This window comes from Nipponia nippon, unplaced genomic scaffold (assembly GCF_047370975.1).
Source record: "Nipponia nippon isolate SJK-2023a ecotype South Korea unplaced genomic scaffold, ASM4737097v1 scaffold_11, whole genome shotgun sequence".
In the NCBI taxonomy this organism is placed as follows: domain Eukaryota; kingdom Metazoa; phylum Chordata; class Aves; order Pelecaniformes; family Threskiornithidae; genus Nipponia; species Nipponia nippon.
The window spans coordinates 10,747,446-10,819,534 of record NW_028262302.1 but is presented as its reverse complement, the minus strand read 5'-3'; the positions used below and the strand labels follow the sequence as shown (position 1 = coordinate 10,819,534).

Here is a 72,089-nt window from a genome sequence, read left to right as displayed (position 1 = left end):
TGTGGAAGTGAGAAAGTGGCAGAAATTTTCTTGTTATACACTTAATGGATACAAGACAGGCAAGTGAGTTGCTTCTTTGTGTATGTCAAAATCCGCAAAGCAGTTAAAGATGGCAAATTTAATTTTGCCCTTCTCTACTTCAGTACCAACCAAGAGACTCCCTTGTGGGAGGTGGCAGATGCCTCTGTCACTGCTCCTCTCCCCAGGCCAGGAGGCTCGAGACAGTGGCATCTCTCTCACAGCTCCATGGCCAGGGATTTGATGTCATGCAGTTGCCTTTCAAGAAGAGCAGAATATGACACTACATTAAGATCCTTCAATTAAAAGGCATAATCATTGTATTTGTTTCTTTGATTACAAACATGGGCTATGGTCAGTACTTTTCCTTGGGATCTGGGATATAAATGGAGTGTTAAGAGTAGAAAGCACATCAAAACCAAAACACAGCTGAAAAGTTCTTTTAAATCTTAGCACCTATGATATTAGTGATCTTTACAGTACAATCATGGGTAACTGTGTCCATGTTCCATGCTTTCTTCCAGGCAGCCGCATGCAGTCACACCTGTGACAATGATAGTGCTGGGAAAAATTAGCAGTGGCATGATCTATGGTGGGATCTGTTTATGTCTAAGAAAGTGCAGCTCTACAGGCCATAAGTACAGTGAAACTGTAACCTGAGACTGCTCAGGTGCGCTCAGACATGAAATGAGACTGTAAGCTCCTGAACCCTTGGCAACAATACCATTTCCATTGATGTTATCGCCAGTTAAACTGTACCCACTGGGAATTAATTGTCAAAAAAAATCCAAGTATAGAAAAAGCCACTGTGAGTGCAATTGTTCACTGTAAACGGAGAGATTAAAAGCATTACAAAAGAGATATTTTCCCCATACATCCCATTGAATCTGCACTTGTATAGATTAAATACAAAACGCTATGACATTTTCAGACTTTTACTTAAAATGGCTCACAACTAACAAAATGAGACACTTAATTCTGCTAGCTTTGATACACAGCTGTTCAAATAAATTAGGCATTAGGGAGATGACCTGCAGGACTATTTGCAGTTAAGCTTTTCTTTCTTAAGGGACTAAGTCTGTGTTTTCCTTTCAATTTCTCTAAGAAGAGCTGTAGACCTTGTGCCCTCAGCACAGAGAAGATGGACAGCACAAAAACTTAAGCATAAGAGGAAACAGACACAGAACGGAGTTTTTTTGGATTTGCGCGCGCGTGTGTGTGTGTGTGTGGTTTTTTTCCCGCCCCCCAAATCCTTCCCTGCCCACTGCAGTAAGAGGCAGCAACAATATCTTATAGTGACAGGGCCCTGAGGATACTAACAGGCTTTAATGGCCATGACCTGCCTCACCTGGGGCACCCATCCCTGCAATGGTCCCAGGAGCCCCATTTAAGCTCGGGTTTGGGAGCTTAGTCTTTTCCTGAGCTGACCTGTCTTCAGCTGTCAGTCCTGTGTTCTGGATGGACCCCTTGTATGGGTATTTTGTGTTATCTCTAGCCTTCTCTCTGCCCCCAGTGTTTTTTGCTACTGATGGCTTTCTGCTTGCCATGCTGGTGGCTCTTTTGGACTCTGTTGCCAGCACTAGGTCTGCCTGCTGTGTTTGGTTCCTGTCTCTGTTGGCTCCCTGCTGCTGAAAGGACTGCTGCCCCTTGCTGTTCCCTGACGTGTAGTACATGTATGCCATGATTCACATGCAGTGCTCTGGAAGATAGTGACAATCTTGATGCCTTTGCTGTTGTGTTCTGGAAGAAATTTTCCTTTGGTCTCTTGTTTAATGCATCACTTTTGTCTTGACCATGAAAGGAAGAATGATTTTTCTTAAGTAATCAATGATTACATGATAACTTAAAATGCAGTGGCCTAATTTTCAGACAGTGAGCAAAAGCTGTTTCTGTTGGCGTCAGAGGCAGATATGGTGTTTGACACTTCTATAACTCAACCCCCTACATGTTAAAGTCCTGGCCCAAGCCTTGGATGAGTTTAATAACTCCAGTTTTTCTGATTGCTCTGCAGAATGTTTTGTGCCTTTTGGAGGTAACTAAAGCACAGTAATTGGCCTGTGCTCTTAACCTGTTCCTATAATGGGGGCAAGAAACAAATGAATAAGAGCTATGTATATTGGATATATGCTAGCCAGGAGAGGAAAATTTTTGCTGGAGGTGCAGGACGGACTGCCTTTGATCCTATTTGTGCCTTCACAGCAGTGAAAAGGGGGCAGAGTGAATATGTATGTCTCAGAACAGGTTAACTTTGCCTGTGTAAGTTCTGTTGTGTCTGAATCTCTACTAATATAGAAAGAAAATTTGAAGCAGTCACTGGTATATTGCATCCTTGTGCATCTAGAGCTAGGGGATGGATTTAGGTCCTTTGCATTTTTCTGTGGTGGCATGGAAAGGAGATTAATTTATCCACTTCCCACACCTGGTTGAGGTGAAATATGTTATACTAGTCCAACAAAGCTGAGGCAGACATTTGAGGTTTACTTATTAGCCCAGATTTAAAGACATTAGCATTTACTAGTTTTCATTTTGCAAAACCTATTGTACATGTGGAAGAAGGAATTGCTCAGGTTTTCATAGTTCACAGTGAAACATTTGTTCAGATTGGAACTGGACCTAAGGAAATGGGCTTTTTCTCTGGGTTAGCAGCTGACACTCAATCCCTGCTAGCAATGCTTACAAGGAACTATTCTTTGTGCATTTTCTTCATTCTCAGTCCAGGTTTTGACTAGGACTGTGAAACAAATAAAGGTGGGACAAACAACTCAAAAGAGAATTTCTCTCTGTACAAAGCCTCAGTTACATTTCCCTTATTAAGTACAGTAAAAGATGAATGTGTGAAGGACCCTTGGTATGAACACATACATGTGACACATATGAAATGCTTTTCAGTGAAGGATAAACAAAGTACCCTTATGGCTTACTTTTTTTTTTGTTGTAAAATATACTTGTATACTATGTTGGGAAGGGTTCCAGTGACTCTGCAACCACAGTGGGCCACAGAGGGATACTAGTATATAAAATAGTTATTAAAAAAGAATAGCTTATACCACCACCTCCCTGGCTAAGCTTAGATACCTTTTTCACCTGTTGGTTATGGATAAAGAAAAGGGGACTTTGAGCTACCTCACTGACAGCCTCTTTCATGTCTCCATTAGGTTTTATGGACATATGACATAAACGGGGGCAGCTCACAGCTCCTTGATTTTTAGCAAGTTATGGTTGGTGCACACACATGGCTGAAGACAAGACTAGTTAATGTCAACTTTAATTCTTATTCACACTTCACCTCTCCATTTACATTGTGCATCATTCTCCTTTACTCATCTGTGCTTAGTTCTAATTCTTCCCTCTTTTTAAAAATGTTCTTTTGTTTCAGAAACAAAGATTAATGAAACAGATATTAACACTTATAATGCAATGCTATTGTGCAAAGTAGGATACATTTCTAATAAAACCTGTTGGGTAAGCCCATAAACCCAGAAAAGGCTGTGTGAACAGTTATGTAAAGAGGACATGTAAGAGTTGAGCAGTTTCCAGAAAATTTACACTTCTGGTATGCTCTTGTCTGAGTTTCAGGAAGTATTTAGGAGAACAAAGACTTGATTTGATCAGTTAAAAATGTGCATATAATGGATTTGTCTGGAGATATCTGTCACGTACTGTTGTTACTGAAGTCATGTTCATTAACAGAGGCTTTTCAAGTGTTAGTATGTATTGATTAATGACAGGATTAGAAGGATCACCAGCCACTGTGACATGCTTAGTGACAGGCACTTTTCTGCCCTCTGCAAAGGTACAAATTAAACTAAAATGTTTGAAACTGAAGATTCTTAAAGAGCAATGAAAGTCACTGTAGCCGTGCCTCTTCTTTACCTGGCAACTGCCTTGAGTTTTTAAACCTTGGACGTACGGACTTCTTGTGCCATGTGCTAGGGAGGTAGACACCAGGACCAGGCTTTTCAACAGTCAAGACTCTAACTTGGGGAGGGGACATGGGAGAAGAAGAATACAGATGAGGCACCTTAGCTAGTCAATAAGAAAAACAGAAAGAAGGCTTTTATTTGGTTCTGCCCCTCTTCCTCTCTCCACTTCTAGGCTGAAGTCTCAGACTTTTCCATGTTTATTCAATCTTTTCCTTTGAAATTGTGCTAGGGGTGTGAGGTAATGATGACCTTCCTGACATTTATTGACCATTATGGTAAGCTAGTCTGGCTGAAACTCCAAAATGGTAGACTCAAATTCAAGTTCATGCCAGTCTACGGACATTCAGATCAGCCTTGTCCAACCTCCTAAGAGAACAAGCTGTTTAGGAGAATGGTAGTTTGTCTCTTTCTTGCTGCTTTCAAATCAAGTGGGTGTTTGAAATCATACTTCAGTTGACATAGTGCATTTAGCTCTCTGTCAATAATAGCTAACTAAAATTCCTTAGATTATAGCATGCAGACAACCTAATACTCACCTCTGGACTTAAAATCTGTTGTCAAGAGCCTGTGACTTGTAGGTCAACTGCTAATCCTTACCAGAGTGTTCAATAGACTATGATTTCACCTTTATTGTTTCTTCTCTCACTGTGTACATTGTATTGCAACATGCTTTATATTATTTTCCTAGTTGTGGAATTTATCATTTCACAGAACTGATAGTACTCTTCTTGAGATTTACTATTGGGCTTGGAGTCCTTTTCATATATTGACAACTTGTCTGGCATAATTGTGATGGAAGAAGATTGTTTTTTTGACCTTTTCTTTCTTTTCAGTCTTGTTTGTGGATCAGATTTTTTTTCTTGCATTGCAATAACATGTACAAGCTAGTAAATAGCAAGCATACTTCCTTGAGCTTACTGGCTGCTAATTATTGCACTACCAGACAAATTATTGTTTTTGGTTTTACATATTATTAGCATGCTTTTTTTTCCCCCCACTTTGTTACAGAGAGCATTTATAACAAACGCTGGATGGCCGCCTAGTTTTATTTTTTTGTGTATACAAAAATAACAGAAAGATGTGTGTAGGGCTTTACAGATGGCAATGGTCAGATCATGTGAAATCAGTTGCAATGACTGATTGGAAAGTTAAGTGAGATGCTTTTTCTAACAGTGGTATTAGTATGCTGAGTAGAAATGAGCTTTAGCTTCACTGGTAGTAAAGAGTATTTGTCTGTTTTTGGGAAGGACCGCAAGAACTGTAGAGACATCAATAACTATCAGCAGTATATCAGGTGCAGGCTTGAGGTCTTGTGACAGGCTGGAGATAAGGCTGCAACAGGCAGTGCATTGGAGATTCTGGGAATGTTATGTACTACAGTACGCCTATTGTTTGTTCACACTTCCAGTTTTCTACTAAGTACAGTTATGAAGACCCCAGAAAAAAGCAGGTTAGAAGAAGGTGGCACTTAAAGCCTCTGTGTCTTCTTTCTTTTCTCCCACCCATTATGTTCTACAGCCAGAATGTAGTATGCCTTTTCTCTAGCAACAAAGTGTGCTGGTTTTGGCTGGGATAGAGTTAATTTTCTTCATAGTAGCTAGTATGGGGCTATGTTTTGGATTTGTGCTGGAAACAGTGTTGATAATTCAGGGATATTTTAGTCATTGCTGAGCAGTGCTTATACAGAATCAAGGCCTTTTCTGCCTCTCACACCATCCCATGACCCCAACTGGCCAAAGGGATATTCCATGCCATATGACGACATGCTCAGTATATAAAGCTGGGGAAAGAAGGAAGGGGGTGGACATTTGGAGTTTTGGCGTTTGTCTTTCCAAGTAACCATTATGCGTAATGGAGCCCTACTTTCCTGGAGATGGCTGAACACCTGCCTGCTGATGGGAAGTACGTGAATGAATTCCTTAGTTTGCTTTGCTTGCGTGAATGTCTTTTGCTTTCCCTATTAAACTGTCTTTATCTTAACCCACAAGTTTTCTCTCTTTAACTCTTCCAATTCTCTCCCCATCCCACCATGGGGGAGTGAACGAGCGGCTGTGTGGTGCTTAGTTGCTGGCTGGGGTTAAGCCACTACACAAAGGATGCCTTTAAAAAAAAAAAAAAAAAGGAAAAAAAAAAAGAGGAAAAAAAAACATATAGAATTTCTGTGATCCTCTCTATGTATTTATATCTTAAAGATTTCACTTTCATATAAAATCTCAAACTAGCTGTCCACCCACTCTGTTGGGGAGTGATGTGTGTCAAGCGAAGCATCTCCAGCCCCCAGAAGAAAATGCTATCTCTGTAAGCATCTCTTCAAGACAACCTCCTGATAGGATAGTCCCCTTTCACCCTCTCGCTTTGTCTGCAGCAGTTTTCCCACCCAGTCTTCTTCTTTTCATGTTTTATTTTCTCAAGGCTTTCCCATCTTCCATCTTTAACCTATGCACGCTTTTTCCAGATGTGTGGCAAACACTGCCTTTTCAGAACACAGTTCTAAAAACAAAAACGTTCCAGGGGCTAATTTATCTCAGAACATTGATGTCTTTGTGTGAGCAGATACCACATGAGTTTAGAAGCTTGGGGAGGCCTCTCCTTCCAGCTTTCCTGGTAATATGAGTCAAAACTCTGTGTACTCAGCATGAAGAGGAAGCCTGCTTCCTCTAGCCCTGGATGGGGCAGAAAAATATCTGCAGCTGAGCTGATATTAGTTCTTATGATGTTTCAGTTGTTGATTTTGAGATTTTGTAATTTTATGATTTGGTAGAGCCATTCTGTAATGATTACAAGGTGTGCAATGCTTTGAATCCCTCTTAGAAAAATGCTTGAAGCTGATTTCAGTGACAGCTTGCAAATTTGAAGTCAGAATTGGATCCTGTGATTTGCCCTCTCTTCTCTGATGAGGTGACCTGACCCCTATAAGAAAGTGAAGTAGTATCTATTGAGGCTGCAGGAGATCATGGCCCAGGTTTGTGGAGGTACAAGGCTTTTTAATAAGCTGCTATTTTATCTACTAGTGGAGGACACTGGGAAAATTAAGGCACTGAGATGAATGTATGAGCTAGATCTAGGCAGTAGCATGAAGTTTGTCTCTGAGAACACAAGTACCTAAACACCAGTAAGATGAGATAAGAAAGTTCAGGGATGCCTTGAGATAAAGCTCCTAATAAAAGCTCTTGTGTGTTGGGAATTTATTCTGAAACTCCAAGCATTCTGGAGAAAGTGTAGTCTTCAAATTAACTTGATGAATCTTAAATAATTTACTGTTTTGCTATATGTGGAGATGTTTCTTCAAGGCATTTTAGTTAACTTTAGCTTTCAAGGAAAGTCAACAGCCTTAAAGCAAATCCAAGCACTTGTTTTGTTCAAACAACTCATAAGTTTTCAGATTATTTCTTAGACCTTTATGGAAAGAGCCTGAAATGGCTCTTGGCTGTTTTAACTAGTAATTATGCATTCCAGGAAATATCTAATGGCTCAAACCAAGCCCAGTGCAGCTGCAGTAGAAGAGATGTTCATAATCTTAAATATCTTGGAAAGATACATGCTGTAGTGGGTCATGCCAGCTAAAACCAAGGTCCTTTCGGATATTTTTCACTACTCAGTAACATAGAGACTTAGCATTACTTGAATAATGTCAAGAATTATTTGTGAGTAATTTAGTTCACAACTGACACAAACACTTATTGAATAGTCTTTCTACATATGATCCATCCTAATAAAGGCATAGTTTGAAAGCAAATGTACAGAACACTTCCTTTCAAGCAGGCTTTTCTAAATGCAGATGAAAAATGTCAGTTTACAAGAAATGTTTTAGCAATAACAGGACAAACATATTAGGTAGCACATGTATCTCCATAGTTTTGATCCATAACTTTATATTGTGACAAAATGGAATTGACTTTCCCTACCCATACATTCCTTGATCACAGCTCTGAGATTAACAATAAAGTGGAGCCTTGTGTAGGTAGATGGATAGGGTGAAACCTAGGCAAAATACAGTATTTTCCCACTGGGTGTTTCTCTGCAAGTTGCCAACCCTTCGCGAGACAATAATTATCTTTAGTCTCAATCAGCTTGGATCAGGAAAGAAGCATTAATTGTGTTCATCACATCTTCCTATGTGACGCACAAAGTAGTATAGTACTTGTTCATTTTAATTTAATTTTTATTACCTGAAAGTTTTTTCATATGTGCTTATGAACTAGAATGAAACTTTTTCTTTGATTATACACTTGCATTTATTTTGTTGCATCTCCTTTGGATCTTCAGAGTTTGAACCTGAGACCTACTTTTTATCTGCAGAGGTTTTTGGGTGACTGTTAGTACTGTTCATGCATTAAATGCAGGAGATGCTTCAACACTTTGACAGAAAGTGTGAGTGACATTTGATTAGATAGATAGATTAGGTTAAATTACTGAAGTTTGTCTTGTCAATTGTAAACATTGTTTCATTCCCTCTCTGCAGATGAAGGACAGTTTTATATACTGTATACCATCAGATCAATATGCATTGAAGGCAGTCAGTTAAAGAAAAAAAGTAAGAAAGATTTTGTGTAATTGGCTCACTAAGGACTATAAATGAAATTATGGCAGCTTGTGGTTTCAGTGGTGTAAATTATCCACTGTCTTATTGATTATTAAGCATAAATGGAAGGATAATCTAATGTAATTACAGGATTACTTGCAGGATTTAAACTTCTTTTTCCAGAAGACTGATTTTTCTGGCATTTATTTAAGAAATGTTCAGAAGTGCTTGTTCTTTAAAAAACCCACCACTGGATTTCCTTGAGAAAGAGGCTTCACTTAAGGATGTTTTCATTCTTAGTCATGTTTGTCATGTCCTGTCTGTGTAATTAAAACTAATTTTTTTCCTCACTTAATTGGGCTATTCACTGTGTTTCAAAGGACTAAAGTTTGATTTCTTGGTTTAATATTCTTAAAACTGTGTTCCTTGAATTAAATTTGCATTTTAACTGGTGTTTTCAAAGCCCAGAAGAAATCCATTGTGAATGGTCAAGGCCAACATGAAGCCAAGCATTCACCTGTATTTTAGCTACTTTTAGAGAGATGTAGTTAATCAGGGATAAGAAGGATCAGTTTCTGGAGGAATTACTAGGAATGTACTAGAATATGACACAGATTAACCTGCAGATTGATAAAAACACAGGTACTAGATTTCCCCTATATTTTCTCTTCAGATGCATTTGCACCAGAGAAGTGGATGGGATGCTGATTTGCCAAAACTGCATGTCAGAGTCTTTTATTGTTTATAGTTTTTATAGTTTAATGGTTTGTAGCTATTAAGGATCCTCCTTTCTGGTTGCATTCCTCTGAGCTGAAAAGGAGGACGAGGGATGTGGTCATGATTCAGAGTGAGCAGGTAGGACCATTTGAGCATTGTTTCTAACAGTTTTGCTGAACAGTTACTGTCCTTCAACATCACCTTTCCTTGTGGTAACTGCAAAGCTGACCCTGACCTTTCAGCATTAAAAACGTAAACCCAACAAATGTTATTGTGGACTCCTTGGGATCCTGGACTATCAGACTGTTACTACAGTTTGGCATGGATGCTTTTTGTGTCTTTGCTTGCTGTAATTTCATTCGTTACAAGAAAGGTTGAACTTGCTTGGTAATAGAATAGGATATCTCCAGGGTTATCAGCAGGCAATAGTCTGTTTTCTGGGAAAGAAGTCAACAGGAGTACCTTCTGACTGGTTTTCAACCTGCCTGACAGGTTTATTGCAGAGCATCCTTGGCTTTAGAGACACCAGATCTTGCATCCTCAAGCAGTCCCTGGCGTATGAATGTCTGGAAGCTGGTCTCACCATGCTGATTCAGACAGTTGGGAATGAAGGAGTGTCTGTGTGGCTGTAGAAATATGGAATCCAGCTCTCATGGCTGCTGAGATTAGATCAGTTTGAAGGACAGGATTAGGAAAGTGGAGTCTGTGTATGTGCAACAAGCACCCTGTAAAGCTGATTGGATCATCTTTATTTTTCTGATGTTGCAAACCTAGACGTGCTAGGGAACATTACATTGCTATAAAAATACATTCTTTACTATACCTACCATTAAGCACACTGTCCTCTAAGGCTTGAAATATTTTATCTAATATCCCAATTTAATTTTAAGTTGACTACTTGGATAAGAAATTAAAGATCATGTATTTTCTTTTCTGTACTCATGAATATATTTTCACACTAAGGATGATTGATTTTAAACCTTGTCTGCTCCATTAACCTGTGATAGCACATAGCATTAATCCCAAACTTCTTCAGTACTTGATTTTACAATTGAACAATAAAAAAATGTTTGTCTTGCAGGAGAATATTGTTGGTGAGTTAATAAATATTTCAGATGCTGAGCCAAAACTCCATCTGGAAGCATCTGAGAACAAATGCCTGTGATTTTTTTTCTTTTTTGGCATTTTTTTGGCAAGAACAGAAGTGATAATAGAATTGAGAGTACCATAGCCAGATTGCTCCTGGGGGAGGGGAAGAGTGATTTGGTTTCTATGTTGCTGCTGCTGTTATGAATCTGCTGACATCCCTGAGATCTCATGGGGTTGTTTTGAGTTTGAGGGCTACAATTAAGATTAAAACCTAGTTCATCATCACAGCATAGTCTTAAAGGACTGGGCCAGTCCTGGCTGTTCTGGGCCAGAACAGGCCCAAGGGATGTTTCATCCAAATTATGATTTTATGCTAGGGGATGTAGAGAATAACTGGCTGGGCTATAAACAATTCCATAACAAGTAACACAATTTATTACTCCTGAAAGTGGTTTGGCATAAAGACAGGTGGGTGTCACTGTCACCATTATACTTACACTGACCAAGGAGTGGACACTTTGAGTGTCTAATATGATAGCCATCTCCCATGGTGACCAAGACTGGGTCCTGATTAAGGAACTGGGATCCAGTTTAATATTGTCTTTGTTCAGTCCTGTTGGACAAGCAACGTCTCTCATTGTTCCTTAATACTTTCTTATTCTTTCCTTTGTCAGTAAGTCAAGTAATTCTTACTTCTCAGTCTTGAGAGAAGTGATGGGTTTAATTTTAGGACTTGTCAGAAAAACAGCAATTTCCAGTTTTCCACTAGGAAGTACTGTGTTGTGGTTTTTTTTTTTTCACTGAGTAGAGCTTTCTCTGAGAAAGTTAAAAAGATGTTTCAGATATAGTTTTTACAGGCAAGAGTCTAGGTGGAAAAAAGTAAGTATAGAATAAGTATAGAATCTGAAAACCTCTGGACATGTGCAAGATATGCAGGAAAAGTAGATAATATAGATCACAAACTGAGTCAAAAACAGGCATGCAGTTGCTAAAAAGTGAACATCAAATCAGGTGTATGAACAAAGCTGCAGTTTGGAAGATACAAAGGTAAACTGTAAGGATTAGGCTTTCAGACATGAGTACTTCTGAGCTCATTGCTTTAGTGATTGCTGGCCCAGCTGAAGAGAGCTAAGGAAACAGTTTAGGAGATAACCTACAAAACTGAAATGAAACATCAGTGTTTTACATCACAGAAGATGGAGGGAAATATGCCAACAGTTTTTAAAGACATAAAAGGTTGCTGAGAAGGAGGTTGTAATCTGTTATTTGTTTACATGGAGGGTGGAGCAAGAAGTAATGGGCTTAAACTGCACAAAGATATTCCTTCTCAGATCTTTCTTAACCCCTTTTTTCTATGATGATATAGTACTATAAATATTCTAATCTACATTAAATAGAACCTTCTTTCAGATAAATGTGAGAAATCAAGGAAATAGATAAAAAAAAAAAAAAAACAAAACAAAACCACCACCCCAAACATAACACAGCACCACTAAAACAGCAACATGAAAGTCTCCTGGGAAATCAAAACTATGTGGTCTGGGAGTTTTGAAAGGCAGTGTTTTGAGTAAGGAGGTGAATATATTTGTGGGAGAAATCAGAGGACTTGAATAGATTCAGAGAAGCAAAAAATCAGGACTGTCCAGAGATGAACTCACAAGAAAAGGGTGAAGCCTTTTGAGTTAATATCCAGCTCAGAGACTTGGAGCAGCGATGAAGCTACTGTTGATTTGCTTTGTTATGTTCTCACAGGAAAAACTCCCTCCTTCATTTAAGAAGAGAAATTAACAATAAAAGCCTAGTTCTTTTGATACAATCTTTCTTTATAAGACATACAAAATGAGCAAGATATAATTTATTTATAATTACTCTGGTCAATAAGGAGTATAACTTGATTATTAAAGTATTCAGATATTATTTTAGCCCTGACTTGGCACTGTAAGAAATTTCCTAATGAAAAGCGCTTCTGGGAGTTTGTTTTATTTGTTGTGTTTTTTATTGACATACTGTAATGAACTAGTTATGGCTCAGAACTACTGAGTGTACTCAGTATTTTGTTATATCAAATGAAGATGTGGGAGTAATATCTGGATCAGAACCTTTTTAGAGACCCTTACTACACATAAATGTCGTGGGCTTACAGCAGTTGATAAGAATTTTGCATCACTAAGATACTTGGAGAAAAAGATGTTTATTTTGAATGAGGCAAAAATTGATAAACTGTATATAATTAAACATGTGACAAACATGATTAACTTCTGTTCAAGGATAGGTCTGATGCACATTGCAGTTAACGTTTCAAATGTCCCCTAAGATCAAATCCTGAATTTTTATTTTTGCAAAGTGCCAGTGATAAGACTGATCCTAAATTTAAGTTCTTTTTGCTCTTCTGTCCTCTATTTCTACTTCAGGATCATATATAAATCCTAGCATAGATAATGTAGTTTACTGTATAAATTATATTAGATGTGTTAAAGCAGGTTAGTTCTGTGTTTATGAATAACATTCATATATGTGCTCATAAACATGAGTAATCAAATCTCATGCTTCAGGGCATTGCTTGATCACTTTTTATCACAAAAAAGTGATTGTAGCATAGCTTCCTGGAAAGCATTGTACAACTGACTTTTGATTTCATCTCTTTAAGTGCTTCATTCAGTAGAATAATGGATTAGAAAGCCTGTGTTTGTAAACAAATGAACTTCATTCAATATAAAAGACTATGACCCTCAGCAGATAAATGCTTGGTCACTGATAGCCTTAGAGACAAACATGACTATCAAAGTTATTTGGGATGCTCTTAAAGAGATAAGGGAATCTATGAAATTAAAGTCAGGGAGAAGTTCGATGGTGTTATTTCTAGTTGAAGCTAGTATTAATATTCAGTTCATTTCACAGAACAAATAAACACACTAACAAAAAAAAGAGTATTTCCAACCAAAAACCCGCACCATTAAATTCTTAAGAAATATATAAATAATATTGACAACAATATTGTTTCCTACTTGGAATTCCTAATTTAGAGCAGAATGATGACCTACGGGATATAGACTGAAGAGCTGTGTGTGAGAAAATCATGAATGGCTAAGTTATCACTCTGTAGAATATAACATTTGTCAGTAAGACCACGTCACCCATGTTTAGAATTATAACATCCCTTTTATGATAACTATGAAATGATTTTGGTTATGACACTAACTTAACATTTTATGTAGTATTAATTTTTTTTTTATAAAATTACCACTAAACTAGCAAGTCGGCAAAAGATCCTATAATACTGAATTATTATTATTAAGACTTTTTATAACCATTTACTTCACATTGCATTTTTTGCCTAGCACACATTAGGAAAGATCACGACCTATCTCTTTGCCAGACTTGTTAGAATTTCTATAATTTTTTTTTACGGATATAAGAATTGTATTAGTGGAAATATCAATCCTAGGTCTTTTCCAACCTTGACGATTCTATGATTCTATGATCTATGTCTCCTGCTATGGACAATGGTGGAAATAGGAAGTTTAATGCACTCCCTTCTTCTCCTACTTTCACAATCCACCTAATTCCGATATTTCATCACAGTAAGATATTTCCTTCTGACCTCTTTTCATGCTTTGGAACATACTTGTAGTTTTTACCTGTAGGTATCCATAAAAGTCGATTTTTATATTAATAAATGCATAATCCCTTTCAAGAATGTACCCCAGTAATGGCTTGTGAATTCCAGAGTTTAATTATATATTATAGTCACGATGATGTCTGTGGTTGAGCCCTATTTATAGTTTTACTGTCTTAAGTTTGCTCACAAATGGCTTTGTCAAGCAAATACATTTTGTGGTATAGCACCAATGAGGGAAAAAAATAAACTAGAAGAGATCATAAGCAATTACAAACAAGTGCAGCACCAGCCTCACCTCCTTGTCTCAGGTTTCAATATATTCTGCTTCTCAAACATAACAAGACTGAGAAGAGATTTCTCTGAAGACTTGGACAATGACTGAAAGATCCTGTTATAAGATTGACTGCTGAAGGAAGGTTTTGAAGCCTAGAGGAAAACACATCAATCTTCATAAATATTGGATGGAGAAATGGAGATCTCATAATCATGTGGGAAATCTTATAATTTAGATTATTTTCTCCAGATGTTGTTAGTTGTATCTCTCTTAAAAATAGTCTTTCACAGGTTCTTGTCCAGAGCAGCTCTGCTGGCCTCATATCACTCTGACACTGCAGCTGAGCTTGTTTGGCAAGGGAATTCTTCCAGCTGGTTAATTCCTACCAATTGGTAGGACTTTGTCATCAGATGTAACCCCTGATATCCATTGACAAATTTTACTGTAGAGCAAGATTATTCCTTGCTGGTGATGAAGTGAGCTGGGACTTCTTCCTCGAGTATGTAGTTGTATTTAATTGTATAAGTGTAGACTTTACATTTTGATGCCTCCTGGAGGAACAGCTTGACTGGGCTCCTGTTTCAGTGCTCAGGAAATTCCCCCTCAATCTTTGTGGACTTGCCAAAAGAGCCACTCTCACCTGGTGCAGATAAATGGGGTCTCCCTCTCCACTCTCAGTGAGTGCCATGTTGTTGCCCACACACATGAGGGTGGCTAAGAGTCACTCGCCACTGTTGATGCAACAAGGGTTTGAATCATACAAGCAATGTTTGCTTTGTGTAAGCCCTGTGTGTGTAGTAGGAGGAATTGGGAGTGCCTGACTCATGTTTTGCCAGCAATCAGAAAGTTTTCCCTATATCAGAAACAAGGTAACTTCAGTGAGTTGAGGTCTGATCATGTCTTTCCCACTGATAGCAAAACTAGATTATTCACTGGCTCTGTCCTTTCTGGCCTTATTATATGGCTTCAAATCAAGAGCTAGCAAAGGGCTATACTACTCTCCATCCACTGTATGACAAAATTAAATAAATCAGGCCCTGAACTGTGAAACTGTCGTTATCTTGATAACTGTTCAGTGGAAGCTCCATTCATTACTCTATAATATTGTCATCCTTTCCAGCTTTTCCTTCACGATAATCACCTAAATATAAGAGCATCTTTTCTTTCAGTCACTTTGAAAGACTGATTTATTACCTACTGCTCTTGTTGAGATTTTTACTTCAATTGCTATAAAAAATTCACTCCTATGGCTAATATTGTGAAGTATTAGAATAGATTCATAGATGTTTAAAGCTAATAGCTACCTGTTAGTCATGGAAATATGATCAACAGTGATCATATTAACTTATATTTAATTAGAATTTATCTTAAAAAAATGGTTAGCTCACTGCCAAAAAAAACCCCAACAAAACAACTATACATTGTTTCTATTTTGAGTGTATATCTTCAATTTTCCGTCAGTAACTTTTTTGCTTTTCTCTGTCATTTATTACTTTTTTTTTTAAGGTCCTTAAACACTGTAATAAGACACCTTCTTTTTGATAAGCAAAAGGGATGAAGCTCCCTATACATCCCCTCACTCCATTTTTTCAGCCTCTTCTGTGTGTTTTCCTCAAAGTTCTGTATAAACAGTAGATCTTGTAGTTTGATATCAGTCTTACCAATCCCTTACCGGGGGGGGGGAATCTTCAATCGTACTTGCTACTCCTCTACTCACATTTTCTAGGAGTTCATTACATCTTCTTCCTGTGGCATTATGACGATTTGAGAAGTGCATCCACATCCTTTACTTGTCTAGACAGCTGGATGGAAAGCAGAAGAATCATGCCGTAAGGAATTCAGTCATGTATAGTGCTTGAGCAGGCTGGGACCCAGAATTTGACTGTGCTTATGAATGTTGCTGTAATATAAATAATGCTTAGTAAGTCTTACCTGGCTCCCAAATCTGCAGTCTTGCAAAAAAGTAACATGCTTTTGTCTGGTAATCTTCCAGTTGATGAGCCCTTTCTGTATTTCTTAAAGATCTTTTTAATAGGTGAAAAAAAAAAAATCACAATTTTGCAGGCTTTATTTTTCTAAACAGCCATTTTGTCTTTTGTTTCCAATCCCAGTCAGGTACTACATACTGAAGTTATGACTCACTTTTCTTAGTGTTTTTTTTTTTTACTAGTCTTTTTTTGACATAAGGGAGAAATTGGAAAATAAAAATCCTGCTCATTACTATTAAGCAATTGAAAAGCACAAACTATATTACAGAAATTTCCCTGGAGCTAAAAGTATTTTGGGAGGCATGTAGAAGTGTTTAAGATTCAGATGTCTGTCTCTTTCCTTCAAAGACATTAAAAGAAACAGACTGACTAACCAGTAGGTGTTGCTTAGTCACAAAATCCTACGTCTAGTAATCATAACTCTAGACTATGATTTCACTGTCTATTTTCATTAGTGCTATCAACTCCCTTGCACAGCAGGATTTAGAGGCAAACTATATCTTGTAGAGAATTTTCAAAATACATATGTTCTTTTCACTGAAGTGTCAAAGTTGAAGAGTTTATAAGACCATGTTGATCCTTAAAAACATAATGTGAAATTATCCAAGAAGATGGTGGGGTTTTTGCATGTGGAGCTCCTACCTCAGTTAAAATTAAGCATCTTATTTGACTTTCCTCCCTTCCTCTGAACAAATTCTGTGAGATTTGACACTGAAGTGGTCTAGGTGAAAATTATATTTCCTGGTGGAATTGTCATGAAAATTTTACTTTGGTTTTCTAGCATGTAATGGTTCCACAAGTAATATGCTCTACTAGAACATTTGAGTTCAGTTTTTATACAATTAGCAAGACTTTTTCTGTGATCATATGTGTTGTATACAGAGATGTTCAGGCCCAAGCAAGTGGTTGTGTGTCCCAGAATCTATCTGAAAGATGTCTCAGAAGTACTCTGAGTTTTATGGACTCCCAAGCAGGAGTAGCTCCATAGAGGTATATTTCATAATGTATTTCTGACAAGCAATAGAGGATTTTATATGTAATTAAAAAATAATCTTATTTTAAATCAATATTTAAACTCTAGCTACAAAATTCAAAATGAGTAAAACATTGGTATGATCTTACAAGTTTGAGTCATGAGATTAAAATTCATTTTGCAGATTGGGTAACTAAGCACAAAAGTATCAGGTATGTGATCCTAGAAAAGGTGGAGTCTACTGAACTCTCTTTAAATCAGGTTTGAGTTAGGCCTTGTCATGAACTTGGTGGGCATGCTCAATATTATGTTATTCAAACTTATGGAAAAAAGGTCTGTGCCACAGCTAGCAATAGAATTTTTCTTGAGGAGGAAACAAAACAACTATCATTTTATTCCCAGATGGGCTTTCCTGAACTTCACTTTACTTTATTGTGTGTATGAGAGATCACAACAATCAAATGGGCTTTGGCTCTAAAAATATGAAATAGAATCAATGTCATAAAAGATTTTGGCTGTCACATCCACAGCCCTAGTTAGCGTACGCTTGGTTGAATTTAAGTACCAAAAAGGCTGGGAAGCATAAGTAATTCCCCATAGTTGCACCAATTGTGAAACAGCCCTAGTTCAACAAATATTAGAAAACTGGAATTACAACAGATGTAACCAATGTTGACTCACAACTATTTTAAAGATATCTAAACCTCTGACTTTAAAAAGGAGTCAAATGTAATTTCACTAGGAAAACACAATGCTGAGTTGCTAATCACTCCACTTACGTGATGATTTGCAGCTCTTGGGAAGCTTTAGGAGTTCCCAATGGAGACTAAGTCTGACAGTGGGCCATGAAATAGCCCACGGGATTCTTAATGGGATGTGGGATACTTTGCTTGCAAATTGCCTGATGAAATTCAGTCTGTGGCCTTTTTGACTGGCTGTCATATTATGCAGTAGTAGTTAAGTGCCAACTGTGTAGGAAATTAATTGCTGTCTTTCCATTAAATACATTCTCAGTGAATGGACAAGGGTCGCAACTGGTGAGTTTTTTTTAGGCCCTGCAACTTAGGAAACTAAGAATGAATGGGACCTCCTGGCTCATTAAATCCAATCCCATACTTCTGTAGACCATCATATTTATTTTGTAAACCAATCAAATTCCATATTAAATCTACTTTTTTTGCTCAACTAAAGAGGCATTTCTATAGAAGAACAGTTGGATAGTGAGAACATGATGCAGATGATTTTTTGACCATTAGAAATCTTCTAGTCACATAATAAATGTGTCCAAACCACTGATTTCTCTACTAGCTTAAACTTTTACTTGAATAACTCTTAATCCTCCATAGTGCTTAACTAATTTACTCTATTTATACATGGCAAAAATAATTTCCTCAAAACTCTTTTTTTTGGTGGGCTATGGAAGTCAAAATCTTTCAATTTTCTGATTTTTTTCATTCTTTCAGTCATCTCAGACTTCTAGTTAGCCTTTCCAAAAACTGGTGATAACAATACGTATCTTGTATTATAAATGAGATATTAGTGCCTTCTGTTTCTTTATTGGAAATATTGCTTGATACTCACTAAAATTATTTTTTTTTTTAAGGTATCAACTCACAGCTTGCAGTCAGTCTCTGATTCACTCTGTTTTTCTTAAGGTTCTTAACTGCTGGGATTTCAATTCTAAGAGCTCTCAGTTTTAGTGTAGACAGTCTTGATCCAGTCCTGAAGTAAGACTTACTGCATGACCTTGCATTTAATTCTATTGAAACGTGTCAAATTAAGTTTTACTGCAATTCCCAAGGTCATCCAGTCCTTTTGTGTGTCATTCTGATCCTTATTTAGCAAAAATATTTACCTGCTACTCAATATTGGGAGTATATGCGTAAGTGACAACTTTTATGACAGAGAACATGTAATCCTGTGGGTGGCTTCATTACAAACTTAACCATAAGGCTATTTCAGTATCATAACCAATGTATTTATCTAGAATGAATGCAGGCATCATTATGTATAGTGAGGCATATATATAACCATGTAAGTGGATTTATATACACATATACATTGTATATATAGTTGTCTCTCACTTCTTACATTCCCAGCTATAAGCTCCCTCTTGTAATTTTATGGCTTTAGCTTACATCTTGAGTAATATACTTTGCATGTAGCTGTGCTCTTCAGTCTACTGTACATTTTTAAGAGTTATGTTGTAAATTATTTGACTGGTTTTCACCGTATGTTTTGACTGATGAACCAGAAGAACACAAAGCCAGCCTTGGCACATAATAAAATAGCTAATAATGTATTTTAGATGTAAATATACATAAGGATAATAATGCTATGTTGATTGTTGTGATGATTTCTTTTGCTGAATATGATTAAGAGAGGATTTTAGCTGTATTTAATGTTTTCCTCACTGAATTAGAAAATAAACTTTAATCCTAGTTGGTGAAGAGAACGCCAAAATATATGTAGTGATAAAAAATGTAGTGGTTATAATAAAGGGAACAGGTCAGTGACATAGGCTTGATCTACTGGTGACCTGGATACAGAAATACATTATACAGTTGCCAAACGTAGGACCCTTCTTATAGGAACAAAATAATTAGATTACATTTTCAGAACAGAGGGATCTTTGATGGGAAATAACAAGGTTCAAGTCTGTGTAGAATGAAAAATAGTATAAGTTCCTATAACCTACAGGGCATCTGTGTGATATTATCCCTGAATGCCTGGAGATAAATCAAAAGAAGTTATTAGAAAAACATGACAAGAATGGTAAAATGGTGACCTTGAAGTTTCATCTCCTCAAAGATGGTCTGGATAATAAATATGAGGGGTTATTTCTTACTCTCCACCTTCCTGATGGAGATCTTTTTGCTAAAGTTCATCAGAAGTCAGTGATTTATTAAGATCTAGTTGCGTGCTGGCATGGACCAAAACAGGAGCTACAGTGATCTAGCTATTACTTGGTCATTAAGGGAGCAGAAGATACCAAAAGTCAGTCAACCCTATTTAACCTTGAAATAATGCTAATATATGAAGAAAAATCTTTTTACAGGACTGATTTTTAAATATATATATTTGAGTATTGCATAGTGTAGCAGAAAAAAAAGAAACTACCATCTAAAAATAGTATTGCTTTTTAGTTAAGGAACATAATAACAAAGTATATTTAAGAAAGGTATTAGTCATATGTATGTGCAACAGTATCTTGGCAGGTAAAAGGAAGCTCTCTATGCTCCCAGAAACTCGGATGGAAGGTGATTGAACCATGAGGTCTCATCCCCCCCAAAACAGGGGGAATAGACTGATCATTTCAAGAATGTGGAAAAGCAAGCTGGGAAGTGGCATGTAGCCAGAGACTTTAAAGGAAATCCTTGTAACCAATCAGCTGAACAGGTGCTTAAGGCCAAAAAGGTGAAGAAAATCTGTGGATGTTCGAAGTCTTACAAGAAAAAAAAATTGATAAATTTTTGATAGGGAAAGAAAAAAATGCAGCTTGCTAATCACCATAGTAAACAGGGAGTTAAGGCTCAGATTTTCCCTTTTTCTGTAGATCTCTGTGGCTATTCTGTTAAAAATAAAAGATTCAATTTAGATTTAATAAATAACTTCTCACTGACTAGTCAAGTGCTTGATATATCTGAAAATAATTCACTTATCTGAAGCCTAATATGAACTTTGTACCTCAATATCAGATTGCTCTTTATAGAAAATTGTATACTGTGTGCTGACTGGGGCGCTTTCAGCACTCACATTATGTAGTCATTTACACTTGTGAAAAACAGCACATTAAAATGTTGGTTCATTTTACATCCATATCACAATCATCATTTGTATGGATGACTACTTAGGATTCAAGGCAAGTAAGAACTGGGACATGCACAAGCCTTTTTGTCCTGCTCATCTGAATAAGTTTATTCCCTCAAGGCTACAGAAATGTTCAAGAAGTTAAGTGTTCACTCAGAACAGAAGTTCTGTGGGCTGCGTGGGGGCAGAAACTACCAAGGAATGTTTCATATCAAATTTACACCCAACAGAGTGGTGATGAGTAATTGTTAGGTGAGAAGTTGCTATAACTTTGTGTTAGCGGTTCTGTGTTCAGCTACAAGATATTATCTAAGACTCAAAGGAGAGCTGACTAGGTGACTCAGGAAATTAGTAATGGCTTATACAATCATTTTTAGGTCAACAGTTTGTATATATTGAACTTTACTGTTGCATCACTAGCTGATGACTCTTCTGTGGCCTCTGAATTAATTGTTATTCTGTATTTGTTTTAGTGGATGGATCACTTAAAATAACTGCCATGGCAGGCCTTATTTGGCATAGCTGCTCATTACTGCAGTAGAAACTAAGACCTGAATGGGCATGGACGATATAACTGCTCTTTCAAAACAGAAATGAGATGCGTGTAGTGTAATATGGAAAAGGTAGAACTGAGAAGTTTAAAACCAGCTGAGACAACTGAACTATCTAGTCTGATACTCCCTATAAGAAACTTAAATTCACCAAGTTTTCCCTGAACTGACCTTGGTATCTTGTGTGAGTGACAACCAGAAAGACATTCAGAACAAGAACTACCCTTGCAAGATACCTTCTCCACTCAGTGGGCTACTGGAAGAGTGAAGGGTCTTTATTTTGAGTACATTATTAAAATGCTTGAAGCTGGATGACACAAATCCAGGTCTGTCAGAATCTGAAGAATCGTGTTTCTTCCTTTAGCTGCTTATGTCCAAATCAAATTTCTTCTAGTATTTTTTCACTTTCTCTCTAAGAATTGCATGCTTTATTTCTAATTGGAATTTGCCTGACTTTAGCTTGCAGTCATTAGTTACAATTGTCTTTTCTTAAGAGTTTGGATAGGTCTTTATTGCCAAGTATTGCCTTCCTGTGAAAGTTACTATGTATCATAGGTAGGTTAATTGAACAATTGTAAATGTTAGTGATCCATCAATGAAGAATATGTTGTGCTTGAATTAGAACTAAACAATAAGATTGGATTTTAAATGCTGAACATTTCCATAATGCTTTGAAATTTAGTAATTTTAGAACATCTTGTCTAAGGAAACTGGGTTATGTACAGATAAATAAATTATAGCAAATCACTGATACTCAACTTTTTACACTGCAGTCCCCATTTCTGTTGCTACGTCTGAAAACAATTGATAATGTTAGTGTTATTGTGCAATAATTAGGTGTTTGAGATAATTTTAATGAGTTTTATTAGATGATGAAAAAACTGAAAAATATGTTCATTTTACAGGCTTTTTTGTTTTTGAAGTGTTGTCTATTTTTATGAAAACTTGAAGTCATACTGTTGGAGTAAAGAGAAACAGTTCAAACTAGTGATGTGGCCAGGCCTTTTTCCAGAATTCCAATAAAATATCTTCTGCAAAAAATCACTGCTTTTATTTAAAAAGCAGTATTTTCACTTGTACATACTGTATGTTGCTTAAGAAGCAAGCAACAGCAAGACAGGCATTTCTGATTTTAATAGAGGCAAAAGTTCTGAAGGAGAGGTTTTCTGAGGTTCATAATTCAAATTTTCAGATTCAATATTCTTTATTAGCCCGGGGGTGGGGGAGAACTGATAGCTTTGGGCATCTGTGTACTTCAAACATCTGGACCTCCTGAGGACCACCCACTTCCACTTGCACACTGTATCTGAACTGGATATTTTAGAAATTGTGTTCCTCGTTCTTATTTACACTTAGAATTTCCATGAAAAGGCCTAAACTAAAGGAATCAGATAAGACCTTTCTCTTACATTTAGATTGCATCCAGATGCATCTTCTGCCCACAAAGAAGGCTCAACCCAATATTCTCTGAAGACTAAGTTGGTTCTTTCCTTACATATTCATTATACAGGTATTAAATCTGGTTTTGACATGACTGCAGAAAATCATGTTTTCTACTCTCTTTGCAGTAGTTTCCATGTATCTTTCATTCCAGTGGGTTCTTTGTCGTTTCAGTGTGCCTCAAAGAGTACCTTTGCAATCTCATGAACACACTATTTACCAAATCATTAATACTGAACACGTGTCAAAACCAGCAGTAAGTTTTCCAAACAACATTTTCAGAGGTGATAAGAAGACAGCATTTTCTTCAGAAATTACTGTTAGACAGGACTTTAGAGGGTGGTTCTGCACAACTGCAAAGGACAAACAGATGTCAAAAATCAAGACTGCTATATGCAACATCAAAATAGCGTGAGGACAATATCTTCATCCCCAGTGCTCTTCTGCCCCCTCATCCTCTTTCTCTCTGACAGCCTTTGTGCTGATTTCTTACTTGTAGAAATTGGTGTTGAGCCCATCCTTACCCCCACCATCTTTGAAAATGATGTCACTTTCTTACTTGTCAGGGAGAGTTCATTACAGAGCCCCCAGTGTGACTGATGAATTTAAGCAGATACAGTTGGAAAGGGGAAAAAAAACCCAAACAACATTTGGCGAAATAAGAAAGTTCAAGAAATAGGCTGACAGTTCAGCTCATAATAGGAAAAAATGAAAGAATAATGGAAAACAAATGCATAGTGTAAACCTGTTGCCCATATTGTTACAGCTGTGGAAGAGATGCATTTATTTCCTTGATTCCACCTTGAATTGTTGTTATAGATTGGGGATAATTTTAAATAATGTTTTTCTGATGTCAGGTATCTCCAATTATATTACACCATGTGGAACAGTGTGAAGACACTGTTGAAGAGGGATTTTTTTTTTTTTTTTTTTACTATTAGTGTTCAAGAAATGATATTTTTTAAGTATCTCAACAGTATTACTGTATTTCTGTGATGACAGGTGCTTGGATGATCTTAGAAGCAAAAGCTGGATTTTGTGCACGTGTCGGGGCATGTGTGTTATCAATATGTGTGTGTGTGCATTTTAATACTGATTAGAAACTTCAGTGTTTATTGAAGTCTTGGAATCTGAAATAGTTTTCTTTAAGGAATAGATATCACATAGGTAATAATATTTACCTGAATTAATGGTGCTAGAAGTAATGGGAAAGTCTCATTTTCACTCTTTGGGGTACTTCTCACGCTGGCTTATCTGATACAGACGCATAGCCTAAGGAAAATGCCCAAAGACCATCACTTAGCTCTGCAAAAACCCTCAAGCAATCTAATCAGGTCTAGATTTGAATTTTGACGGCACTAGAAAGTGCCAGCACAAGACCAGTGTATCACCTGACCCTCACTCCATACTTTAACATGAATGGCTAATGGGTTCATGAGCATCTGGTACAGGAATGAATTTGATTCACCACTCCATCAATATTGATGCTCTAGTTACCTTTCGGTGCTATTTACATGAGTTGGGAGGACAGAATTTTGCTCACTTCTGAAACATAGTGTTCTATGGCCTTTGGGCAGTTATATGTTAGAATTACATCTGAATGCAGGAAACTAAGTAAAAACACAGAGTTTGTAATTCCTCTGTCTCAGCACATGTTTAAATTTAAATACAAATGTAAATGCTTTCCTAAATAAGGATGTCTTTGCTAATTTGAGCTATAATGAAGATGACAAATTTTAATGAATGGTGTGATTTTCCTCCCCCCCCCAATGTATTATTCAAACCAATTTATTTTTCATTGTTCATCAAGCTGTATTGGAATCAAAGAAACTATAAACATCTTCCTGCTAGAATAAGATTTTATATGCAGAATATTTAAAGCTTTTTTTTTTTTTTTTCCAGTCTACATTTAAAAGTCTCAGTGGATAGAGATTTGGTAACTTTTCTTCATGAACTATTGCATATTCTAGCAGAAGTGACTGACATGCTTTTTTCCTCTCAGTTGTGTCCCATTAATATTAGTTTTCCAGACCTTAAAGCAGTAAGTAGGGTAGACTGTAAATTCTTATACATAGGCTTAACAGGTATAATAGTTCTTCTTGCAGGATCTAGACCTTTAGCCTAATAGTCTACAGGTGTATGGAAGTTGAGTAGAATTTCAATTCTAAAATTTCAATTCAAAATATTTCAATTTTCTTATGTCATCCCTTACCCAATGTATACATGTGAATGTTCCCTGTGAGATTCTTGTTAGTACAGTATTAAATAGATCACACTTTAAGAAGTGTTTATTACTACTGTTATCACATATTTAAAATGATGTTAAGTGAGCATAATTTCTTCTTTGCAACTCTGCCTCATCAGAAGATGTCTTTTGTTAGACCAATTACTAGAATTGGAAGCATCTGACAACTTTGGGTGTATATAAACTTATTTGGCTCTAATCTTAGACCATTAATTCAACAGCAGTTTCCCTGCTGACTAAAACTCCAGGGCCACACTGCAGATGAGAACTCCCTGTGTTACTGTTTGTGGCTGCTGTGAACTCAGCATACCTGGAAACATATCTATTATCCTCTGGTGTAAAAGGTAGCACATAGGATGTGATAGAAGCATCTCTCCAGAAAAAAGAGTGAATATTTCAAACATGGAAGAAATTTTTCTTTTCCCTGAAAGTTTTGCACACACGTGCTAAGGTGTGTTTACAGCAGTCAAAATCCTCAGACCTAATTTACACTCAGTTTGAAAGCAACTAATACATGATCAGACAGGAAGCTCTACCCTGCTGTCACAAGAATATGTTGCTCACATGTCTTAATTTAGAAAGCTGTTTTTTTTTGTCTAGAGGCAAAAAGGTAGTTTTCACACTGGTATTAGTATACAGTGAGGTTTAAATAGTCCAGTTCACCCTTTTCTATGTATCATTTGGCTTCTTTGTGAGCAGTGCTGAGATCCTTGGTAGAGTGGGAAGATCCTCAAATTTACTACACTTCTGAAATTATGCAGTTAGTGCTATAGGTAACTGACAATTGCTATATATACACTGCTGAAATGTACGCACGAAGTGCCATTTATTTGTTTTCTTTTGCACTTTTATGAAGGCAGCAAAATGATTTCAACCTGAAAAAAACCCCAACAAAAAACAACAAAACCCCCCACCTATACCTCTCTGACTTGCAAAGCTAAATTCGACTTGCCTTTTTGACTTCTTTATGAATCACTTTGCCTTTTTGAGGCTTAGTGTGCTTCAGTTCATAGCACTGATACACTTCTCATGAAATTGCTCATTTCATATTAGCAATGCAGGTACGACCTCTTGCTATTTCAGAGGAAACAAAGATTATTTTTTCCCACCTTTTAGTCCTCAATAGTCCAAACTTTTATGTCCTTTTACTGAAAATTTTGATATTCAGTGGAGTCTTACAATTTTTCTATTTTCTTTGAGAACTTCATAAAAAGTAATTTAGAGTTAAAGAGACGGGAAGGAGGAGCCTGTCATTCAGAAAAGACAGGGTCTTCAGATGAGAGGCAGATCTTACCAAGGGCATGTTCCATTTGGCTTGTTTCCTAGGGATAAGATGAAACAAGCCATGTTGCTTCAGGCAGATGAAAGCTGGGAAGGAGATGGGGGTTGGTTCTGACCCCAGTTCCTGCTTGTCAAAAATGTGTGATTTGTTCTCTGTTTAAATATGTTATAAAGAGCAGAGGAGGGTGCGTGAAAAATGGAGGAAGAAAGCCAAAAAAAATCAACTATTTTCTGGCAGGTTAGCCATCAAGTCTCATCATGAGAATGACTATTACAGTATGATACCAACCTTGCAATGTGGAATGCAAATATGCCTTTTGCTGAGAGTGTCTAATTTGTTTTGAAGGGCCTGTGCTCAAAGACACTGTCCAGGAAACAGCTTAATACTGCAACCTTAAGGTAAAAAAGATTATTTTAACAGGAACTTCGTTCCTTAATAAACCTTGAACACCACCGTAAGGAGCAGGGTATTAAAAAGTAAAATGTGACAGGTATATCTCATTTGGGTCTCCTTTCTAATTTAATTTAAAAAATGAGAGTGCTCAGACCTTCCACAGGATGGACAGTACTTCTTTCTGAGAGAGTTCTGACAGACTACAAACTTCAGGGTCACACCCCAAGCATATCAGATTGCCACTGTTCTCTATTCATATTCAGTAGTCCTTATTAAATGAGATGCATCAGTCTCAGCTGGTATCTGAACTACAACTCTTACAAGTAACTGGGGAAGAAGGTTATTTGTTCTGAGTATAGTTCCCTCCTGGGAGAGATACAGGTTAGTGTTTAACAATACTTGTGCATTTAGGGTTTGGGCTTGCAGTCTGCTTGAACAAAACTTCTGCTGAAGTCACTACCTTGTAACTTAAGAAAAGACATAGTTGTTATGTTTAACATTTGTATCTTGAAAACCTGTACAAATTGTCAAGCTAATAAGATGAACAAAACCTTTTATCCTGGGAGAAATTTCCTTCTCCCCCAAAATCTCAGGGGCACATGCCATCTTTGTCTCTTGTCTGTTTATGGTCTCTATCTTATCCTCTGCACAGATTAAGCAATCCAGGTGAAGTCATTAGGAAGTACGGATATTAGAAGAGTTTGGCTAGAGCCAGAGTTTGTAATTGTATTGCTGCCTGTTAGAGCTGTGAATGATAACTTTGCCCAAACTCAAGCACTGTTAGAAAATGTCGGTAGTTGAGCATATCCATCTTTAGTTCCAGCATGTTCTGCTGTATAATCTCCTACAAGTTCTTCATGTACCTTGTTTTTTTTATATATCTACCTGCAACTTGAAGAGAAAGGGCAGGAATTTGGTGGAAAGACATTGTAAATAGTTAAATATTGGCAGTCAGAAAAGGAAATACCAAACATGTCTAGAATAGAATATCTACATACCCATCACCAATAAATACCTCTCTTTTTTTTGTGACTCACTTAAATTGTGTGATATGTCTCACAAAACTCAGTCTCATCAATATTATTAAATTGTATCTTCATCAGGTAAATTATGTCTTCTTAGGGACACCAGTTGCTTTTGAGAAATTAAGCATCTTGTTCTATGCAGAGCCTCTCTAGCTATGCTAAACCTTGGAAATGTTGCAAGCATTTGCATTTGTCATGACTGCTTCTTTTATCATAAGTTATGAAAAATAGTATCACAAGTCAATAGCTTTAGCAGAAGCTCTATTTGCTCTCTGAAAGCCACATGAGAAAAATAGGTGCCTAATTCTCAGAAAGAGTAGTTCTACTGGATATTTCCAAATTCTGCAAGAGAACTAGTGCATTCAGTCAACCTCATGATACTGAAAAACAGTTCAAACTTCAGACCTGAACCTCAGACTGAATCTAAGCTTTCAGACACTTAGGAAAAATAACAAATTAAATGTGCTCGTGTATTAGTTGAAAATCCTCCTATTTAATAAAAGGACTTAAACACAATATCATAATAAAATGAATAAGTACTATGGATCTAAGTAAGTGTATGGATTTGAGCATTAGTTTGATAAGATGATATAACAATGGTGATGCATTAAACTGTACTAAAAAAAAATAATCAAAATTCCTAACGAAAAAATACCTTTGTCAGAAAATTTTTGACTGTCTAAAATATTAGTTAATCTCATCTTTCAATCAAAATATTATATTAATCATCTCTAGGGAGGCTCTTATATCTGGATTTGAGATCAGATTGTGAAGCATTGATGTTACTTGGATCATCCATATTTTATGGAATCTGTGTTCTCTAGAAATTTAGGAAGAGCCCAGGTAAGATTAAGCTTTCAAAAAATTAATACTCTGGATTTTTCAGATCAATACAAACATGGCAGTTTATTTTTCCCAGTTTTAAGTTTATCTATGCTATATGCACTGGTTAATAACAACATGCTATTGTCTCTGCCATATGTCTAAGGGACAGGAGCCATCACAGCTTGTGTGCTAGAGCTATGAGGAGGCATCTTATCTGATGGAAAGAGGAGTTCCAGGTTGCATGGTAAAAACATGTAACAGTTAGTCAGAAATCATGCTACTTACTTTCTAATTATGGCTCCTCCACCTACTAGCTGCATATCATGGGACAGCTTATTTAACTCCAGAATTAAAAGGCACTCAAAGATCTGTGTTGACGCAAAAGGCTGGGTGTACATACATACTAGAAACTGTTCCACCCCTGGTGTGACTGACATTCTCCCACTGTAAAACAACACAGAATAGCAATAGTTCTTAAGGGGAGATGAATGCCTTGGTAAGGCACTATTGAGCAGATAAACACTGCCTGAGCAAGGACCAGAGGGCAGGCTAGAGTGGTCAGGTCCAGTGCAGAACTAGGTCAACCAGAGAAGCTGGATCTCTGGAGGGGCAAAAAAGGTGGCTGGGGTAGGAGCAAGGAGAAATGAGATGGCGGCGTTCACCCTGGAGAATGAGGTGGCGAGGGGAACTGAATGCAGTGTTTTGCTTGTTTATTTTCCCCACTGAAGAAAGCCTTCAAAAAGTTTAGGGATGGCTGTGCTATACGCTGTGTGTATGTATACTTGAAAGGGATACAGGGAAATAGACTAGTTTTCTCACATAGGATGGAAGTGATCTGCTGTGTTGCTTGCATCCTTTACCTCTGTGTAAGTACAGTGTGCTGTGCCTAGGTAGACTTCTTTAGCCTATCTGAAGAAAAGTGGTTCTACACTTCTATAGACACTACAGAAGATGCTGTCAGTGATGTGATCAAGGTCTTTTTCCCTCTGTTAAAAGAAGAAAGTAATACTTATTATCTGATCATTTTCATGTGAAGGTCAATCATAATGACTGAGGAAAAGGATAATATCTAGAATTTGTTTCTGTGAAACTGATAAAAACTTGACCTAGAATATTGATTTGTATAGTTGTGATGGCATCCATTTTTGACTATTGACTAAATACATCACAATACAACTGCATTACTTAAACACATAAAGCAGTCCTAGTAAATTAATGAACAAGAAAGTGCACATACCATTTTCTTTTACGTGACATATATCATCTATAGTAAAATTGGTTTTAATGGTTAAACTGATCTAGGTTATTTCACGATTGGAAGACTAATAAAATTCTTGGCTTGAATGACATGTGCAGGGGTACATGTGTCACTCCATATGTGTGAAAGTCTGTACTTATGCTGAATATCAAAACACTACACTTTTGAGGTAGCTCAATAAAACTACAAATTTATTGAGTCTCAACATGATCTTTCTTTAGCTAAGAATGTATTTCTTTGAACTGATAGTAAATTTACTTTTCTTAGATACATCTGTCACCGTGGGTGTGCAAGGTTAAGTCAATATACTTGAGCTTTGTTTTCTAAATGAACCCAACAATTCCTTTTTCGTATGCTGAAAGCTAATACACAGAGGTAGACCTTGAACTATGACAACCAACAAACTAAGCATAATAAACCAGGACTTCATTATTAATTTAGACAGCAAAGCAACATCCAAGGACCAAGTGGTCTCATTGCGTGTTTCAGATGAAAGGCTTGGAATGTCTTATGTATCAGAGACTGGGGGACAGCCCTTTGTAGACACCTGGTACTTTGCCAACAGGAGTAACACCTGAGCCAGCTACATACTGCTTCTATGGTTCAAATCTTTGCTAATCACAGAATAGCAAAAGAATACAAAAACCTAAATTTGGAGGGAGAATAGGTAGTCAGCTGCAGATGACAACATGGTAAAGAACTGTTTTAGCCATAGGAATTTATGAGAAGAACAAAGAAGTCTCAGCATCCTCTTGTCAACATCACTAGCTCCATCAGAGCAGACAGTCTTTGCCATCAAAGTCTTTGCAAAACACTGCTTATAGTGAAAGTGTATGTGTCAGGGGGTGGGGAAACTGAGGGAAGGAAAAAGAGTCTATTGCACTGGTATAATCACCACAACTAAATCTACTCCTAAGTTGTACTTTCTCCTCATGTACCTCAATCACACTCTAGTCCAGGCAAGGGAAAAATGGATTACAAAATCTAAAGAGAAGATGTCTTCTCTTGGCTAAATATTTTTCTCCTGTTTTTTCAAATAGAGGAAGATTTCCCAAAAGTTGTAACCCCTGTTGTATTTTGGGCTGCACGCTACTGTCATTTCTCTTCTGATCTAGAAAAAAACTGAAGTTGATGCAGAAAGAACTGAAATGAAGTTTTAGGGAATCAGACAGAATACAGTTGAAATTTGGAGTACTCTGTGAAAAGTATTTAGCACTTTCAGACAAAACTGTCTGAACATAACAAACTACATTATTGCGAAGGGGGAAAAGCTAACACATTATATTTATGCTATATATTTTTAGGTAGAACAGTAGGTTTTTGAGAGAGTGGAAAATACTAGGAACATTTTGTAGTACCATTAACGGGTATTTTAATGTTAGTTTGCTTCCATTGCGTTTCCTTGGATCTCTTATTTTGGACCCAAACTAGGCTGGGCACTGTAAAAATTTCTCAAAGGGATTAAGTGAGCTTGGTATCGCTGTTCCTCTCCAGCTTCCCAACTGCACTTCAAGCTGATTATCATGCTAACCAACCCTATATGATACATCATAGGCTTTTGTGGCAGAACAAAACTGTTTTTGTAACAGTGTTGCTGCTGTACAGCCAAGCACTAGTCCTCAAAATGCACTTGGGGCTGCTTTCCCAGCCCTGCATCTCCTGTGTGACATAGTGCTGGCTCAGGGTGTCACTTTGCATGGCTAACTGTAGGGCAGACACCTTCACTATGTTCCATCTGCTCCTTAAATCAAGGTTGCAGACATCTGTACTAACATTACTGAGGAAAAATAGTTCTCTGTCTTGAAGTACTTAAAACACTGGGCAAAGGGAGAACAAAAAATATGAAATGAGTAGTGTATGCAATTAAAAAAAAAAAAAGGTTAACAATATCTAACACAATGGAAAAATTTCTGGTAACCAAAATCAGGACCTGAAGATTGTTTTGTATGTTTCTACTGGAGATTAATTAAAGTGGCATGTGTATATCCTGAAAAGTAGATTTCTGCTGAATGCAGTGGCTGTCCGCTGCAGCGTCTTGAGTGAGATATTATCATGCAGGCATCATCTCTTAAAATGTTTAACGATGCTTGAGACATGATGTGGTTGTGAATGATGCTGAAGAGTTAAAAAGTCAAGAAATGTTAAGGACACTTTAATTATTAACTAGATTAAAATTTCTGCTTTCTTGTATATAAACATGCATGGTCACTTTATACTGGCAGATATCTAACGGCTTGTTGAAGCCATTGATGAACATAATTTTTATGTTTCACCATAACATTGGTGAAAATAATTTTTTGGCTGAAAGGAGAAAATTCTCCAAAATCTAAAAGCAATGGAAGCTGAAATAAAGAATGAGAGCACAAGGTATTGTACAGAAAACACTAGAAAGAAAAACAGTAGATTCCTGTTTTTCACTTTATAAACAGTTGATTTAATATTTTTTTTTATTTGGTTCAATTTTGAAATGCTAGTTCAATTGGAATCCTGCTGTCTTAGAGAAAGAGTAGCCACGCACACAAGGCAACTATGGGTTGGTCTACATGAAGACATTCAGAAAAACTTTACAGTGCAAAGTGAAACTACATAAGTACCTTTTACTTTCATTCAGAAATCAAAAGATCTCTGTAGGACTAAATAACACTTTGAACCTGAATGATAACAAATGCAAAGACTATCATACATTTTAACTTGTGCACATTGATTTAGGCTTCAGTGGGTTTGCATTAGCTTTCCTAACCATTCCTGTGTCAACAAACTATAAAACTGTTAAAGAGCTTACTTTTTCGGTGGATAGATGATGGCCTAAACAAATTCTACAAAGTTAGCAAATGACTTAAAGTGCTATAATGCAGATTGAAGTCTCCTTCTATAACATTAAAACTCACAAAAACAACTTTACCTTCCCATGCCAGTTTTTCTCACTAAGCTTAATTAATCTGTTCCCATAGGAGCAAAACCCATCACAATTCCACTATGTCCTTGAGATAGGGTTAGGATTGGGGACTACAGGATGAAGAATAGAGCAATTGAGGTTTACAGTTGTTATATCATAGATTTTATAAGCCTTTTTCCTAACTCGTTTGGACAACCTAGCAAATGCAATAGATTCTTTTGGCTTCAGGATGAGTATGCTGAATGTAGCTAATGCCAAAGATGTCTAAGGAACCAACATCTGTTTTCTCTCTTCCCAGATGTTTCTTCACTTTGAATTGTTTGTTCATTCTCTGAAAGATCACTTATTCCCTCTTTCTGAAGTGCTTTGTTATTTGTCACTCAAAATGGTGATCTTATTGAGGAAAAACAATGCAAAAAAGCAGGCTTCTTAATACCATTGCTTCCTGAATTCCAAATCCCACTTTAGGAAAATGCACAAAAGAACACAGAAAATAACAGGGCATACAAGGCTTTTCTAAACCATAGCTATGGAAAGGATTTCCTGCTTTTTGAACAATTACATGCTAATCCTAATTCTAAGCTTATAATGCTTCTGTATAGCAAAACAGCTAACCTACTTCAGACATGGTTAACCAGGTGGGGTCATCTTCTCATGTCAGGAAAGGGTTTATAGACTAAAGAAAATAAAAATTGCATATAATCAAAATTACTTTCTATCTGTTCTTGTATCTGCCTTATGTATTTTTCTGCCTGTTTTCCAATACTTTTGGAGTACCACTAAAATGGGTGATTTAAAAAAAAAGAAAAAGTAAGATGTTAATTGTACTCATGTTTTAGGATCTAAGAAAACTGCCTGAAGAGATAAGGAAGTATAGGTAGTTTTCATTCATGTACAATGGGCTTGGATTATTTTTTTTTCCCTTAAACTTCTAATGCACCTGGACAATTTTAGAGTCAGAACACTAGATAACAGAGCAAAACAATGGGGGATCTGATTTATTGTGGCAAATCTTACGTCCTGTGTTGGTTGTTTCTCCTTGAAATGCTAAAGGTCTTTTACTCAGTCTTCACAGAAGAAAAGCCAAGTTGTGCTTGAGTTATTTTCCTGTGATATGAAGGGTTCTTTCAAACTTTCTTACATTGATAATATAAGAGTTTTGTATAGATGCCAATATCAGGACAATGAGGCAATCCTGGTCTGAGGAAGGCTTTGATGGCAACCACAAAGGTAAGTGGCACCAATGGCTGTCTGTGGTTGGTACTGGTCAGTGTGGATAAACGGACCTGGGCTTTGTAAGCACATGAAGCTTCAAGTTGCTTTCAGTACAGGTCATCTCAGGGCTAATGCTGATGAAGCATTACATGCTTGAAGAGGATATTACTCAATTTAGGTGCTCCGTATTCAGAACTATGATCTTGAAGCACCCAGTCCTGATAACTGCAAATGCGCTACATATTAAAATTAAATTTTGAGCAAAGCTGTTTAATTCCCTGAGTACCAAAGTGTCTGCCTCAGCTCCACTGACATCAAGACGCTAACATGCCTCATAAATTCTCTGTGGTGCCAGCAAGACTCAGTCTAATAAGCATATACTTTAAACTATCTCTTGCCCCCCACTTATGGCTGAGCAAAATAGCCAGGATCATTCAAATAAAAACAAACAAACAAACAAAAAATCATAGTTTTATGTTGTTTTCAGTATTTTTTTTCCTGCTGGTACCTAGGAAGTGAAAATAATTCAAGAATTAATTTTTGGCTTTCCTTAGTATGTTGTGATTTATACTAGAATCAAAGAATTCCTCAGGCAGTGTCTATGCTGATCAAAAGAAGGCTGTACTCTTCTCTCACCTTGATGCATTAGGACCAGGCAGAAAGGAATACCAAATTAGTAGACTAGAGAGGCAAAGAGTGAGAGTGGTGTATTGACCTTGGCTGGTTGCCACGTGTCCACCAAGACACTCTATCACTCCCCCTCCATCAATAACACAGGGGGACAATAAAATGAAAAGCTCATAAGTTGAGATAAGGAGAGGGAGATCACTCACTGATTACTGTCACGGGTAAAACACACTTGACTTGGAGAAATTAATTTATTATCAGTCAAAATCAGAGTAGGATAATGAGAAATAAGAACAGATCTAAAACCACCTTCCTTCTTCCTGGGCTCAACTTCACTCCTGTCTTCTCTTCCTCCTCCCCCTGAGCAGCACAGGGGGATTGGACACAGGGGTTGTGGTCAGTTAATCACATGTTGTCTCTGCTACTCCTTCCTCCTCACTCTCTTCTCCTGCTCCAGTGGGGTGTTCCACCCACAGGAGACAGTCCTTCAAGAACTTCTCCAATGTGGGTTCTTTCCATGGGCTGCAGTTCTTCATGAACTGCTCCCATGTGGGTCCCCCATGGGGCCACAAGTCCTGCCAGAAGCCTGCTCTAGCATGGTCTCTCCCAGAGTCACAGCTCTCTTCAGGGCATAGCCACCTGCTCTGGTGTGGGGTCCTCCATGGGCTGCAGGTGGATATCTGCACCACCGTTAATCTCCATGGGCTGCAGTGGGACAACCTGTGTCACCATGGTCATCATCATGGGCTACAGGGGAATCTCTACTCTGGTGCCTGGAGCACCTCCTATCCCTTCTTCTTCACTGACCTTGGCGTCTGTATAGCTATTTCTCTCACATATTCTCACTCCTCTCCCCAAGCTGCTTTGCATAGTGTTTTTCACCCCTTCTTAAACATGTTTTCACAGAGGCGCTACCATTGTTGTTGATAGGCTCAGCTTTGGCAGGTGGTGGGTCCCTCTTGGAGCTGGCTGGAACTGGCTCTGTCAGACACGCGAGCAGCTTCTGGCATCTTCTCACAGAAGCCACCCCTGCAGCCCCCCTGCTACCAAAACCTTGACACATAAACTCAAGACAGTGAGCAGGAATTAAAATGGGTAAAAAAGGCCCTAAATGTCAGGTCAATAAGGAGTCAAGAAAGTGTCAGTTGAATTATTTCATATCTTAAGGCACAAACATTTTAAAATTGGATTACTTTCTTTGCTCTTTAAATGAATTTTAGAAAAGCAAACTTCCAGCTCTTCAAGGAGTTAATCAACAAGACCTCCTGGGAAATGGAGCTCAGGGACAAGGGAGCAGAACAGAGCTGGCAGGTCTTTAAGGATGCTTTCCATAGAGCGCAAGAGCTCTCAATCCCCACGTGCAAGAAATCAGGCAAGGAAGGGAAGAGGCCGGCATGGGTGAGCCATGACCTGTTGGTCAAACTAAAGGGCAAGAAGAGAATGCACAGGCAGTGGAAGAAGGGACTGGTGCCTTGGGAAGAGTACAGGAACACTGCCTGGTTGTGTAAGGATGGGATCAGGAAAGCCAAGGCTCGGCTGGAGCTGAACCTGGCGAGGGATGCTAAGAATAATAAGAAGGGCCTCTACAGGTATGTCAACCAGAAAAGGAAGATTAAAGAAAGTGTACCCCCTCTGATGAGCAAAACTGGCAAGCTGGTAACAACAGACAAGGAGAAGGCTGAGGTACTCAACAACTTCTTTGCCTCAGTCTTCACTGGCAAATTCTCTCCTTACACCTCCCAAGTCAATGGACCATTTGATGAGGATCAGGGTGGCAAAGGTCCTCCCACTGTAAGAGAAGATCAGCTCATGAGCACCTGAGGAACCTGAATGTACATAAGTCTATGGGTCCCGATGAGATGCATCCCAGAGACGTGATGTAGTTGCCAAGCCACTCTCCATGATATTTGAAAAGTCATGGCAGTCAGGTGAAGTACCCAGTGACTTGAAAAAGGGAAATATTGCACCCATTTTTAAAAAGGGTAAAAAGGAGGACCCTGGCAACCACCAACCTGTCAGCCTCACCTCTGTGCCTGGGAAGATCATGGAACAGATCCTCCTAGAAGCTATGCTAAGGCACATGGAGGACAGGGGGGTGATTCGAGACAGCCAGCATGGCTTCACCAAGGGCAAGTCCTGCCTGACCAACCTACTGGATTTCTATGATGGAGCGACTGCACCGGTAGACAAGGGAAGAGCTATGGATGTCATCTCTCTGGACTTCTGTAAGGCCTTTGACATGGTCCCCCACAATATCCTTCTCTCTAAATTGGAAGGATAGGGATTTGATGGGCGGACTGATCGGTGGATAGCAAACTGGCTGGATGGCATCCAGAGGGTAGTGGTCAATGGCTCGATGTCCAGATGGAGAACAGCGACAAGTGGTGTCCCTCAGGGGTCCGTACTGGGGCCAGTGCTGTTCAATACCTTCATCGATGACATAGACAGCAGGATTGAGTGCACCCTCAACAAGTTTGCAGATGACACCAAGCTGAGCGGTGCAGTTGACACGCCTGAGGGATGGGATGCTATCCAGAGGGACCTGGACAAGCTCAAGAAGTGGGCCTGTGTGAACCTCATGAGTGCAAGGTCCTGCACCTGGGTTGAGGCAACCCCTGGTATCAGTACAGACTGGGGGATGAAGGGATTGAGAGCAGCCCTGAGGAGAAGGACTTGGGGGTACTGGTAGATGAAAAGCTGGACATGAGCAGACAATGTGCTCTCGCAGCCCAGAAAGCCAACTATATCCTGGGCTGCATCAAAAGAAGCATGGCCGGCAGGTGATTCTGCCCCTCTACTCTGCTCTGGTGAGACCCCACCTGGAGTATTGCATCCAGCTCTGGAGTCCTCAGCACAGGAATGACATGGGCCTGTTGGATTGGGTCCAGAGGAGGGCCACAAACATGATCAGAGGGATGGAACACCTCTGCTATAAGGAAAGGCTGGAAGAGCTGGGGCTGTTTAGCCTGGAGAAGAGAAGGCTGCGGGGACACCTTATTGCAGCCTTTCAATACTGAAAGAGGGCCTACAAGAAAGATAGGGATAGTCTTTTTAACAAGGCCTGCTGTGTCAGGACAAGGCGTAATGCTTTTAAACTAAAGGAGGGTAGATTCAGACTAAATACAAGGAAAAAAATTTTCACGATGAGGGTGGTGAAACACTGGAACGTGTTGCCCAGAGAGGTAGTAGATGCCTCATCCTTGGAAACATTCAAGGACATTCTAGATGGGGCTCTGAGCAACCTGATCTAGTTGAAGATGTCCCTCGTTATTGCAGGGGGGTTGGACTAGATGACCTTTAAAGGTCCCTTCCATCCCAAAGCATTCTATGATTCTATGATACACCATTCGGCAAGTGAAATACGCGGTTTTGGGGTATATATCTTGTTTCAGAAAATAATTAGACTAAATATAATTGAACAACAGCTTAATACTAGTTTTTTACTCTTAAAAAAAAAAAGAGGCAGTATTGTTACTATAATGAGTCATAGATTTACTGGATGGATAAAGAACACATCATAGCAAGACTGATGAGGATGTTAGACACCAGCCAGGAAAAGGCAGGAATCACTAGGATGAATTTTAGCTGGAATACCCTGTACTTTTGCAAATAACCAGAACTCCTGATCTAGTGATTCAGGTAGAAGGTCAAAAAAGCACTCAAGCATTAAAAAGATCACTTACAAGTTTCCTAAGAGAAAGTCTCTGAACTTGTGTAGGAGTCTTACATCATGACGAAGATGTTTTCCACATTTATATCATCTGATGGCTGAACCCATCAGAGTTGAAGATGATTGTAAATAAATTGAAGTGAAATATTTTGGCCAAAGCATTGACTATTTTTTTTTTTTCAGAAAAAATGCAATCAGTGATTCTGAAACATGTTGTGAACTTAAGTCAGCTGCACTACATCATATATTTAGGGGAATCTGGAAAATTTAACATATTTTAATAAATAAAAATAAAAATAAACACTTTCTAGTAAAATATTTTGCTTTCTAGACTTAAAAAGAAATTAAAAAATCCTCTAGCTTTATCTTGTAAACTCATAACAGTTATTTGAACTGTTATAAACAGTCCAAACTGAAGTAATGTCTTGGTTTCACCACTGAACAAACTCTTTTTTCCACTCTTCTAGAACTGCCCCAGAGCAAAGGCAGTTATTGCAACTATTCCAACTGTACTTATAGGAGTGGTAAACAGTCCTGTAAACTTTGGTTGTGATCAAAGCATGATCAAATGAGGTGTTAGGAGAGGGGTCTAGAATCCCTTGTGTGCCGCTTAGGTATGGATAGGTGCTATTTCAGGTTTATTTATGAGAGCAGTCCTTTATTATCTAATGCATGGTCTGCACTTGCATATTTTATGGACTTAAAGGAGACAAGTCAGGAGAGGAGCAATCTTTAAGTCTCACAGTTATAGAGGCTGCAAAACTCAGATTAGCTATTAGCTCTGAGCTGGAGCTATGCTTTTGCTAACAGAAAAGCAGCAGCACAAGTCACTGAGGTGAAGGTTTATTAATTCTTCCCTGCCTTCACTGGGTTTACATGGGAAAGGTAATGGTCTTGAAAGTTAGAGCCTTGTAAGATAAGAGTAACTGATATTTGGTATGCTGATACCTGTATAACTTTTGATACATGCTACAAATTACTGTTTGAGCAGCAGCTAAGGACAAGTCACCTATTAACCTGCTGCTAGTTATGCAGGCTCCAGATTGATTGCTGATGAGATTTTGCTGTGTTTGGGGAAAAAAAATAATGTAGGAGACTGCCATTCTTTTCTAGGTCTGAAGAGCCACAGGGACACAAAACAAATCTTACAGCTATGCTAAAAAAAGCTGAAACTTGCCTGTAATACAGACTTCAAGTATATTTTGCTGGGGGTTACGAACAATTGTAATCACTAATTAACTTAGCTATGCAGATAAAAAGCTGTTTTGTCAACACAGGGCGTTTCACTGAGGAGTGGGGAAAACTTAGGGTGGATCATAACTTGCAGCTCTCAAAAAAGTTTTTGCTGGTGTGGGATAAAGTTCTACTTGTCTATACTGGCAAAATGCTTGTAGTATAGACATCTGATAAATCACCCATGAAAGAAAATGATAAGAGGGAATGTTTGTGTGCACACACTAAAGTGCAGAGCTGTGAATGTTGCATTGAAAGTTAGTATTTATATTTCTTGGATGAGCAACAAAGTAAAAGAGTTTATGGGAAAGGGAGGAAAGAATTATTGACTTAGCCTTTACTTAGAGGTAATTCATGGTATTATAATATTATTTGCTTTCTTCATAATATTTATCATGTTTTTCATGGACAGTGAAATATTTTCCTGACCCTGAAATTACAATGTACAGTCTCTTTGCAAACTGATCAGAAACTATGAGAATTATGTTTCTTTACAGTTGTTAACACTTAAGTTTTACACTGTATAATAGTTTCAAAGAAAGAAAAAAATTAAGCTGAGTTTCAAGAGAAAGTGTAGGGTTAGACTATAATTACGTGTAATTTTGCTTCCCCATCACTTTTTCTCACTATATTTACAGTGTTTCAAAATAAATGTGATAGGCAAGGAACCAAAAGGGGAGGGTGTAGATAATATACCCATACTAGTTGTTAGGTTGTGAGAGGGTAGGCTGGCATAATTTATGGGCTGAGAGAGTGAGAGAAGATATAATTTACATCACTTTATTCTCCTTTAAACTTATTTACACATCAGATCTGAGCTTGGTCCAAGGACTAATTTGTCAGGTAAAATCTGTTCTACAGCCTTCTATCCCAACACTATCATTCATAATTTTGTTTTTGTTGTTTCTTTTTTGATTTGAGCCTTTGTAGGCTGTTATGGTATAAACTCATTTGCTTGCCTCTTATGTTATTCAAGTTCTTAATATGGCCTAGATATATAGAAGAAATCTGAGAACATAATGTTACTTACCAGAAAGACCAATGATGGTCTTATTTATATGCTATATCACTGCCTGGGAAGAAGAAGTTCAGTTAAAGTAATAAATACTCTACAGTAAGACATCTCAGTAACCTCAACTTATACATAGCAAGGGTTATGGGTGAATCTGTAATAGAACATTCAGGGGGGGGTGTGGGAAATATTTAGATGTCAATTTAATATCAGTCATATAATATTGCAGTATATTGAAGGAAGAGGCATTACCTTTTCCACCTATGTGGATATTTCACTCTTCTTTTGTAACTGCTCTTGTTATAGAGATATTTACATAGTTGCACATTCTGTTTTTCTATGTCTGGAAATACATTAGTGGTGAGTAAACTGTTTGAAAAAGATCAAATGTTTTTCTAAACACTTTATCTCAAACAGTTGAGCATAAATGTTTTTGGATTTGGTTTCATTTGAGATGTGCTGATCCCATTGGCTTATTGGAAATATTTATTAGAAGAACCAGTTTCCTCTCTGTGGTGTGTGTTTGAAGATTTATTAATTGAGATATTAGAAGAAGCAGTTGCTGGATTGACGTACTGCAGATAATTGCACTTTTCTCATTTTATATTTAGATACTTAACTACATACATGGAAGAATGACAAGGTTTCATCTTTCATACAGTTTTTTAACTTCTGCTAGGACATGAGGTCCAGTTGGTACCTTTTATGAAGCTATGGGTAGGTATTCATTAAAACAAACAGTTAAGAATAGATGTAGCCTGGACTTTGATCCAAAGCCTTGTGAAATAAGTTTCAGTTTCTACATTGAGTTCAGTGGACCTTGGATTAGGCTTCAAGGTACTGAAGGTTTGGGAAATGTCATATACACTGTTAAAAAAAAAAATTAATGAAGCTGTAATTCACTTTCTTGGCTTCCAATTTCTACTTCTGTCTTGGAAACTTGTACTGATATATCCTCAACTGTACAGCTTCTAGTCATGGTTGCAGGGACATACACAAGGGGTTGCCCTAGGCTGCCCTCAGTGTTTTTGGATAGTGACAGCTCAATTTTTTTTATTATGGACTTCCTGGAATTAATTATTATGAACTGTCCATACCACTGTATTATGAACTGTATCAAGCCTCAAAGGAACTGAGGAAGTCACTTCATCTGTCACATTATTCACTTCATTTTAAAGGTAATCTACACACCTCTTGTCAATTTGTTTATAGGACTTAACCCATCTTAAAATGGGAACATGTTAACCTAACGCTGTTAAAATCAACTTAGAAATGACTAATGTCGAGTCTTTAATCAGCTTCAGATTTTTGACTTACATGTTCAAACCTGTTTCTATTTCATATCAACCATATGTATTTGAAAGAACACACCTGTTGTTTGTTTTTCTCCCTCTATGGTAATTTCTGAAAAATGGTACTATATGCATTGCTTGCATTGAATCTGTGTAAAAAATATGCTGGAAAAAAAGAGCAAGCAGTCATGCTTATCCCTTTAGAATAGTGAAGATGATTGTTATTGGACTGTCATTTCTCTTTTCAGTAAGTACTACTTCAGCAGAGTCCAGGGGAACAGACTGTGGGAAACTCCAGCTTCAGCTGTGCTTGGTCCTGATGCAGGGGCCACACCACCCACTGTCCACTGCATGATCTCCTACCTCTCCAGAGCCCCTTTTCTGGCTCAGAAGCAGGAGGCTGCCCTGGGAAGCCTCCAGCTCCCTGTTAACAGCTCTGCTCCCACCACATCCCTGGAAAGAGGTGATACTCTTCTGGCAGTACATCCCTGTTACTCCTCTATAATAACTTTACCAGAAGTGAAGGGGAATGGAAAGGTAGCTGAGATTTCTGAGCAAAACAGTGCTACTTATTTTAACAGAGTTCCATAAATATTTTATTAAATCTGGGTTCTCTATTATGTTATGAATCCTGAGAAGGAAGTTCCTACTGCAGTGAGTTTATTAGGAGCAAGAGCTATCCCCCTGTAAACTGAAGATATACAGAGCACAAAAAATTTGTCCACTGATCTCATTTCTGGGTAAATACAGGCAGGTTTCTCTTTCATTTTAATTTCTCTGCATTTAGAGTGTTTTTGATTCCCAGTGATCGGTTTTGAGACTGACTTACTCTGCATCGTTTTCTATGCAGAGCTTACTTAGCTCTGCCAGACTGTATCAGATTAGGAACAGAAATTTTAGGGGATTATCAGATTAGGAACAGAAATTTTAGGGGATGCCAGCCTAGGGGATGGCAGAAGCAGAAGAGCTCTTGTGCACCTAAACTCTGCACAAATCTGAGGAAGTGCACCAAAGCATTTGTTAGGCAAGTCTTTAGTCACATGGAGGACTTATCCTACCTAACTTCAGGCATTAAGGAAAAAGTATGGATCTTAGTTTCCTAATATCCCGTTAAAGTGGAGATGACCTCTCTCAAAGAGTCAATCAGCTTGAAGATCTGAATTGCCTTTTAGAATTGCTGCTTGTTCACAGAGCGAGCCTAAGGTGGCTAGGCTCCTGGTTAAGCTCCTGAGGTTGTATGGGGATGAATTTGGGTTTACGTGTGCTACTACTTTGTAAGTAAAGAATGCAGTCATCCTGTCAGAGCTGGATGTCACTGTGCTAAGGCAGTCTCACAGAGCAGATCTCAGGCTTATCCTTATGTGGGCATCTCCTGACAGGTTTGGCTGGTTTTGGCACATACATGTTACACACAACATAGCACATAAATCCAGGCTGTGAATCCAGATGTTTTTAGTTTTGGCTATCATTAGGAACCCAAAGCAAAGAGCACTTTTCAAATAGTCTCTTCTCCTCAGCATTTCTCAATGTTTCCTACCCTGTTCAATTAGGTGGTTATTGTTAATTCCACTTTAATGCTCAAAAATACCATCTTTGTTTAGGTAAATACACAAACATGTGATCTACTGTTTGTCGATATCTAAGTAAGCTTTGTAAAATCAAGCAGTTTGAAAGTTGAGAGTTAGGAACATCCACATTTAACTCTTCCTTAATCTGGGACGAAGTCACCTTGCAACATCAGAGGAATGTTGTAAAAGAGCATGGCTCTGAACCAGTATGTCTTTTATATACCCATTAGATCATATTTCCTCTCCTGTTTCACAATAGATTTTTAGCAGAGTAAAGGATCTGTGCCTCACGGGCATCTGAACTGCACTTTTTGTTTAGATAGTAGAAACAGAAATAGCTGCTGCAATCATCCCCAAAGTTTATTTCTGATGATGCCTTGAAGAACTACATGGTTTATTTGCACATCTGTATGAATGTCCACAATAATTAAAAAAAAACCCAAAAAAACCCCAAAATGAACCAACCAACAAAAAAAAAAAAAAAACCAAACCCAAACCAGAAAATTGGTTCTGAAAATTGTCTTTGGTTTAGGGCAAGTAGCAGCTCCTTTTCTGAAGACAAAGTCTTATCTTTTTTGTTATTCACTCACACAGTTTGTTCAGCTTATTTAACTATGAAGAAATTATTAGAAGGCAAACAGAGAATTCATTCAGTTCAGAAGGCTTATCCATGCCTTACTGAACTATGAACTTACTGAGCTATACTGAAACATGCAGTACTATAAATGCCCTCATTGTAAGTTGGACATAAATATTGTCTATAAATACTGGCTCCTGAATAATATGCTTTCTTTAAAAGGTTCAAAGACGTACTGTATTTTAAACTGTAGTAATACCAATGTCGCTTGAGTTACAAACATCTGTTCAGAACATTTCTTTAGTTAGCACTGCTTCTTTTACAAGCAAAAATCTGAAGAAAACATCAAGCTATAGCCATTACATCAGTTAAAGACTTTTCACACCTCTGTAAGGTACAAGTTTATACAAGTTTTCTCAAATCAATAAACTTTAAATGAAAGCCTGACACCATTTTGTGCACAGAAGCATTTCCAAAATTCACTTACTGCAGGTAAAAAGAAAATTAATGTCCCTGGCTAAGAATCGGTCTTTTAATTGTGTGCGTAAATAAAGTATTTTTTCAATCTCTTCTTGGCTAGATTCTGTCTCATTAAGAAAGTAATATAATGGGTAACGTTATCAGAAAGCTACTGATAGAAGACATCAAAAGTTTTGGTATCAGCAGAGAAAAGTTCTTTTCAAAACATCCCTGGAGAAAATCTTATGAAGCCTACAGAATTTAAACCTTTACAGTGAACACATAAGGTTAACCACCGTCTTACTTCGATTTCACAGGCAGAACTACAGGATAATTTTGGAGGACCCTGCAACAGCACTTCTGTAAGGATAGAGCTATGTATGAGTCATAGCATGAGCTTATTTGCAGTAGGAACCAAAGGAATAAAAGGGATCTTACTCGTGTTAAGCAATATTCACATTCCTGGTATAGTAGTGTGCCTTTCTCAGAAATGACAGGTGGATCGCGAGGGTTGATGACATATATTTAACAGCATGAAAAGGGACTTGTGCATATCTACTATATTTACATTGATAATTCCTTCTTTTGTGCTGTTCGCAGGAATTACCATCATAATATCTAAACAAATATTATGGACACTTTTTGCTTCTTCATATGACTTGAACATATTTCCTATATATATTTTACTTTCTTTGGTTAATGATATTCAATAATTTTTTTTCATTTTATCTCTTTAAATTATTGCAGAGAAAGATCTCAGGAGAGATGTGTTTTACCCTTCTTAGTGTGTTCAGGAGCTTTGGCTAGGTCAACTAAAGTTTAAATGAGAAGTTAAACTACTTCTAACTAAATCTCTGAGGCATTTGCGATTAATTTCTTATTACTTTTTTTTTCCTAATGTGATGATTTTGTCTGTGATTTTTAAATTATTATTTTTTTTATTATGAAGCTAACAAGGGCCATCACTCATCTTGTTGGGGATAGATGCCATCTCTTTATGTCATAAAGGAACTTTCTAAATTTATGTTCGGACATCATATACAGTAAAGTCAGGTTTAGCCAAACTGTGCGCTGAACTGAATTGCCCTTTCAAAGCAAAAAGGATTGACTGAACCCTGCTATTCAGCTGGAATAGCCCGAGACTCATTTCACCATAGAGTTTGTGCAATCACAACAGGCCAGTCCTCAATAACAAAGCTAATGCCTTTTTTTATGCCTGTGTAGTTCTGTTATTGTAGAGGTTAAAATTCAAAGGTGAAAACATGACAAAATTTAGCTTTGTCTTGACTAGAGCATTGGTATAATGTTCTTTGTGAACCAAAAGGAAGCTTGCTTAGTTAAATAAGAGTTTTTACTGTTACATGCCAGTAGATGAATATCTGGCAAAGACAATGGCAAGGGTCAATGAACAGAGCTACTGTTCAGTCAGAGTACATGATGTGCTGTAGACTTAAGACAAATGTCACCCTGTTACTTCACAACTATCAGATCAAGACAGGTGCCATGGTCATTCTAAGACACCAAATATAGATGACACCTATTCCCCAAATAGTCTTTCATTACTTCCTTTGAAGATTCACTGCAGAGTACATGTGATATAAGGTTATTTGTAATTACTGCTTACTTTTTTGTGTGGTTTTTCTTCCATCTTCAAGTTGTTTTATTAGATCTCAGATTTCAAAAATGGAGCTACATGCTATTCTAAAATTCATATAACGAAGAACAAGATATTTGATTCCTGCCATGTTGTTTTTTTTCTTGTTTGTGCCTTCTGAAAGATTTCTCTGGTGTTCAGCTGAACATTTGTTTTATTTATTTAAGAACGGAGGGGTTTTTGTTAACACTTTGGTGCTTTACAAAACCAATGACCTTATGTGGTTTTTCTAACATCTTCAATGGTTAAGTGGAGAAGAACAGTGACTTCTCAGTAGTAAAATAAATCCTCTAGTTTACATAACACATTTTGTGTACAGAGTTTTTATGAAAAAGTTCATAGAGAGGGTCAAATTCAAGGATACAATTCCATGAATGGACATCAAGTTTCTTTGTAGTATTTTTTCATAATTTAGCTCTCTGTAAGTATTGCAGACAGAAAATGAGGTATGAGTCAAGCACTGTTCTGCATTGCTGTCATTTCTCTCCATTTTCTGAAAGACTCACCTCCAGAAAAGCTCTATCTGGCTTGCTGAAGAAACATTAACCTTCGCATAAACACAAGTTATTAAATTAAAACATGCATTATTTTCATGTTGATAATGCTGATAATGGAAATTAGTTTTAACCAGGGCAGCTACTAAGTTAAATGCACAAGTGGATTTTGTTTTGTTCTTCTATAAATTCAAAGCTATTTGTTTAAGGACTACTTGTTTAATTTTATGCTTACCTATTATCAGTTTAGTTTTCAAATGCCATCTTTATTCAGAGCTAGGAATACCATACATACTATCATAATTGATCATTTTCTACATTTACCCAGAACACAACGTGATTGTCTGACTGCAGACATGAACTAGAGGAGGTCACTGTTCACAGCAACTGGGGGGAGATGGAAACAAACAAAAAAACAAACACAGCCTGTGACCTTCTTTTTCCTATGGGGTTTGGTATTCAAATTGTAAAATTTGCTTCAAAGCATGCTTTTCCAGATTTTGGGATTTTTTTTTAGTAAGATCTGGAGTCCTATTCAGAATACTTGCTGAATCAAGTTTAGATCAACTTTCATTGACTTTTTCACTTGCGAATTATTTCTTTTACCTAAACAGAGCTCTGTATTTTCAAGCATTATTTAATCAGAATGTTTCACAGGTGGTATTCATCTCCTACCAAAAAAGAGATCTCATCTGTTGAAAGCTTTTTTTTCAGTACAATAAAATCTGTTTCATGAATCAGAAAGTGTTTGTTTTCTGCATTTGTACTTATCAACCAAACTGTTTATTTTTCTCCCCAGCTAATCTTATTTTCATATTGGAGCAAATATCCCATTTCAACTACTGGTGGTGAAATATTATTCCTAGAAGCATAACGATTACTCCTTCAATACTAGAAGAACCTTCCTTAAAAGAACAACACTAAGATACTACAAGTCAGTTCTAATGTTCTAAAATATTTTTCCTCTCATTTTTTCTGTCCTTTTTTCCTACCCCATCTCATAAAGACTCTTCATGTGACATTTGCACTATAATTTAATAGCTGAAGAAAAAATATAAAACATTTTCAAAACTCTCCAAAGTTTTTTTTATTAGATTTTTATAGAATAGGTCCTTGTGCAGAATATCTGATGGTTATTTGTGGTTTGATGAATGTATTGCCATAATTCATTTGCTACTAATAAGAAATTCAAATATCCCAAGTATTTGCAGATATATTGCTTATTATTTACTATAACATCACAGTAGTAGTGTGTGATATTATGTAGTCCCTTATTGTAAGTCTGTGTAATATAAGTATATAAGCATATATTTGCTTAGTTAAAAAAAAAAGTCCAATTGAGTGTTCTTTATGATCTTGCTGTTACTCATCATTCTATATTCATCATAGAATCACAGAATCACAGAATCGTTAAGGCTGGAAAAGACCCTTAAGATCATCGAGTCCAACCGTTAACCTAACATTGCCAAGTCCACCACTAAACCATGTCCTTAAGCACCACGTCTACCTCTCTTTCAAATACCTCCAGGGATGGAGATTCAACCACTTCCTTGGGCAGCCTGTTCCAGTGCCTGACTACTCCTTCAGTGAAGAAGTTTTTTCTAATATCCAGCCTAACCCTCCCTTGGCACAGCTTGAGGCCATTTCTTCTTGTCCTTTCACTTGTTACTTGGAAGAATAGACCGACCCCTACCTCACTACAACCTCCTTTCAGGTAGTTGTAGAGAGCAATAAGGTCTCCCCTCACCGTCCTCTTCTCCAAACTAAACAACCCCAGCTCCTTCAGCCGCTCCTCCTATGACTTGTTCTCTAGACCCTTCACCAGCTGCTTTGCCCTTCTTTGAACGTGCTCCAGCACCTCGATGTCCTTCTTGTAGGGAGGGGCCCAAAACGGAACACAGTACTCGAGGTGCTGCCTCGCCAGTGCCAAGCACAGGGGGACAATCACCTCCCTAGTCCTGCTGGCCACACTATTTCTGATACAAGCCAGGATGTCATTGGCCTTCTTGGCCACCTGAGCACATTGCTGGCTCATGTTGAGGCGGCTGTCAACCAACATCCCCAGGTCCTTTTCTGCCAGGCAGCTCTCCAGCCACTCCTCCCCAAGCCTGTAGCGTTGCATGGGGTTGTTGTGACCCAGGTGCAGGACCCGGCACTGAGCCTTGTTGAACCTCATGCAACTGGCGCTGGCCCATTGATCCAGCCTGTCTAGATCCCTCTGTAGAGCCTTGCTACCCTCCAGCAGATCGACACTTCCACCCAACTTGGTGTCATCTGCAAACTTACAGAGGGTGCACTCGATCCCCTCATCCAGATCATCAATAAAGGTATTAAACAGGACCGGCCCCAATACTGAGCCCTGGGGAACACCACTCGTGACCGGCCGCCAACTGGATTTGACTCCATTTACCACCACTCTCTGGGCTTGGCCATCCAGCCAGTTTTTAACCCAGCTCAGAGTGCACCCATCCAAGCTGTAAGCAGCCAGCTTCTCCAGGAGAATGCTGTGGGAGACTGTGTCAAAGGCCTTACTAAAGTCCAAGTAGACAACATCCACAGCCTTCCCTTCATCTACTAAGCGGGTCACCTTGTCATAGAAGGAGACCAGGTTAGTGAAGCAGGACCTCCCTTTCATAAACCCATGCTGGCTGGGCCTGATCCCCCGATTGTCCCACATGTGCCGCTTAATGGCACTCAAGATGATCCGCATAGATACATCACACAGGAACAGAAGAAAAAACATAACTTTGGACAATTTGTAGGCTCTCAATTCAATTAATCAAAATAGGATATTTCCCATTTTTTTTTCTCCTCACTGTAACTCAAGTTCACAAAAATGACACTACTTCTCTGTGGGTGAGAACTCCCTAAAAAGTAGAGCTAAAATTAGCTACAGGTCCAGAATAACAAGTTATCTTCTTTTTGTAGTCCTTGCTATAACAGGTATATGTAAATCTTTCACTATTTAAATGGTGCTGGAACTATTTCTTAATCAGCAATTGTTGAATATAAATATTCATTAAAGTACAATTTTTCTTTTGCAGGTACTCACCCTTCAGTGCTGTCAATTTATTCTTGTTATAAAGAGCTATAATCAACACTGATCAGTGACTGGTGTGACTTTCCTCTTCATAATATGCTAAAGCACATGGTTGATGTTCCAGGATGATTACCAGCTCCCAGAAAGCTATTTTGCCACTATTTACAATAATTAATGAAAGTCACATATGTAGACCTATCTATTTTTATTGAACTCCAAATGACTGTGCAGTGCAATTTCTGAAATATATGGCACACATTGTGGAGAAAACATGATTATAAACAAAATTATTCATATATATGCAGTATTTACTTTTCTTTTACCTTTTGGAGTCTCCTATCATATTTTCTTTTTGAAATAATACCCTGAGAGATATTCCTAGGGTAAAAATATAACAAAAATTATGAAAACTAGTGCATTTAGTTGTAGGCAAATCTCATTATAATGAAGACTTCTCCTGACAAAATCACTGCTTTTAATCAAGATTCTCTCAGGCTTGAATATGATTCTGCTTGTCCCAAAAAGGAAATGACTTTACGTTTGTTTTATTTCAGACTGGTCTTTTCTAAGAGTACACTGAGGCCAGCTCAGGTCTCAATCCATTCACTGGTAGGACACTGGATTTTTCAAAACATCAGATGTGCAGCAGGGCTGTCTGAAACCTAGGTGTTCTGTGAGTAATATCTCAATAATTTCCATTGAAGCTTCCCAGCACTGGAAAGAATTCAAAATTTGTGTTAGATTAAACACAAAAATGATGCCTCAATTCAAATTTATCTGAATTATGTGACAATTGTCCTTTGGAACGAGGTACAAGTATCTTAATTTTAATTGATTTATTGATTTTCTTGTTTTTTGAAACCTATGGTAAAAAAACAAATGGAGATAAAATCAGAACACATATATCTTGATCAGTGTTTAAATAAATTAGGCAAACAGTCACATAAAAGGCAAAAGTCACACCCTCTTGAAACTTCAAACTTTTATCTGTATATGTTTTATCCGTATATGTTTTATCCATATCTGAACAATTCTGAACAACCCTGAGTTCAATTAAAAGAAAAAATAGAAAAATTTTCTTTCTGCAGGTAGTTTGTATTAGCAGCCTAATAAATAAGAGCCAAAAAATGAATCAGAAAATGATGGTACAGTGAAGGAATAATATGGGAGGTTACCATCTTATAAAATCATAGAATCATGGAATGATAGAATCATAGAATCGTTAAGGCTGGAAAAGACCCTTAAGATCATCAAGTCCAACCGTTAACCTAGCACTGCCAAGTCCATCACTAAACCATGTCCTTAAGCACCACATCTATCCCTTCTTTCAAATACCTCCAGGGATGGAGATTCAACCACTTCCTTGGGCAGCCTGTTCCAATGCCTCACTACCCTTTCAATGAAGAAGTTTTTCCTAATACCCAACCTAAATCTCTCCTGGTGCAGCTTGAGGCCATCTCCTCTTGTCCTTTCGCTTGTTACTTGGGAGAAGAGACCAACCCCCACCTCACTACAACCTCCTTGCAGGTAGTTGTAGAGAGCAATAAGGTCTCCCCTCAGCCTCCTCTTCTCCAAACTAAACAACTCCAGTTCCCTCAGCCGCTCCTCCTATGACTTGTTCTCTAGACCCTTCACCAGCTTCGTTGCCCTTCCTTGAACATGTTCCAGCACCTTGATGTCCTTCTTGTAGGGAGGGGCCCAAAACGGAACACAGTACTCGAGGTGTGGCCTCACCAGTGCCAAGTACAGGGGCACTATCACCTCCCTAGTCCTGCTGGCCACGCTATCTCTGATACAAGCCAGGATGCCATTGGCCTTCTTGGCCACCTGAGCACATTGCTGGCTCATGTTGAGGCGGTTGTCAACCAACACCCCCAGGTCCTTTTCTGCTGGGCAGCTCTCCAGCCACTCCTCCCCAAGCCTGTAGCATTGCATGAGGTTGTTGTGACCAAAGTGCAGGACCTGGCACTTAGCCTTGTTGAAATAGTACTACTATTTGAACTTAGCCTAGTTGAAATAGTACCAGTTAATCCTTATGACATCTGGGGCACAGAAGGAGGTTGACTTTGATCACTTGAAAATGGTTGTTTTCTGTGGAGAATCTAGCCCCTGCTTGTCTTTGTGGTCTTTGGTACAGATTATTTCCTTTTTTTTCTGACCAGAATGGTTCTGTTTTATATTCATTCTGCACTGATGAGAAAGAGTCTTTGCACTTCAAAGAATAAAGAAATGAGTCATTTATCCACTTATGTTTATGAAGGATTTTGAATTTGAAATGGTTACACTTTTAAAGTATGTAAACAAGGGTAGAGGGGCAAAAAGCGAGAGTATCAGTTCAAATGAAGACAGAAATGTAAGGTCCTTGTTTGATGGCTTGAATGGGTGGCTAAGAGCCATTTTAACAAAGATAAAAATTAAAACTGAGCAGGGTAGGTAGTATTGCAACCTCTACTCCAGCAAAAGAGAGTTTTTGAAAGGCATGTATCTACCTGATTTTCTGATAAATCTTAATAGCTTGAGTAGAAGGTAAATATGATAGCACATAGTCAGGAGGGCCATGTGATTTTGCTTCTAACTGGGAAAGACGTCTAAAATCTCTTTCAAATCCTTGAATAGCTTGAGAAGTTAGTAAGAGCTTTGGATATATACACACACATGCGCATGTATGTAAATATTTATACATATAAACACAGTACTATTTTTTTCAGTTATTGGATCTAAAGTTTTAGTGCAATAAATAAACACAGAAAATGTGCTATCATTGACATTTGCTGCAGAGTCAAATATTCAGAGCATGATACATGGCATCAGTGTTATGATGATGTGTAATATGAGGTACTCCTGACATTCATGAGTGACTTGGTAGTTTCCTACTAGGGACAATGTTATTACAAAGAGATTTGTTACAAATGCTGATAATATCAGTAAAAATTAAGTAGTTAAATAGCATGTCTAGTGAAATAATGGTATGGTAAAATTTAGAAGTAGTTTTCTATCTTATACGGAACTGCTGTGATGGAAAATTTCTCTGGGGACTGGAAGCTTGAGGACAAGTCATGCATAAACTAAAGCAGCTTACGGGTAGCAAAAGGAATTTCTGGGACTTAGGACACAGTGCAATAGAAATGGCAAATTACAACATTTCCTGACCTGAGTCAGCTACTTCACATAATGTATGACAGAGGAGCTCTCCCTATTTCCTCCTCACATATATCTTGTCTGTTTTCTCAGGGAGAGAAATTTGCAGTGACAAGGAAAGGAATAATTATGTCTTTCAGGGGCTTGCGATCTAAGTTACTATTCAGGAATATTTGCTGATAGATAAAAGCAATGAATCTTTCCTCTCACATCGGTTAGTTAACCAAACACCTTTCTTCCCATAGTTCTTTTTATCTGTTGCATCATTGTATTTACTTAGCCAGTGGGTAAATCTTCACACCTGATTTTAAACTGGTGAGTGAGATGCTGCCTAAGGATTAAATCACCACTTGGTCAGGTAGAGAATTTAGGGGCTATGCCTTTTATTTAGGCACCTTGGCTGAAGTGTCTGTGGATCAGAGAGGCGCAGGGGGTAGTTGTGGCTATATAACCAGCTGCCAAAGACATTGCAGAAGCATTTTGGTGGCATGATTTACTGATTTTTTTTTTTCCCCTTAAGTATATTATACTGTTAGCTATACATAAAGCTTATAGATTACTAAATATAGTATACAATAATAGAGCTTCAGGATTCCCCCTCTGAGAGATCTCTCGTTCTGACCATTGCTATCTGCCATACTTTGATATAATATCTTCCATCCACCTTGGAGGGATTACTGTGTGAGGAAGCCACTCCACCTGGGGACTACAACAGGCTTCATCTGGAACCATTCACAGCTGAGTAGTACATGGGTGCAGTTCTAGTTTCATGGGTGCAGTTCTAGCTTTGTGGTCATTACCTAAGATCAAAAGACAAACAGTCAGAAAAAATATGCTGAGGTCATATCAGCCAGTTTACCCAAATGGTAACTCTAACCTTTTTCAGAACAAGTTTTACTCCCCTTTTGATTCAAAACCCTTTTTTATTTGGTAAGAGAAGGAGGAGGGAACAGTTACACCCTAGCTTAGGTGGTTTCATAGCCATTTCTGGGAACTGTGATGCATATATTAAGACTATACTACATACATTACAGTGAAGCAGGCAATACTTGAAAGTTGAAAAATATATATATGTACATGTATTTAAGTGTATTAAGAGATGGTAAAATACTTTTGAACTTCAATTATTTCAGGAAAATTTTAAAGATTATGTCACTTTCCTCAGGAAAAACAAAATTCAGGCAGGCCATGAGTGGAAATTGTGTGGGTTACTATTGTTACTGTCAGGAAATTGTTAAGACATTAAAGTATTTTTAAGCCAGTATTTCAACCTTTTATATTTTATTGTATGTTAAATGGAATTTGATTGTTCTTTAAGCCTTGTCCCAGGTGAGATGATAACACTTCAGGTTACACATAGGCAGGACCCAAAATGAAGGCAAAAATTGCAGAAGCGTCAGGAAGTGGCTTTATGTATCACTCATGGGGAATGGATGACATCATTGTTGCTAATCAGTGAAAATATTTTTGCCAGTTACTTAAAATATTAGTATCTCCTGAATAAGATGGTTCCTATGTGTTATGAATCCACAGCTACCCTTCACCTAGTGTCAATGTCTGAAGAGGTGCCAGGCTAATGTAGTATGCCAAATGCCATTTCTCAAAGTAAATTCGAATATAGGATCCCTTCTTACAGTAGGCTAGAAAAGCAGCCACTAAAGACTGTACCTAGAAGAAGGGACTTTTATTATAATTTTTTATTAAGAAATCTCATGGGAGCTCTTTATTTGCTTCCCCTCTGAGCCATCCAGCTGTTCCTTCCATTTGTGGTCTTAGGGCTAATTACATAATGTCCCTAATTTATACTCACTGGTAAATCAGATCAGAGCATTACCTGGAGGGCAAGCTCTAATTAGAGGAATTTCAGAACAAATTGTCTAAAGAGCTTGTTTAGTGTGATTAAATGCAAGTGATGGGCCTCTCTCCCTCTCCGCCCCCCCCCTCCCCCCTTGAAAAACATGAATATTTACCTTACACAAAAACCTCGCAGATTAAAAAAAGAATCCTGGCAATGACAGTTTTAATTAAAGGGATATAAAACAAATGGCAGTGCTACTCAAGGGACCAAACTGAATTCCTTATTTGTGGATATATGCAGATGAATGCTGTATTTTCTTACTACTCTTCTGATATCTTAGAAATAACAAAGTGGACAGTAAGTGGCTTATATCTGAATATCACTTATATAAGTGAATGAATATCATAAGTGGCTTATATATGAATGGAAATGATGATAAGTGGCTTATATATGAATGGAAAAGAGGTACATGTGAATCCCTGATTCATATTATATCTGCTGCATGTTGTCTAGGAACAGAGAAAAACAAAGAAAAGTATGCAGTCATTTCTCCTATATAGCCTTGGAAAATATATGGTTTCATCTTTAGAATGGCACATATTGTTTGAGACGTTATCAAAATCCTTGCTGAGCAGTAGAAAGGACTGAGTAGAAATGACCCTCTGTATTTTAGCTAGGGAAGGATGAAAAGCTCCTCAGTTTATATCACCAGAGTTAAATAACCTGGAAGTGGGACCATCCCTGTCTCATGCAAACTGTCTTGAATAGCTGTTTGGAGTTCATAAGGAGAACAGCAGGCAGCAAAGAAAAGTGTGAAGTCGAACAAAAGAAGACATGTAACTCGTGTTTTTCTGGTGGTGCAGGTTCTTGTTGGCGACTTTGGAATCAGATTCATCCAGGATAACACACCAACAGAGGAAAAGTGGTGAATGGAGATTTAGGAAAAGAATACTGACATTTTAATACTCTATCTTTTATTGTGCTTATGGAAATGTAAATTATCTGTTTTACAAGAGAATGAAGAGGGTGATATATTACCTTGCTCTGTCCTCTTCCCCATCCCTTTGAATTCCTACTGTAGCGTGTGAATTTGAGGTTGTCTGACATTGTATAATTAAATTTCTTGTCCTGGGTTGACCTTGAATACGTCGACTCCATTATCCCATGGCAGCTAATGTAATGTAATGTCAGCCTTCTTCCTGAAGCGATATCCCACTTCTGTGACAGGATATCATGTAAACTTTTTTCCCTGAAGAAGATACCCTGAACTCCTTTTTTTATGAGCTTCTTGTATAAAAATAACAAGAATTTGGAACCAGTACTATAAAGGCTATTTTAGTATATACTCACTTCTTTGGCACATTAAGGTAATGTAGTAATTATCAGCTGAAATAATAGCTTCCCTTCCCTGCCCCTTGATTAGAGACAAAAAGAAACAAATCATGTGAGCAGCATATGAAGCCTGCTGAATTGGTTTTGAGACACTTTGATTTGCTCTCAGACGGATCTTTACAGCATTTAGGAACAAGCACCTTTCTAGTCTCCCTAGCTAAACAGCGCTGTTCAGAAAACATTAACCAGCTGAAAGTGCTATATATATTCCTACCAGGAAATCCCCCATTACAGAGCAGCCAATGCTGATAGAAGTAGGTGACTGACAATATTTCTGTAATAAAAGCAGTAGTTCGTAACACAGGCAAAGTGAAATCAAGGAAAACAAAATCCTGATGGGCTACAAGTTAGTATACGGTGCCAATCTCCCAGAAGGCTTAAAAAAATTCTCAGAAGGAGACAAATACTTTAAACTTTTTTTTTTTTCAGCAGCAAGAAACAGTTACTTATTATAACTTCTTTTTTGTTTTCATCCTTCCTTTGTAGTGTGCTCCCTTCATGACTGGCCAGCTCTGCAGTTTCTAAACATGGTTTGTGCTAGTATCTGAGAGGCTATGATCTACCTTGACACAGGGAACTATGATTATAGGGAAAACTTGGAGGGAGTAGAAGATAAAAGGAAGAAATCTCTCCTCCTCAAATTGTATACTTTCTTTTAATTGTTTTTGGAGTTCAATGAAGGAGTAGCCAGCATATGATGAAACTCAGCGTGCTATCAGAGCATCGTGTTGTTACTAGTGAGCTTTTTCTGCCATGTCTGAAATATCTGCTTAGAAAAATAATTTGTGATTTGGAGTGCTATGAAAATAAAATAATTTTAATTGTTGAAAGACTCATTCAACTTGCCTCAGTTAAGTGGCTACTGGAAGTAATGTGAAGAAAGGTGGTGACAAAATGTCACGTTGTGTGGGATAAAATGTCACATACTGGTGTGGGAGTGGGGACAGAGGTGGCAACGGCCCCTGGGAAAAGATTTATCTCCATACTTCCATCTTTCAGAAGCAGTGGTGGTGCTTCCAGCAACTCTGTGCCAGGGGGAGGTGGGACCCAGATGGAGCTGGTCCCCAGAGGCAATGTTGCCTGGGTGACTTGGAGGCACAACCTGATCCCTTGCAGCACAACCCGTGGCTGAAGTCAGGGGGGAAACTCAGCCATTTCCTATATAGTAGAGATGCACCTACTTTTATATAGACTGGGTGTCTATCAGCAGTACACCGCTAGATATGTTTTCTGCAAGTGGCTTGGAGGCTGCCTCCAGGATCAGGTTTGTGAAGCACAGTCAGAGAAAGGTCCTATGTGTTTTGATTCAGGTATACACATTCTACACATGCACTTGCTGTTCACCCATGCAAGGCCAGAAGAATGGAGGTTTGTGTCTCATCCAGGTTCAAAAGTCACATAGACAACTAAGAGAGAGGAAGTAGAGAGTTTGGTGAAGAGTGGCCGCTGATATTTTAGACTGAACATGACAAGCTGCCAAGAACACCTAATGTGAATGCCCTATCCCTACCTTCCATGAGTAATCACGTAGTTATCTACACGAAGACACAAGTGTGTTCCCCTTGGCTTGAGGATAACAAGAAAGAGCTAAAGATCCTACCATGTGGTCAACTTTAAATCTAGAGGTTCCATATTTCTCTGGAATGATCAGGACAGCTTGGACGCTCTGCAAAGACTATGAAGATTTGTTTTCTTACTCCTGATGTGAAATTGAATAAATCCTTTAATCTACCTATGCCTGAATTTTTCTTCCCCAAAGATGATAATAGTGCCTTTCTCTTCAACATTTATTTCTCTTATCTGTGTAAGTTTCTGGTAAAGGAACTGTCTGTTTATTGGTACTTGTGCAGAATCTAATGCACTGGGGCCCAATTCTTGGTTCATGCTCTAGGCAGTACTGTAATATAGGTAATAGTAATATCGATATACTTTTGAGGAGTATAATATGTATAAAAAAACCTGCTTGGAGTGAAGTAGATGATGAAATTATAGTGAATGGAGATTTAAGGCTCTGACACCATGGAAGAAAGTTTTACAGGCATTTTAAAGTGATATTTTAAAGCAATGATTTCAAAGATTTAAATAGCAGCTTTGCTGCACACTTTCATTTCCATTATGTGGCAATTAGCTATTATTAGATATTTTTGTCTTTGAAAAATATCTTTCTAAAATGTGTATAAAGGGCATTGCTGTTCAATGGAATAATCCTACACATAAATTTCTAAAATACATTTAAGATCCCTACCTCATAATCATTCATAGTAATTATTTGTGATGTTCATAGCTGGAATAAATACCAACAATTGCCACATAAATGACAGTTTGAAAGCAGAGGTCTCACACACTAGTCAAAATCAGGTCAAATCGGTTTTTTGACTGTTTCATCCATTAGTTAATTCAACGCACACAGTCAATAGCTAAAGCTTGGCTTCACACACCAGAGATTCTGAGCAAGGGAGAGTGGCAGGAAGACATTTTTAACTTTATAACTGATTCACATTCTTTCTGCTAAGTGCTATATTAGGACAAGTGAAGTTTGAATTGCTTGACTGAAAATTTATTTTATTTGCTCAAGCTTGAAGTTAAAACTGTGCTCTTCTTTGACTCTCTGTGCCTGTGAAATGGCCAGAGTTCATAGCCCATAAAACAGACTAACTCTTCACTGGCATCTTGTCAATATCTTGTAATTTGAAAAGATCAGGGAAATTGGAACTATGTAGTTTTGTTTCTTCTTGGAAAAAGATGTTACAGAAAACTAAAATGTTAATTCTGACAGGAAGAGGTAGCATTTGTTTGGTTGTGGGTTTTTTTTTTTTTTCATTTTAAAATGAAAAGAGGTTTATTTTCAAAGGGAAAATATTACCAATGTTTTTGATTGACCAAAGATTTCAAGAGCAGCTAAGGAGTTTGCCTGCAGAACCAGATTACCAGATGGATACACCAATATTTAAAGGACCCTTAATCATCAAGTTTATTGAAAAGATTTGTCACTAAATTGTATACTGTATTGAATAGAGATTTAAGATTATGGTATTCCATAGTACACATAATATAAAATTTTATCCATATTTTCACTTTCCCATACACTTTAGGTGAATGTTCTAATGAATGACTGTATCTGAATAAGTTGGCCCTTCGCTGCTGATCGTGGTTCAAAGCTCCAAACTTATTGTTATATATAATACACCATCCCCTTTCTTTCAGCTTCTCTATGAAGACCCTAAGAGCTTTTAAATGGGTATAGGAAAGAAAGTGTCTTATAGAGTGTCAAACCTGGCAAATTGGAGGCCAGATAGTAACAACTCATAAATTAAATCCCTGGCAGTATTCTGAGAAGGAATCAATCTTCAGGAAGCATCAGTTTTCCAAATAGCAATTTCAGAATATATCTTTAATATGCCTGTGGAAAAAAGAAATCTGATTATCTTAAAAGTAACTGTCTGTTTACATTCAACTGTCAAAAAATAAACACAGCTAATGACCTTTCTGTTTTATCAAGTAAAACTACAGTTATTGTGCAGACTCAGCTTTTTTCTTATGCATATAATAATGAAGAATCTCTACAAGTTACTAGGTTCTAAGAAGTTTTTTTTGGTGATTTTCCTGTCTGCTTTCAGAGAGGTCTTATAATGAAAATCCTAGTCAAAATACAATCATAGGAATGCAGAACCACAGAATAATTTAGGCTGGTAGGGATCTCTGGAGGTCTCTAGTCCAAACCTTGCTGAGGGGAGTAGGCAAACTTCAAAGTTAGATCAGACTGTTCTGAGTCTTACTGAGTTTTGAATATATTTGGAGTTGGAGAGTCTACAACATTTCTGGGCAATCTTTTCCACTGCATATCCATGCCTACTGTGATTTCTTTTCCCTTGTACCTGATCAGAATTTCGCTTGTTTCAACACATGACTTGCAGCCAGAAAAGTCTGTCTCAGTCTTCCCTACAATCCCCTCTAGGTAGCTGAAGACTGCAATTAGATCACCCTTAATTGAGCAAGCTTCACTCCCTCACATTCTCCTCATGGATCATACACTCCATATCCCAGTTGGTCGATATGTGTTATGTATTGGGGAACCCAAAACTGAGCGAAGAAAATGTGACCCCAGAAGTGTCTCAGAGAGGGGAATACTTGCTTCGATCTTCTAGTCATGCACTACGTTATGCAGGGCATCTCTGAGCACTCTTACTTGTCTTTTCCCCTTTGTGGCACTGGATCCATCCCCAGTCAGACATGACTTTACCAGAAGCCTCTCAGCAACACCTTCGCTGCTTCACCTTTTGCCAGGGACCTCCACAGGTTCTCCAAGTGACCTTTTGTAAATAAAAGGAAGCTACAGTTCTCCAGCCTCCACTATCTGTTTCCCTGTCTGCCCCTCACTCAAGCAGAACCTCTGACTCTCCCTCCTGGCAGCTCCTTCATCTGTCGTGTCCATGACTCTACCAGAGATCGTCTCCCAAAGGTGAGGCCATAATCCTCAACCCTGGCCTTGGAGAGCTGCTCAGCCACACCCCAGAGCCTGAGACCTCGGGAACTCCCTTGTGGCCTGGGCTGCTGCAGCATGAAGGGTGACGCTGTAGCCTGTGCCCAGGACTGTGCTCCCTGGCACATCTCCATCAGCCTCCTTGGGCAGTCAACCTCTATCCAGCACCCTTGGACTCAATGGACACCCTCAGCCTATCCTCTCTATTGTTTTCCATGGGTTTGTGGAGGTAGAGGCAGATGAAATCTATCTTTAAATTTGAGATTCCCCTTCACCCCAGGACTGAATAGAAGCAGTAATAAAATAGGGGAAAAAAAAAGAACTTCATCTAGTTGAAAGGGAGAGTTTTTACATGTCTGAGTGAATTCTGGCTCCCTCTGAAGGAATAACAAAGCTCCCACTGACTTCAGTGGAGTAGGACTTATCCTTGTTATTTATGGATAATCCCTTCTCTGGAGAGCATCTGGGATCTGAAATAGCCTGTAGCCTCTGACATACAGAGTATAAATTTATCTTTATGTTTTATGAAATTAATATAATAAAAACAAATACAACTTTTTTTTTCCCTTGAGGAAATGTGCCTTTAATAACTGGATAGTAAATATATTATATGCAAGTCTTATTATACTGAATAGAAATTGTAAATTTATTAAGTTGGCTATTGAACGTAACTTTAATAACAATTGATTATTAAAGACACTTTCATTTCCCTGTCATTGAGTATTCATAGTTCTTACACACTCTTGTTAATTGTTCTGGAATATAATTAATCAATTTAAATTAAGTTGGTCTGTGATCGATAATGATGTTACTGTGCCACATGAGGTTCAGGAAAAGTCCATGAAATAGGGAACACAAAATGACTGTGAATGTATTTGGGAAAGACAAGGAAAAGAAATAGAATCATAGAATCATGGAATCATAGAATTTTTTAAGTTGGAAAAGACCTTTAAGAACATCAAGTCCAACTGTAGACCCAGCACTGCCAAGTCCACCACTAAATCATGTCCCTAAGCACCACATTTACCTGTCTTTTAAATGCCTCCAGGGATGAAGACTCAGTCACTTCCTTAGGCAGCCTGTTCTAGTGCCTCTCTACCCATTCAGTGAGGAAGTTTTTCATAATATCCAACCTAAACCTGCCCTGGTGCAACTTGAAGTAATTTCCTCTTGTCCTTTCGCTTGTTACTTGGGAGAAGAGACCGACCCCCACCTCACTACAACCTCCTTGCAGGTAGTTGTAGAGAGCAATAAGGTCTCCCCTCAGCCTCCTCTTCTCCAAACTAAACAACTCCAGTTCCCTCAGCCGCTCCTCCTATGACTTGTTCTCTAGACCCTTCACCAGCTTCGTTGCCCTTCTTTGGACATGCTCCATCACCTCGATGTCCTTCTTGTAGTGAGGGGCCCAAAACTGAACACAATATTCGAGGTGCGGCCTCAACAGTGCTGAGTACATGGGGGCGATCACTTTCCTAGTCCTGCTGGCCACACTATTTCTTATACAAGCCAGGATGCCATTGGCCCTCTTGGCCACCTCAACACACTGCTGGCTCATATTCAGCCAGCTGTCAACCAATATCCCCAGGTCCTTTTCTGCTGGGCAGCTCTCCAGCCACTCCTCCCCAAGCCTGTAGCATTGCATGGGGTTGTTGTGACCAAAGTGCAGGACCTGGCACTGAGCCTTGTTGAACCTCATGCAACTGGCGCTGGCCCATTGATCCAGCCTGTCCAGATCCCTCTGTAGGGCCTTCCTACCCTCCAGCAGATCAATGCTCTCACCCAATGTGGTGTCATCTACAAACTTACTGAGTGTGCACTCAATCACCTCATCCAGATGATTGATAAAGATATTAAACAGGACTGGCCCCGATACAGAGCCCTGGGGAACACCACTTGTGACGAGCCATCAACTGGATTTCATTCCATTCACCACAACTCTTTGGGGTTGGCCATCCAGCCAGTTTTTTACGCAGCAAAGAGTATACCCATCCAAGCCATGACCAGCAAGTTTCTCCAGGAGAATGCTGTGGGAAACATTGTCAAAGGCTTTACTAAAGTCCGGGTAGACAACATCCACAATATATCCACAGATGTTTTGCAAAACACAGGAGTGACCACTTGAGGTCTTTTCTTAATACCTTTCCCTCATGGAACACAATGGATTTGTGGGAACACCATTTTTAAAGCTAACATGAATCGTGCCCTACCTGTTGAGTTTCTTGCAATGTGAAAATCTGTCAAAATGTGGCTCAGTAAAGTTCAGATAAAGATTATGTTCACATTAGTAAGAATACGAAAGAAGGCAGGTATAACATCCGAAGTTATTCTAGCTCAGAAGATGGCTACAAAGGCTATTTATTAATTATTCTGGTAATAAGCCAAGTACACCCATGATAAGAAGAAAAGAAACCACAACTACTGTGATGGATTTCATAAACCATTAGTCATAGTTTGTTACCTTTCTTTTGATTACCCCTACTCGAACAAAAGGTGATGCACTGATCTTGTCAGGTAACAGCAAATTTTGTAAGAGTTTTCTTCCTGCTAACCTAAGCAAACACAGACTATTATCTCTGTAGACTCTCCCCTATTAAAAGAAAGGTAACAGGTCAGCTTGTGGCTTCATATTGTGGCATACATATATCAGCTGCTTGTTCTTCCTTCAGTCATATCATTCATCTGTGGAAACTTCAGCCAGTTTAGAAACCCAGATTTCCTTTCCATGGAAAACAGTGCAGGAACAGAGGTGATCTCAGAGCTGATCTCATCCCAGCATCAGGCTGGGACATGATCTAGGAACGGACCCAAACTCTGAAGCTCAGAAGCACTCCTGCGTCCTCTGGACAAACACAGCCTTATCTAAAGCTGTATATAGCAACAGATGTTCTGTTTTGAAAGGTGTTCTTCTGAGACTAAAATTACAGACCTGTGGTCTTAGGGATTTCGGCTGAGGCTATTGAAACGCTCAAAATGCCTTGATCCCTTTTGCACCTTTTTAAAAAATATTTTTTGGCTTGCTAGAACCTGCTTTTGCAGACTTCTGTGTTCATGCATGACCAGGTTACAGCTAACCTTTAGAGAATTTAGCAATACGCTTTTCTATACAAGTATCTGCACCAAATTTCAGTGTACTAATAATTTACAACTATATTCTAGACAGTTGTAGTAAAACCCTTAGAAAAGAACAAGGAAAACAAAGAAAACAAAGAAAACAAAAGCCATAAATAAATATTACATAAATACACACTTACATAAATATAACACCAAAAGCAAAAAGTTGCATTCTTGAAATGAATGGTAGTAGATAAAGCATTCTCTATTTGGTAGAAACTGGACCTACCAAATAACTGAGTATCTGTCCACTTTCCTCCATTCCTCTTGATGCATTGCAGCCTGCGAGACAAGCCAGTGTTTAAATGACAGCCACTTCATAACCAGATGCTATTTTCTAGGAGAGTTTGGTGCATTAAATCCTGTTTCAGGAAGCAAAATTCCAGTGTATCTGTGACATTCTTGTTTTGGAACTTGGCAAGTGTGTGTTCAGGAATACTCCGACAGCTTTAGAACTTTTTAATGTATGATTTTGATACAGGCGCTTTGTTAGAAAGGCTGTTCCGAAAACAGTGGATCCTTGAGGGATGTTAATTAATAGAAATGAATGCATTAATAAGGAAGGAGGTTTTCATTTTACAAAATCCTTGTTCGGACTGGCCAGTCCAAGGAATTTAGATCTGATCAGAGAGATTTCATTTTAATTCTGTTGTGTTTTAAGCTTTCTAGATATTTCACTGAGTTGTTTTTACACCTGCTTTTTCTAACTCTCTTCCATGACAGTTTCTTAAGTGTTAGGTGTCAACAACGAGAACAAAGAAAACAGTATAAAGTGGTATTAATTTCTTAAGGCTAATAGTGTGCTTAAGAGTAGCTTTAATTAGGTGGATCTGTAAAGAACATACTGATTTTTTTTTTTTAATAAAAGTTATTGGAACAGTTTAACTTTCATTATCATCATCAAAAAAAGTTGTTCCTTCAAAACAGTTTTGAGCTTCAAGCTTGACTGAACTTAAAAGATTCAAAGCAAAATTCTGCCAGATTTCATCTGAATCCTTCTCTGGCATATAAAACTTGGATGAGGTTTTGATACTTCTGGAGCATATTGAGAAAATAAGTCCAACCTTCAGATTTGTAAGAAAACTGTCTTGTGTTCTTTTTCAAGGATTATCTTTCTTAGTCTTTCACTGACTTTATATGACCTCAAACAATATAAATCACTTCAAAATTTTTTATCCTTAGTTTTTCCTAAATATAGGAATGATGTACTACATTATCAGGGATGCTACGTGTTTAAGTAATTAATTTATTTTAATTTTTTAATTTAATTTTTAAGACATAGCAGCAACATTTAACATTTATACAAAATGAGCATTCACTACTGGCAGTGTTAACACAGGCAGACAATCAGAGATTGGTAACAATTTTGTGCAAATTAATTGACCAATCACATCTAACAGTTTAAATAGCAAATATAAAGTGGGACAGAGTTTGACTTGTTTGAATAGTCCTTTTGTTTGCTACACTTAGGTTCCCACAGAAAGCTGCTATTCAGGGTAAGCGAGAGTACTGACTGAGGGCTAACGTGCATTTTCTATAGACAAGAAGTTTTCATGACCAAGCTATAAAAGTTAAGGAATAATAATTAATTGGATAATTTAAAATATGTATCTAATAAAAAACATTAGTAATGGCCAGAAGTCTCTCATAGGCAGAAAAATTAGATCATTGCAGAATGATTCACTGTGAATTATTCACACAGCTGTAGAAATGATTCAGACTGACAGACTGATGGGTAGAACATGCCCATAAAACCAGGATATTCCCCACTCTTTGTTATCCTTTGTGTGTTACACATTCTATGGCTTCGACTGAGATTCTACAAGTACGTGCAAAACAATGAATGCTAGCCAGCAGATTGATCTCTGATTTTCCTGCAAGCACAAGATTAAAGGATATGACCCAACAGGAGCAACTGGCTGAAGAAAGAAATGGAAATTACATTCTCAGTTATCAGTGGAGTTATCAACTGAAACACATATTATGTACTCCTTGGCTTCAGTTTTATGAGAGATGTGGATAAAAGTTCAGTCAGTTTCTTTTTTTTTTTTTTTCTGGACAAGTAATACACTTCTTAGTAATAAACAAACAGCCATAGGAAATGGGTCATCTTTTTTTTTTTTTTATTAAAATCCAGAGCAAACTTCCAATGGTTAAATTAGTGTGACAAAATAGGCTGTGAAACTTCAGTGACAGGGGCATAATATTTTTCTGAAATAACATGTTTCAGAACTGACATCTCCCTGCTTCTTCATATAAGAATAATAATATTTCTGTACTTTTAGATACATTTTTTTCTGTTAAAGTTACAGTAATATCAATCTCAGTCAAGTTTAACCTGATGAATTTATGAATAGTTCCTTTTAATTTTTAGCATGAAGAACTTTCCTTGATCTAAAGGTAGCTTCTGTACTGGCAATTTAACAGCTTAGTGACTGTATATGTTAATAAATGGAACATAGTCTTCAAAAAGACAGAAAATAAGTCTGTCATTCTTACTTGAATATGTAGCTGCTCCTTTTAAAATACCACAGCTGGTACCCTTTGATTAAGTAATGCCTATCAAGTGGATTACTGTAAACGGAAATTTTATAGTGCTTGTATTTGGATAGGAGAAGCTAGATTTGTAGACACATGTGCACTGTGTTTCAGCTGCACAGTGCAAGGAAGGTTTTAAGCAAAGAAGCATCATAAAATCTTTGACCTTTTGGATTTTTATTTGTACTCTTCTGAAGCCATCCCAGTAAGATTTGGTACTGAACATGGAATCAGAATACATTTTGCCTTTATTTTTTTGTATGTTATGGTGTACTAGATACCTTCTAGGGAAAAAAAAAAAAAAAAAAGAAGAAAAGTCTAGTCTCATTCCTCAAAGAACTATCAGAGTATGTTCTTCACCCTGCTATAGCTTTTGAGGTGGATTATTAACTCAGATAATTTCACTTACATAGAGCTCCTAAAGGTTGTTACTCCTTTTATGGACAGGAATGAAGAAATGAGTCCTATCTTAAAGATCTTGTGGTCTCTTACCACGAATCTAAAAATCCTTGGGCCGTGGAATACAGTAGTTTCAGTAGATAATCATATGCGTGGACCTCAAGTCCAACTTTTCTCTGAGAAATGTAGGCGGCAAGCACCACTTCATTTGCAATTTAAGTGCTCAGCTCCAATAGTGATTTACAAATCTTGTCTAATTGCTAAGGAGTCTTGAGATGCATAGATATCTTTGTTCATAAAGTTAGCATCCCCATACAGCCTGATCCAGTAAGTATTTACACATACAGAAAGTTAATTCAAAAATAGCTACCCATAAATAAGAGTGGGAGGAGACAGCCAAGATCTTTTGATAATACACTCATGATTGGAAAAGTTGTGTGGGAAGTACTAAACTTGGGTTGCCTTCTCACACTTAAAAAGCTCAAACCCATATCTCCCGCTTCAGTCGCTAAGTTTTCTTCCAAAGTGGTTTTCAAAAGAGTTTTCTGGACACACTTTCCAGTTCTCTTGTCCAAAAAGATCTTGACTCTACATTAGAATAAAAGCGGCTTGCTTCTGCATTTTTCAGTACAGTAACATCAATAAATATCACTGGCTATCAGAATGAGAATCCGGAGTCACCTCCATGCTCTCTCTCAGGAATCTCATTTGCAGTTCCTGTAAAATTCAATGGTGAATGAGATAAAAACTGAGGTCTTTTGCAAAATGAAAACTTAATCCTGAGAAACAGAGGAATTCACTTTCCTTGCAGTGCCTAGGAGAGCTGCACACACACTGAATAATGTAACAGCCAGTGTGGGTGGGTGTGCATGTGCAGGCAGAACATCCCAGTGCTACTGCTGGTTCACAATGAAAATTCATTCCCAGACATGTCTTTTCCACACAATCATTTTAACACATTCTTCCTAACCTGAACATGTTGAGGACAAAGGAACTCCATGCATCATGCTGTTTATCCCTGACCTATCCTGTTGGGTTCAGGGAGGTACACATCTACTTTCTTTTGGAAAATTCTAATTAAAAGAGAAGGGAGAGATTTAAATGTGTGAAATTTTAATAGAGTTTCCCAGTGTAGCAATTGTACATTATGTCATCTTGGATAAATTTTGACTGAATTAGCTTTTGCAGAATGCCCACCAGACCTGCTTTCACAGGCTGTTTTGCCATCTGCACTATTAAAACATCCCCATTAAGTGTGCCTAGGGTCTAATCTTTCGCAACCGATTACAAATTGTACATAATGCACAGCCTGAAATAGAATTGCAGGAATTAATTTTTAAAAATTAAACTTGCAAATTCATTATAACAGAAACAAAAGGATACATCTAGTTATATTTTTAACCTGGAAAGGATGAAGATTATGTTGGTTACAGACACTGATAATAAAGATCAGATATTAATAAAGTACAATCATTTGACTCATGGGTGTTCAGAAAAGTTTTAATGTGTTTATATTGCAAGTCTGCAGAAGGTCTTGTATTTCTCTGGAAGTCTGGTTGGAAAATCCCACTGAATGTGAGTCACTGCCCTCTCACTGGAGTTAAATGATACATATTCATAAACTAAACAAAAATTGCCAAAAAAGCTACTTTGCAAACCAAATATCTGTTCTTCTAGATATATGAAAAGGAGAAAGGTTTTCTGTTTTCCTGTATTTCACTTAACAATGGTCTTGTTATAAAATATTCTTCCTCATTTTTGTCTCTGAAAAAGGAAAAAAAGTAAAGGAGAGTCTAGAAGGTACTGCCTGGAAACTGGACATATAGGTTCAAATCTTGCTCTGTGACTATCACCTTATCCCTGTTCAGACAAGTCACGTATAACCTGCCTTGCACTTCAGTTTCCTCCTCAGTTATCCTTACCTATCTCATGGAAGGTATGGCTCTTGTATTAAGACAGAGGGTGATAAACAGTCACATGGAGCTAACTCAAGGTCAGCTTTGAAGATGTTGAAGTCAGTAAAGTCAATGGGTTTCTAGAATGTGTGTCTATTGTTCTTCCATTAATGATGAATTTCCTGTTTGGGGGTCTCTTCTGCAACAAGAAATGGCCACTGTGTGATTCTGCTTAGAATCTGGATTCCTAAAATAAGATTTTTTTAGCCTGGTTCCATATATATTTAGAAGTAAGATATGGATGGAGAAGGCAAAGAAGTAAAAGTCAGGAACAGTTCAGGCGTTTTTAAATATCAGAGCTGTGTAAAACCACCAAGGGTGTTGCAAGTCTTGGCTTGAACTGGTATTCCCATGATTTCCAGGCTCATTTTGGCAAAACTGAAACCTGAAACCCTATGAATGTCCTTTAGTTTGAACTCCTAGGCCTGTCAACCTTGAGGTTTCCTCTGCAACACAATTTACATCAAGAGAGTGCACAAAGCCACAGCAGCTGGGAGCCCTAGCCACTGCAAAAGAAAATGGGCATATGTCTTCATGGTTTGACAACAGAATTTTAGAACTATAATGCTTCACTAGAATTCAGACATTCAGTAGAATGCCTACAAATTACGATTTTGGATGCAGGAAACAGTTCTTTTGAAAATTACTGATTCCATTTCTAGCATGCTGAAAGAAATGGCATTTTCTGATGACAGCCCTAGTAGCTACCCTCTGGAGCTGTATGCTGTAAGTAATCTTATTCTGCACTTTTTCTTCCCTCTATGTCCATCTTTATCCCTGAAAATGCCTCAAAAGCTGAATATCTGAACATTTATTTCCTCAAAAAAGATAGGGAAAACACTCTGTTTAGATTTTTATTGTAAAAGGCCAATACTAAAGCTGTTCTTGAAGGGGTAAAGAGAGAGCAAATCCCTCCCAACACTGAAACAGCATCCTTGCATTCCTCCATCTGGATTTCTCAGGCTATCAGTATTCCTTGGAGCATTCATTCCTTGAATGTCTTAGAGCTGGGAAGTTTGACTGCCACATCAGGGCTCAGAGTCAGAACTCCAGACTACCTTTTCTTTTACGACTAGCTAACCTAAGAGCAGAAATGAATAACAATTAAGAGATAGATAAGTATGCCCTCATCTAACCCTCTAATGGATGTCACCATTCTACAGTAGATGAATAGTGCATTGATCAGCATGTGCCTTCTTACCTTGTGCATACAAAGACATTGTGGTGGCATATTTCCTCTTTCTTGTGCACTTTGCACACCACATCTATCAAGAAGAAATATGGGCTGGGCAGCTCAAAAGGCAAAAGAAGCTGTTTCAGCAGTAGGGGGATGACTCAACAGGGAAATGACACAGGGAGAATTTAATGTTTATCTCTTCAGAAGGATGCAGACAGATAGCTACTCACTCATTCAGAAGCACTAGGTGTGGCAGTTCTTAACTCTCTCTCTCTCTTGTCTGTCTCTCTCTCTCTGATCTTGTATCCAGTCTAAACAGCAGCTTGTAACAATGTTACCAAATAAGGCAATGCATTTAAAAAGTCCCAATGAACATCTGCATCATGCAGCTGCCTCTCCTTCAATAAGGTCTAAATACCAGGGAGGGAGCTTACTCAATACTAAACTTCAAATAACCGGACTGTAACTTGTTTGAAATGACTGAAATGGACACGTAAAGAATCCAGTTCAGGCTAGTGCAAGGCAGAGCATTTTTTCAGAAATACCCATCAGCTCTGATTTATTCACATTATTTTCCACAAGGCAAAAAGGTCATAGGTATTCCAAACCAGACCAGCATCAAGAGCACAAGGGAAAGGGGATTCTGGAGTTTGGGGTAAGGCCAGCATGTAAGCAATGCTCAGGATAACTGGTCTCTCTAGATTCTCTAATATCAGTTCTTTCTGAGCCTCTCAGGAGATGGTTTGCTTGTACTAGGATCAATATTTAGACTGTCAGTAGAGGAAAGCTAAAAAGAAGCAGGGGAAACCAAGCAAGTGGATGCCACAACACGTTGATTCATACTTTAAAAATTCCATGGTGACCCTGGTAAATCCAGCAGCAGGGATTTTCCGTGGGTTCTCTGAAGAGAAAGGAAATAAAGTCCTCTTTTGCAGCTATTGCCTGGACATGCCTTGGAGCTGGGCCTTTCCCAGGGTTGCTGAAAGCCGGCTAATCCTGGCTTCCACCTGCTCCAGCACATCACATTTTGCAGCTCGGCAAGACTCTATCTTTAGCCTCTCAGCAGTGGGACATTTTAGGCAGAAGAGGATTAAACAGGCCAGCACAGATTTAAGTGCAGCCTGAAACTAGCCACAGATGTATTATCTCAATAAGCTGTCAGTAGTGACAAGAATATAAAATCTGATTGTTCCTTTGCACTATTTTTGATTAATTGGTTTCTGTTAAGGCATGAAGGAATAGTTTTTCTAGCTAAATAATAGTGATATTCATTGCAATAAAACTTCATTACACCTTGTCTGTACAATTTAGCAGTTGTTTGAACAAGGGGAACTAAGCCTTATAAAGAAACATGAGGGAAAAGATGACTTGACTGAAGAAAATATGCCACACCAAACATACTACTATAATGTCAAAGTGACATATGTCTGACAAATCTAGCTGGCTAAATCAAAGTGTGGGCATGAGGAACTTTTAATACTGATTTGGGTTTCACTTATGTTTTGGATTTTGCAGTATTAAAACCTTTGTCCCTAAAATCACAATGTTTTACTTCATTAGATGTTGTTGCACGGTTTCTTAATTGTGGAGTCATAGCAATGACAGGAACACAATTTTATTCCATTTTGTTTTTTCTATAAAGACGTGAAGGGGTGTTGGGATTTAGAAATTATTTACATGAATCCTCAAGAGCAGGTGGTTTAAATTGGAAGGACTCTTATTACTGTGACTGGGTGCACTACTCATATGCAAGCATCTTTGCTTTTGTGAGTATGAGGCTCCTCACATAAGATTCTCTCCTCTTTGAAAATGTTCTTCTTCTTTTGGAACTGAGATGTGTCCTCACTCTGAACTTGGGTTTGGCAGAGTATTTCCCTGTACCTGGGATCTCTGCCAGAAAAGCATGAAGACATGGGGTGGGACAAGGGAAAGAATGGGCTAGCCTAAAGGAGAGGCTAGCAGCCTGTGGCCAAGGGTTACAGAAACTCGAAGTATAAAACCTTCACTGAAGCTTAATTTTAGAAAAATGAAAAATGATTTAGGGGACAATTCTTCCGACCCATAAGAGTGTTCAGATGGAGATGTGCTGGGCTGGACTCCTAATTTCCACACACAGCAGAACTCCACTGACGGTAATTGGGGTCTTACATATTTATTGTGGTAGAAATAATATTCTAATTATGATTCATTATTTTCTCTTTTTTTCTTCAGACTTGCAGGGTTAAAATCAATTGTTATTTGAGGTGACATTTTTACTGCATTTTCCTCAGTCAAGTTTGAGGGATTTTTTTTTTCTTTGTAAAATTTAAAGAAAATCCATCTATCTTGTGTGGAATTATCAGGTAAAAGAAAAAATGTCTTATGTTCTGAAAAAAATTTCACCTTTCTGTGGGAACCCACAACTCAAAACCA

The 72,089-nt window shown here is 37.9% G+C and overlaps 1 long non-coding RNA gene across 4 annotated transcripts; it reads left to right on the top strand.

Moving 5' to 3' along the window:
- The first annotated feature begins 38,855 nt into the window (after positions 1-38,855).
- LOC148056820 (uncharacterized) lies at positions 38,856-57,749 on the top strand. Of its 4 annotated transcripts, XR_015702268.1 has the most exons (8): positions 38,858-40,436; positions 41,217-41,322; positions 42,146-42,360; positions 44,819-44,863; positions 45,249-45,360; positions 47,449-47,583; positions 50,244-50,362; positions 56,504-57,749. It is a non-coding gene; the product is annotated as an uncharacterized LOC148056820 (long non-coding RNA). The 4 variants fall into 4 exon arrangements; XR_015702269.1 differs by having other exon boundaries at positions 38,856-41,322; positions 55,489-57,749; XR_015702267.1 differs by having other exon boundaries at positions 38,862-41,322.
- Positions 57,750-72,089: the final 14,340 nt, after the last annotated feature.